General features: G+C 37.7%; 3 protein-coding genes across 3 annotated transcripts; 1 reads left to right on the top strand and 2 right to left on the bottom strand.

The window, feature by feature from the left end:
* Nucleotides 1-2,923: 2,923 nt before the first annotated feature.
* Nucleotides 2,924-9,434, bottom strand: naa30 (N-alpha-acetyltransferase 30, NatC catalytic subunit). Its single transcript, XM_056245484.1, has 4 exons — nt 8,462-9,434; nt 7,053-7,176; nt 6,721-6,776; nt 2,924-3,764 (listed from the first exon to the last, which is right to left on the bottom strand). Exons 1-4 carry the CDS (start codon nt 9,230-9,232, stop codon nt 3,627-3,629), a joined length of 1,089 nt encoding a protein of 362 aa, XP_056101459.1. The 5' UTR covers nt 9,233-9,434; the 3' UTR covers nt 2,924-3,626.
* Nucleotides 9,435-12,188: 2,754 nt separating this feature from the next.
* ap5m1 (adaptor related protein complex 5 subunit mu 1) lies at nt 12,189-19,759 on the bottom strand. Its single transcript, XM_056245483.1, has 8 exons — nt 19,502-19,759; nt 17,896-18,559; nt 17,584-17,811; nt 16,582-16,721; nt 16,303-16,388; nt 13,300-13,412; nt 13,078-13,174; nt 12,189-12,454 (listed from the first exon to the last, which is right to left on the bottom strand). Exons 1-8 carry the CDS (start codon nt 19,567-19,569, stop codon nt 12,372-12,374), a joined length of 1,479 nt encoding a protein of 492 aa, XP_056101458.1. The 5' UTR covers nt 19,570-19,759; the 3' UTR covers nt 12,189-12,371.
* A 190-nt stretch (nt 19,760-19,949) lies between these two features.
* On the top strand, nt 19,950-39,169 carry exoc5 (exocyst complex component 5). Its single transcript, XM_056245482.1, has 18 exons — nt 19,950-20,132; nt 21,465-21,559; nt 26,327-26,474; nt 26,613-26,807; nt 28,460-28,524; nt 30,659-30,687; nt 30,776-30,885; nt 30,993-31,037; nt 31,139-31,279; nt 32,162-32,244; nt 32,399-32,608; nt 32,698-32,845; nt 32,958-33,066; nt 34,374-34,494; nt 34,587-34,673; nt 34,782-34,890; nt 35,023-35,238; nt 37,629-39,169. The coding sequence occupies exons 1-18, from the start codon at nt 20,106-20,108 to the stop codon at nt 37,815-37,817; spliced, it is 2,127 nt and encodes a 708-aa protein (XP_056101457.1). The 5' UTR covers nt 19,950-20,105; the 3' UTR covers nt 37,818-39,169.
* The last annotated feature ends 23,875 nt before the right edge of the window (nt 39,170-63,044 follow it).

Genomic DNA, 63,044 nt, shown 5'->3' with positions numbered 1-63,044 from the left:
GCTGCCATTATTCAGTAAAAGATTTAGTTTCGCCCAAAATAATAATGATAATTATAACACCACCAATAATATTTTAATCTGCTCACACAGATTGTAGTTCCGTATATGGTGTCGCCTAATAGTGGCACATAAATTCCTTAAGTAACCTTTAATTGTCTTAATTATTCTAAAAATATCAATAAACCACAACATTAAAATAGAATTGAAGTCATTTAACATTCCAAAGATTGACTTCCAAACTCTCCTTTCAGAAAAAAACCAAAATACTACATTTGCTTAAAAATCAAATAATTTATTTATAATTTTTAAACCAGGTCTGTTGTCCACTTGAAAACAAAGAAACTTTTGCAAGACATTTTGTCAGGGGTGAAAGTGGGAGAAACAAGGGTGGAGAAAATGTTCATCAACATGCAAACGGTCGCTCTTCCCCCAGCAAAATGGATCCATGTTTGAGGTGCAGATCTCACTCGTCCAAATCATCAGCTGAAAGTACAAGAGTTACACTAACTACAACATAAACTCCACCGTTTACAAGGGTGATATTTAGCCACAAGTGCAGATTCAAAACGAGTCCCATCATTGAATGATTCCCCAAAACAGAAGCCAGTCAGATTAGTGTCCACATCATCTAAATATGTGATCTTACCCAGCTAGAACCTGCCAGCTGTTCGGTCTAAAGCTGATGGACAAACCACAAAAGTCAGATATTGGCAGTGCAAAAAACATCATCGTGCCAACCACCAGTATTTCTCCAATACGAAAATATGGGCAGCATAGAATGGCAAAGTTGGCATCTTGTGAAAAGCATTTTAATAAAAGGATAGTTCATCAAAACAGAAAATTGTCTTTATTAAACTCACCCTCGTGTCATTCCAGACTTACTTCTGCAGAACACATTTTGAAGAATGCTTCGACCATTTTTGTCTATACAATATAAATCTAATGTTCTTTTGACCCCAAGTGGCATTGTGGGGGGGGGGAAAACAGATTTATCCAAATGTCTGCTAGTGTGTTCTACAGACGACAAAAACTACGTAATCTTGGAAAGACATGAGGGTGACTAAATGATGATGTTGAATGTGAACAATCCCTGTATTTCAAGCTAAATTTACATCTGCCATCTAAAAACTTAGATGGTCTGTTTGGACGAAAGCTACTCAAAGGCTCTCAAATTTCCATTTCAACATTGACTGTCCACCCAAATCAAAGGGAATCAAAGACAAGTTGGCTGTTAAGAACCACTGGGTCCTTGAAAGGAGCCCCTGACTAGTGAAAGGAGAATTGAATAGAAACCAAACACCTGAGCCTTACTGACAAAGGGAATTGATGGGACCGTTACATTTCTGGGAGATGAACTACAATTTGGGCTTTAAAAAAAAAAAATGCAATAAAACAGAAAAACAACCAAAAGATGCATAAATTCCTCTTCCCATAATTCCATCAGCAATATCAGTGTATTTAAGCGCAAATTTATAAAGCAACCCATCCATCTTCTCGACAATTGAGAGCAGCAGCTCTATGGGGATCTTTGCTGTTGACAATCAAAAACAACAAATCAAACTTCCATATGTACATTTAGAAAATCAAAGAAACTGTTTCCCACTCCAAACTTGAAAAAACAAAGGGTTTTTTTTTTCCAAGAAAAACTCATGAGCCAGCAGCAAAGCAAAATGGGGGTCTATTGGCAATGACATAGAAACACTTACATACAACAACGTGATGGTACAACCTGCCACAGCACACTACTGTTCAACACAAACCCATAAAAACAAGAACCTCTGGAAATTTCCTCCATTCAATTTTAAAAACAACTCTAAACATTGTCGTCTTGCATATAATCAATCTGTATTTTATGGAAGCTTGATTCCACCATGGAATAAAAAAATTTTTTTTAAAGATAATTGCGACTTTTTTTCCTCACAATTGCGAGTTTACATCTCGGAATTAAAAAAAAAAAATCTCCGAATTGGGGGATATAAAGTTGCAGTAAAATTCTAACTTTATAACTCGCAATTCTGACATTATAACTCACAACTGAGAGAAATAAAGAAATTGCTTTTCTAACAAATGCAACTTTTTACATTATAACTCGCAATTCTGACATTATAACTCGCTATTGTGAGAAATATAATTACTTTCTAACGATTGCAAGTTTATATCTCGCAATTCTGTCTTTTCTCAGAATTGTGAGATTTAAACTCGCAACAATTGCGAGTTATAAAGTCCAATTTTGAGGAAAAAAAGACTGACAAGCCTGACTGAAAGTCGCAATTGCGTGTAATAGTCAGAATTGCGAGATTCTGAGAAAAATGTGTCACAATTGGAAGTTTATATCTCGCAATTGGGACTATTACACGCAATTGCACCTTTACATTGGGCAATTTCGAGAGAAAAAAAGTCATATTTGTGAGATAAAATGGCAATTATCTTTTCTATTTTTTATTCCAAGGCGGAAAACAAGCATCCATAGTTTCATGACTTTAAAGCAACTATTTGCATGAGTCCAATGGAGCAACTGAGCTGGTGAGATCTGTAGTCTGTCCTTTACTGGTCCACTAAAGCAGTGGCGGACCAGGGAAATATACAGAGCACAAATTCCCTATCTAATCAGTGCAAAAATGAGAAGTGCGTCTGTTTGAGGTTCATTTCTCTAGTTCAGCATATCCAAACATTGTATCAGACATGGAAAGGGAGTATCTATGATGAAGTCTGTGGTAAAAAAGTACTGAAAAAAAACAGGGAATACTCTCCTTTTAGGCCATTTAGTAATTGGTTTTCATTCATTTTAATTTAGTTGTACAAAACACTTATGTCAGAATCACAAGCCACATAAACCAATATGGCAAACCGTGAGCTAATAAGACCAACTTAAAAGAGCAGAGATGCCGTCTGCACGGTTTCGCAGCACTCAGGTTAAAGTGTATGTTAGTTTGTCGTAGATCAAACTTCTAAAGCAGACAAGGCTCTGCTCAGTGTTTTCCAAAACATAAAATAAACACATAAAATAAACCACAGACCCCCGTACGCACAAAAACAACGCAAAGTAGCAGGCACAATCGCAACCTGCAATGCTCCCGTGCACCCTCTTTTAGAAAAACTAAATTGTAAAACAAAAATCGATTTGAGTAGTTTCGTTGAGTCGGTTTAAACACATTTTTATCCTTCGCATTGTGATTGTTCATAAAAAAACGACAAACAAAAAACAAACTAAGTGTGGCGCACTGTTTGCTTTCGGCACGATTCATTTCTCCAATGCCGTCGACACATTCTGCCCATCCGCCTCCAATGCCTGACGCAAATACACGGAGGTCTTAAGCCAGGCTATTGACATCTGAACATCGAAGCCAACGCGTGTTTTTCTTTTCGCCGTCAATGTCATATTAGTACCCGACTTTGAGCATCTTTTTCTTTTCTGCAATGACCTCTCTTTTGTTTACACAAAAAGTTCTTAAAACACTTTATTATGATTGGTTGAAATTTCCCTCAGAGTTTCCCCTTTGTGGCTCAGCAGAGGTCGAGTGTCTTTCTATTGATGGGAAGTCAGGTGGTCTGAGCCGAAGGACTGGGGCGGAGGAAGAGGAGGCCAAAGGGATGGAGAAAGAGTTGAGGGACCCCCGTAGTTTGATTTAGCGAAGCCAGAGTTTAAGCCGAAGTGCGTCCACTCCGTTTAAATAATATCTAAACAGCCGCTTGTCCCTGACAAAGCCCAGGTTCTCATAGAGTTTCAGGGCTGATTTGTTGGTGATTTCTGTCTCTAGCACCACCTGAGGATGAAAATAAAGCATATAGAAATAATGGGCATAGCATAGGTTTCCAAACACATTCTTACATGTGAAACATAAGTGAGGGGAAAATAGAAGTTGAGGCATATTTGGAATGGCGTAGTACCACATACTCATTCACACCTGGTCACTTCATGCATTTTTAGTACTGATCGGATAGCGGATTTGTTAAAGGGGTCATATAATGGTACATGCACTTTTACAAGTTGATTGTACTGAAATGTGTGTTGGCAGTGCCTGTACACAACCATCATAAAATGATAAAAATCCATCCAGTGTTTTTGTTTTAATCTCCTTATATGTTTTTCCCTGCCTCAAATCGAGCCGTTCGAGCCTGTGACGTCACACGCTCGGAAGCCCCTCCCACGATTGTTGATTGACAGCAACGTTTCAACACAGACCCGCCCTCGCTCGTGAGCCAGCGCGGCGGACCGGCGCGGTCATTGTTGATATGCTGGAGCACTGTCTATGAGCAGAATGGCGTCTAAGCGATTGTGGTGTTCTGTTCTTGGGTGCAATAACGAACACAGCAGTCATTTTAATGTTCCTAAATCCGAACCGCTGAAGACGCAGTGGCTGAGTTTGTTTTCGAAGGGAATATTCCCCACGAGCAACGTCAATGCGTTCATGTTTGCGCGAATCATTTCTCACCAGACTGCTTTATAAACGAGGATCAGTATAAAGCTGGTTTAGCTAAGAAGCTGCTCCTGAATAAAGGATCGGTACCAGCTATTCGTGTTCCTGCTGAACCTCTAGAACAACTGAAGTGAGTAACGTTTTATTAAACTTTATATTCATATTTATATTAATCTTTGCAAATCGCTAGCTGCACGCTTCACAATGAATGCGTCTAAGGTTTACACTCAGGGTACATTACGGCTTGTTTTCTATGTACGACGTTCTCAATATAATTCATAATCCCACGTTTATACTGAACAACACGTTATGGTTATTGTGTTATTGTGTTACAAACGGTGTACGCACAGAAGAGAGGCGGAGTCAGCAAAGCTCATTATCATTTAAAGGCATATGCACTGAAACGGCGTGCTGAAAACAGAGCTGTTTTTGACCAAGTAAAATAAGTGTTTTCTTACAATACTAATGAGAATTTTTAATTAAAGTATATTACAAACTTTTAATTTAGACCCTAAAGAATCATAGTAGCTTGTACAAAAATGGCATTATATGACCCCTTTAAAACGGTTCAATTTACACTTGGCCACATAAATGGGTCTTAGCAAAATTAATATAAATCAAAGAAAAACGCTTTACATGTGGAAGGGGGAATCTCCTCAACCACCACCAATGTGCAGCATCCCCCTGGATGATGCGACGGCAGCCATATTGTGCCAGAAGCCCACCACACACCAGCTTGCTGGTGGAGAGGAGACAGGGTATATATGAAGCCAATCATGGGGATGATTAGGAGGCCATGATGATGGACAGAGGCCAAGGGGCAAATTTGTCCATGATGCCGGGGTTACACCCCTACTCTTTTCCGAAGGACATCCTGGGATTTTTAGCTATCCGATCAGAGGAAACACATGAAGAGACCAGGTGTAAACAGTCGCTTAATTGAAACATTATTTTACTTTTTTACATTATGGGTATATTAAAGTGATCAAAAGTGACAGTAACGACTTTTATAATGTTACAAAAGATTTGTATTTTAAATAAATGCTGTTCTGTTCAACTTTCCTTTTGATTCTTTCATTTGCAAAATCCTGAGAAACAAATCTATCACTGTTTCCACAAATATACTATTATATTTATATTATATTACATATATATATATATACTACAGCACAACTATTTTCAACATTGATAATAATAAGAAATGTTTCTTGAGCAGCAAAAAAACATTAGAATGATTTCTGAAGGATCATGTGACACTGAAGACTGGAGTAATGATGCTGAAAATTCAGCTTTGATCACAGGAATAAATTACATTTTAAAATATATTAAAATAGAAAACAGATATTTTAAATTGTAATAATATTTCACTATGTTGTTACCGTTTTTACTGTATTTTTGGACAAATAAACGCAGATCATAAGAGACGTCTTTCAAAAACATAAAAAAATCTCGCCGACCCCAAACTTTTGACCGGAAGTGTATTTGATTTTTTTTTTTAAATAGAGTAAAAAAAGTAATACAGTGAAATATTATTACAAATTAAAATAACTTTTTATTTGAATTTATTCCTGTGATGCAAATCTGATTTTTCAGCATCATTACTTCAGTCTTCTGTCACATGATCCTTCAGAAATCATTCGAATATGATGATTTGCTGCTCAAGAAACCTTTCTTATAATTATAATTATCAATGTTGAAAATTGCTAAATAAAAGTATTTAAGTATTTAAACTTTTGTATGGCACTGTACACATGCAGTTGCAGAATACAACCTGACGGCTTAACCTTGGATATTAATGTATCTCAATGTAATATTACTGATCTTCTATTTAAGAAAATAATATAAAAATGGACAGTAATGAGTATTATGGCATGATATTTCCTTGCTTCTCACTTTTTACTGAAAACACTATATAACATTTTTACACAAAATTAAATAAACTGCTAATTTGTATCTTAAATACTCAGCAGAATCACATTTAGCAGCATATATCATGAAAAATAGCATTAGTTTCTGAGATCCAACATCAGTACACATGACAAAATGTAGCATAAGGCAGTTTAAAACATGTATTACTATATAATAAATGTACTATTTTAAAAATAAACGTATTATACTAATTTTAAAGGAAATTCTAAGAAAGATACTTTGAATGCCAATAGCATTATTAACACAAGACTCAGAAGAAAAGCATTGTCAACCTCGTCTAGGAGAATCCATGCTTCTCTACTGTGTAGTATGTAGTAGTATTCCATTCCAAATATATCCGTAGTGTGAAATATTTACAAGATTAATCTCTTACCTCATCACAATCCCCCTCCACCATAGCATAAATGGCCTTTTTCACAAGGTTAGTGCCTAACAAACAAGTACAGCTTTTAATCATTTATAATACATTTCCACTATTACATATACCGATTGAATATGGTAAATAATACAGTATGAATGGAGAATACACATGGAACGATCGAGCTCCTTCGACACGGAAAGGCACACCATTGATTTATAGCAGTTCAAAGCATTCAGACACTAAATGTATCCATGAGCTGACACTGAAGCAGACGCGGGTCCTATAAAAAGATCCCTTCTGTTGCCATTCTGAGGTGAGGGCAACCATGCTAGCATAGCTCTTACCGATGCCTTTCCTGCGGAATTTGGAGTCCACGGCGAGCATGGCGATGTATCCTCGACGAAACATCTTCTTATGCATGTCTAGCTTACACACGATGGCACCAACACAGTCCTTCTCAACCATCGCCTGTGACACATCAAAGAAAGACTCATCAAGACACTGCAATTCATATGGTGAACTGTGCAAAACAATGACAAATATCTCTAATACTAGGCTCAAGATGAGAATTACACCACCCTGAATCCGTTCAAAACGATATAAATACACTTCAACACCGTGGAATATACCATTCTGGTACTTTTTAATAAAACCACAGGTAAAACCATGATATGGACTCGTCCACATGACCATGGTTAGATCCCGGTTTTTGTTGTGAAACTACAATACTCACCATCTGTTTAATAAAAAAATACCCTTACAAAATACTGCGGAGTGATGGTATGTCCCACTGTACTGAATGATTAATTAACCCACCCTAGTACTAACAATACTATGGTATCACATCAGTGTCAAAAATGCATGATATTATCACAGAAAATGCGTACCATGACACTTTTTGATACTCGTCTGTTATGGAAGCATACATCCTTACTCACTAACAGATTATATAAATATTAAACATCATTCTTGCAAAAGATACAATAAATAATATTTAGTGTTACAACAGTAAATAGTCATATGGTTACATCTGAATCACTTAAGCAATATGACATTTAAAAAAGGACAAACATATGAAAATACAATATATAAACAATACGATACGAATATATAAAAAATAAATTGTGTTTTGGCCATTTCATGTTTTTTGATAAACCATGGTAATATATGGTAGCATGGACATACCTTATACTTGGCATATCATTTAAATACCACGATATATGAAAAAGCTAATCAATCAGTAACATTTTATACATCACTGTAGCATGATATTACCATCACTGTATTATGGACATGTTACATTTGATTATATCAGAGATGATGTTGGGTGCTCTGATATTGATCTTTTGGTTGTTTTTTTGGGGTACTCATCTCATCTGTCAGTAGAAAATCACGGAAAATTTTCAGAAGGGTCAGAATGTGATTTAAACTGGGCATGTAGTAAAAAAAATAATTTGACAATCATTTAAAATATAATGTTTTCTTGAAGATGGTTATATGACATATAATGGGTATATGTTTAGACTCCTTTTTTTTTTGGACATGTAGGCTACTATAGTAATGCCATGTTTATGTTGAACAGTGATATCATGCTATTTTTTTATTTACATTGGAATATCATTTAAATAGCAAGATATACGAAAATACTAATCAGTACCATTTTATCCGTGTTACACATTTTGTTATGTTGTTGAATGCTTTGATATTGATTTCTTCAACACCATCAAGAATAACTGAATGACACGATACATACCAGAAAACAGAGCTGAGGCCAGTTGTGAATAAAGTACCTATAGGTATATATAGAGTAGGGCTCAGATAAGTCTTTAGTTATGAGTCGGATTATATCGGGCATCTGGAGCTCAGACTCGTATCTCACGTATCGGATGGACTCGTCGTGCTCCTCCAGCGCTAGTCTCGACATCGCCGCCACCGGAGCGCTGTCAGCCGGCGCCTGCTCTACTCGAGCCCGCTGCGGGCCCGGGCCTGACTCTGCCCCGTCCATCCGAGCCGGACCCGCCGAACCAGTCCTGCTACTTACATCATTCTCCAATCGACAAGAGCTGCTCTCCGTTATCGCCATACTATCATTGCAGTTTATCCCGTTGTTCGGCGGCGATTGGCTCTGCGTTAGATCACTACATCGTTTATTTCTCGCTAAATTGTTGTTTTCCGTGTGATCGCCCTGTGTTTCAGCGACTCCGTCCAAGTGATGATCAGAAGCGGCGTTTTGATTGTCGGACGGCCGGTGTTGCTGGACATGGTTCTGGAGGTGAGTGTGGTTGCACTGGACCCCGTTCAGCTGGGCTGTGTGGAACTGGGAGGCTGATGCATTGGGGTGCACGTTATTCTGGTTGGATTTGACTATCGCCTTATGGTCGCTGGCGTGCTGGTGTCCCTGTCCGGGGCTGATGATGTCCCGTCCCTCATCGTTGCCCAGTAAGGTGCAGCCGTCCACGGGCAGTGCTGTGATCTCGCTCGGGGATGAAGGCAGTGCGTTAGGCCCTGGCGGCACTTCAGCCATTCCACTGCATACAGTTATTATGATGACAGAAAAACGGGGTCGGAATCAGCCTCTCACAGCGAACGACGACAAAGACAGGCGTCCGTCCGGCTGCCGGTACCTGATAAATGTAGGAATAATGTCAAGTTCGTGGACTATCTCGTGTCTGTTCCTGCCATTACTCAATTCACTCCACACTTGCTTATTATGTGCCGTAAAGCAGAGCGGATGATTTACGACACTATGTCGGCGCGTGCAGTAAAGGATGCTGGGTAATGGAGTTATTATAGAAATAAAAAAACAAACATTTTGCACAGATTTAAGGTGTGTGTGCGCGCGCGTGTGTATGTACACATATAGTATATAATTTTTTTTATTAATAAATTAATAACACATTTGAGAAGTATTCGTATGAGACATTAGTCTTCTAAAAAAGCAGATCACCCCCAAACCAGGGTTAGTATTATTTATATAATATTATAGGCTAGTATTTACTAAAACAATTTTAAATGGTCTTAATTGGAATTGTAGTCAATAACACTGCCATGTTGACTTCACACGACCAGTCCTTATACATTTGTTAGCAACGTAGGTTTAAAAACAGCGGCGTTTGATGTATGCATATGTGTTATTTATGTTCTAGAACAAAACATGTAATTCTCACCACAGACTTTAATTCACTTCAAAACCGCCATTCTAAAAAGCTATAAAATTGCAGAGGAAACCCGCCAGCGCGAATTAGCCTTCCTGGTTACAAACTGTCGTAATGACTGAGATATTTCCCCCCCTCCCCCTAAAAAAATCATTTTGGACGTCCTAAACCTATTTTCCAAGAAGGGCCACTAGATGGACCTATGCACATCCAATCTTGTGTGACTTTGCTCCAGAGCATTTCAGTGTTGCAGGTTTAGTGTGTGTTTTGATCGTGACTTCATTATGTCCAGTGCGACAGAAGTAATACTCTCTAATGACATGCTGACTAATTCAACTTTAATGAGCAAAAACAATCCTAAAGGATTTAATGGGAATTTTATTTGTACATTATTTTAGTATCTTTAAGATACTATTACAGTTTTTATTAATATTCTGAATATTTCTTTATATATATATTTTCTATTTCCAGTTTAATTTTAGTTTTTTCAATAATTAGTTATTATTTAAAATATGTTTTTATTATTATTTATTTTAGTTTTTGTTACATCAAGACTTGGTAACTGACTGAAATCAAATATGTTTAAGTTTTGTATTATTTTTTCTTTGTTTGTTTTGTTTCAGTAAAGTTTATTTTATTTAAAATAATGAAAACCTTTTTATTTAATGGTTTTAGTTATCTTATCTATAATAACCCTGATTCTAACTTGGGGGGGGGGGGGGGGGGGGATCTACTAGAAACACATTCTCAATATCTAAAAAAAAAAAAACAAAAAAAAAAAAAATTATTACCAATATATATTGAAATGTCCCTAGACGATCTAAATGAATTTAATGAACGCGTATCCCACTACAATAGCAGCAAGTGTTTTGCAATACAACATAGACACAATAAGACGGCTACATTGTTCCAAACAATTTTCAGTAACACTTTATTTTACAGTGTCCTTACACACGTCACATGTAGTTACTGTTGTAATAACTATAAATTACTGTATGCATAATACATGCAACTAACTCTAAACCAAACTCTAATCTAATCTAACCCCTATAGTAATTACATGTAGTTAATTATTATTACACAGCACTTAAATGTATAATTACACACTAACACAAACACCCTAAAATAAAGTGTAACCCAATTTTCTTTTGATGTACATATAGTTAAAGACAACCAATATAAAGTATGACCCACATTTTAATACAAAAACCGATCTCAGGTATATCATCGATATATCTCAGGATGGAATTCTAATTGTTATAGAAAATCCTATTGGAACTTTGAACACATTCCTTTAGAATTAAGACTGACTAGAAAACGTATGATCGGGAATGGCTCCGGTCAGACTAAGAGGAAGAGTGTGAAACTCTCTGTGAAGCTCTTTGAATACAGACTGAAGAGGACCTTATTGGGGACTGGCCTCGGCCGTAAGATTGATCACGCTCAGTGTTCTGAGGAGCAAATCCTTGTGAGAATGCAGTCTTGCCTTGTTCTTGCAGAGACACAGCAAGGCAATCAGTCGACGTGGCAGACGATTAATCTCTCACACAATGGTTTGCTTCAGTGGAGAGCTCTTATGTGGCTCCAGCTGAACCATCATCATCTTGCCGTCTTCTCCATGGGAATTCTCCAAATGCTACTCAGCCGCTAAACATACAGAAATGACTGCTTGCTGCTCATATAAGGTGATATTAGTTTCAACATTTAGCCAAACTATAGGATAGGCGGCATAACTGATTTTCTATTGCAACAATTAAAGGCGTAAGGGTCCTTTAGTTGCGAGTTGGATGACTGGTATTTTTAAGTCTCCATTAACTGTTGGGCAGGAGAGAGACGGAGACAAGCTTAAGTGGGACCTCTATGGGTCACTTTGGAAACTAATTAAGAACCTCTTTGGATACCAGACTGGTATTTCTCTTTAACAATTGCCTTCTCTCCTTCTCTTTTTAGCCTCATCAAACAAACACAGGGCCAAAGTCCTCTTGTGAGTGAGCTCAAGGAGCCTCTATATAAACCAGCTGAACAGCTAATAGGGAAAACCGAAGCCTGAACAGCAGTAAACACTTAGGGATCCGTCTGAAGCTAAATGAAAGGACTGTTAATTGAATTTTAATTCTTCATTACTTCTTGTTAGTAAAGAAGAAAGAGCATTTGACTAAAAATGGCATTTTCTTTATATATAAAAATATAGTTAATAACTAATTGTTTTGATATAACGGAAAAAATAAAGAATATTATATTATAAATATTTATCAGGATCTCTCTGACCGATCATTCATTATACATCTGCCCATATTCAGCTAAATAAAGGAGACATACACACACTGTGAGACACTGAATATTTTATTTTGACAGATTAGAAAAACCATACAGTAAATGAAAGCTAACACTGTATGACAGCAACATTTGTCAGAGGCCACATTTCCATATAGAATATAATTTATTAGTCTCTGATCCTTTAATACCTGGAATGATTTATTAAGGCCAGTGTGCATTAATTAGATGATGTCAGAGAGCGGTGAGTCCAGATGAGACGGGGGCGTCCCCTGTTGAGTTCCAGATGTAGTATTCGGAGGAGACCAGCTCTCGTGCTAGAGGACAAAACAAAGATATAGGGTCATTCTCATTGCTGATGTAATTAAGAAAACTTATTTTCTTGTGAATTTATTTCAACATGCAATCACTGCGCATCACTGAACAGTGTTATTTTACTTTACTATATATATGCTTTTATAATATTTTGCATAATATTTTATTTTTATATTTTCTGTTGGTTTTAATTTAGTTTAAGTATACGTTTAGTTTTATAATGTGCTTTTGTAATTTTAATTAGTTTTTTTAAATGACTATATAGTTTTTGTTTTGTTTTCAGTTTTAGTTATTTTAGTTCTTAATTGAAATAAAATGAAATATACATGTTAACACTTTACAATAAGGTCCTATTAGTTATTAATTGTGGTTCTATTGGTTATTAATATTATTTATTGTTAATGTATTAACTAACAATGAGCAAAATATTACAGTACAGTAATTATTCATATTTTTTAACATTAATTAATACATTAACAATAAATAATATTAATAACCAATAGAACCACAATTAATAACTAATAGGATCTTATTGTAAAGTGTTAACATGTATATTTCATTTTATTTCAATTTGAATAGTTTTGGTTTTATTTACCAACAACAACACTGTGACTGAATCACTCACTTGTGACAATACGCGGTTTGGCAGATGAGTAAACCTGCACTGAGTGTTGGTCCACACAGCAACCAGACAGAGTCAAATCTGGCACACGGAAATAAAGCTGGAACGAATACAGTGACACCTCAACTGTTATTATGCACATTAATACAGACATCTTGTGCAATACATTGACTCTCAATATCTTATTATAGATAGAATAAATTAATTTATCCTAAATTCACCCACTTTTATATATGCAGTGAGTCCTGTGCATAGAGGGTCTGTCGGTCCAGCAACAGTCCCTGAAAAATGAATAGTCCCCTCCAGTGTTGCCTCACGAGCCTTTGGAAACTTCTGACCTGAGGAGGTACAACGACAAATGTCTATTAATTATAAATAACAAATATAGCTGCAAGCAGCAATTAATGGTCCAACCACAAAAAAAGCACAATGAGTTATGCAAGCATGGCTGGGAGTATTAGACCACAACAGTGAGTAATTACATTGTTTTTTAGATGATTTTAGTCAAAATGGCTGAAAAATCATGATTTCATGCCATCAAGTTAGTTAACGAGTTATTGAGAGCGGTTAATCAAAAGCCATTAGCATTTATTGAAATTTCATCATAAATTTTTACCACAAGGTGGCGTTGTTCTGAAACTTTTTGAGTACATTCAGGGCATGGTGCTGATGACCCATATGGAGTTTCGATATTATGCTAACGTGTTTATAAAATACAGCTTTTTATGAAAAACATTAAAAATGGCCAACGCCCAAAATGGTCGACATGGGAAAATTGGCTATCATTCGACTCAAGCATGTTGCACTGAATCAAAAGAGACCTGGTTTATGATTTTGGGGCAAATCGTTATAAGTTATAAGCAAAAAGAGGCATTTTTTATATCTCCTGACCAGTAGGTGGCGCTGAGCCGAAACGCTGCAAGTAGCCTCAGGTCATGCTTGTGATCATAGATATCCATGTCTCGTCCGCGCTGCTCAAGGGGGTAATCCATCGACCGGAAGTTGAAGTCGGCCGGGTGCCGCCATGTTGTAGCAGAACTTCACTTGCGTTAGCATTTCCATTGACTCCCATTCATTTTGGCGTCACTTTGACAGCGAATAACTTTAAATCTGAGGCGTTTAAAGACTCCATTTGTCCATTATTTATTTCTAAAGAAACACGACAATGTATAAAGTGCTCCATTACCTTCTATGTTACATTATGGCCCCGTAGAAATAGATTTAGTAAAAATAGGCTAACGATTGCGTCATAACCACTCGACTCTCTGTCGCGCTGTACAGAATTTACCGTACAGACAGCAGGAGAAGCTCGCAGGCAATCGGCGGGATGCCCGTCAAGGGAGAAGCCCGTAGATAATGAGTCCATAAAAGCAACGGAATACTTACTCCTGCTCACTCACGCCAAAGAACTCTTTGCTCAAGTTCCCCGTCTCGGCAAGATTAACGTTGGCAACTTTCACGCACAGCTACTAGAAGATTAACGTCTGTCAGACAGGTTGCTCACGTCATCAAGCTTAGTTTGAGTCGGTTTGAGTCTGCGCGTCAGGAACGGAAGTGCTCAAAAATCGCTAAAAATGGGCTTCAACTGTCTCAACTGAGCTCCAATGAGATGACTCTGTCCACTTCTTATACTGTCTATGGCGCTGCTGGCCAATGGAGGTCGACGTCCGCACCTGGCGGCCATCTTGTCACAGGCAGCTCGCTCACTCGTAACATTGTGTTTTAATGGTGCATGTACTTTTTAAATAACCATAACTTGCTCAATTTTCTACCCATTTTCAAATTTTCAAAAAAATTTCAAACCATTTTTATAATAAGTGTATAAATAAATAATCACCCAGAATTATAGCCACGTTAATAACGTTTGTAAGAAACCAAACCGTTTGTAAATCCGTCAAGATTTCAACGAGATAAGAGTATTTGTGTTCGTGCTGATCACTCATCTTACATCAGGTACCACATAGTCGAAGTCGTCATCTGATTGGTTGAATTTTATCGGATTTCCGGGGGGCGCGAGTGTCGCGTTTATTTTCGGTCCGCCGGGAAACAAAGCGCAGACGTGTGATTGCGGAAGAAAAACTGTTGTGTTTACACGAGTGACAATGAGCATTTATCAAGATCAGCTAAACGTAGGATTCTCAAAAGTAGACTCTTGAAGTTTTCTTCTCCTTCTTTGATTTTCTATGCTGACTGACTTGTTGCACGCCAGTCTGTTGTTGTGGGGACATTTCCACGCCCCGAAACGTGACGCTGAACGAAACGAACTGTAATTGGTTGTTTGAGATGTCGGTCAAACGGCCTTATGGCCGGGCCTTGGCCAAAGAAAGCTGCTATGAATTCCAGACCTTCAGCCGTCAGTCTGAAGGTCTGGCTACGCGAGACTAGGCACCACAGAGCCCGCCAGAAAGCTTGCCTGTGACAAGATGGCCGCCGGTGATGACGATAGAGACTCCGCCGTAAGACATCTAGCCTTTATTATGGATATCTATGCTTGTGATGACATAGGGTGACCAACAGTCCTGTTTTCCCAGGACATGTCCTGTTTTCACGTCCTGTCCTGGCCGTCCTGGCTGTTTTTTATAAAGTGATGAAAATGTCCTGGTTTTCAAAAAACTGATGGGAAAGATCAGCTCTACAGCAAAATATAGATGGGCAAACAAGGAGGATGAGGAAGAAAAACAGGATAAAGAGGAAGAAAACTATCAATATATTTTGTAATATTTTAAATATATAAATAACGTTTTTGTAAGTTTGTGAGAGCTATTTTTGTTCAATTTGGAGGTATTTCTTTTAGTTATTTATTATTTATATATTTATTTTTCTAATACAGAAGAGACATTATTTCTATCATTATTTCATTCATTATTTTTGAATCCTGTCATAATAAAACATGTTGAGTAACCTCTGAGAACAAATTGGGGAAAAATTGCGTTATAGCCTTTAAGGTTCAAAAGTTACTAGCATAAAAGTACCGGTAAGTACAAATTCGGACAGTTGGTGGCGCTAGAGGGATTGAGTTAGAGACTTCAAAATTGCTGTGATTAATGTACAGACTGTCCTCTATCTGTGTGCCAAATATAATGAATTTCCTGCAAGCGTTTTATAGCAGAAAAATAAAGACAAGAAGAAGAAGAAGAAGGAGGAATAAAAAAAACACTAATGCATATCATAGGCCCCAAAAATTGATAAACGCAAACATGAAACATAGAATATTAAGAATAGACATACCAAGAACCCAAACCAGTAAGTTCTTCTCTTTCGACACCTCAAGCTGTCCAGAGCTCACTTTGACCTCCACACTTCCCATTAGATTCCTGTGAGGAAGCACACACATGGACACTATAACAGCCAATGTACTTTCTATAAGCACAAAAATACAGAACCAGCTAAAGACCATAAAGACCGCCATTATAAATGTATGAGTGAAAGTGTAAATCCCAGCAGCACACCCAACACGTGTGGAGTACAAAATTACGTTTTTTACTAAAAAAAATAAACATTACTTACTTGTTGAAAAATGGAAGGTGCGCCTCACAGTACTCAAAGCTGTTTTTTACACTTTCATGGAGCTTCAAGACGACATTAATCTTTAGATGATTCTCCTCTGCCTTCAGCTGGTAGGAGCCAAGAATCGGTGGCACGGGTACCTCAAAAACAGTTATAAGCCCAAGTCAGTTGAAGACACTACAGCTTTTAGTGTGTGCATATACCATAATGAGAGACAATTAAAGTTATTTTACTGTATTTGTTATCAAATAAATGGAGTCTTGGTGAGCAAAAGAGACTTTAAAAAAAGAAAAAATGTAATCTTGCCAACCCAAACTTTTGAACGGTAGTGTAGATTTAGGGCCCTGTTTACACCTGGAATTAAGATGCATTTTGGTCGATCGGATCACAAGTGGACGGCGCTAAACACAGGAGTGAACGGGGTCTAAAACATTTTGAGCTTTTCCACTTTCGACCACTTCCAGACGTAGTCGAAAACGCATTTGACCGGATTGCTTTCGTAGTGTAGACGCTCGTGTGGTCGCCTACTCTCCGCTTACTGAGCTAATGCATAAACATTATGGGAAGCACGCTAGCCAGACGGGATTTAAACTTTGTCGGCTGAAGACCCAAGTTTGGTTTGAAGACGAAAAACGTACCAGGCACAATCTTCTCTCACCATTCCTGATTTCTAACACAAACTCGGATGGTCTTGTGGCTGTCAGAGCAGAAAGGAAAGCTGTTGCTCTCCACACGTTTTTCTGTCGTCTCCGGTCACGGTGAGCTTATTTTGTCCATTATTAGATCAACAAATATTTTTAAAAAAAACATACATTTACCCGCCCACAGACCCTCCCCTCGAAGAAATCAGGACAGAAGTGGACAAAAGAGACGCATTAAAACACCGGGTATGCGTCTCCCTCGTCTACTTAAGATCCGATCAACCAAAACTCATCTTAATATCAGGACCTTAAAGTTGTGAAAAACTATTAAAATACAGACTATTGCTAGACTAAGCTCTACCTGTGAGGTGTAGCTACAGAGTCTGAAAAGCTCCAGAGGTGGTGAGAAAGGGAATTTGTATGGCCCTGAAAAGGCGGAACCGTCATTCTCATCCACACTGCAGGCAGTGAGAATGCTTGCGTCCAGAGACGTCACACAGGGATGGACAAGGATGTCCAGCAGGGGTGAACCGTTGGGTGGGAGCGTGAGGGTGACGGTCACATTGGGCAGAACACCTTCAACCTCACACTGAAAAACATGAAGTAACAACTGTAATGCAAGTTTAATAACAAAAATCAAACTACAAGTTAAGCATAAAGGACGGGGACTAACTTTGCACATGACCATGCCGTATACATCCCAGAGATCCTGTCGACTGCTCTTGCCGTACTGCATGGACCTCACCTTCTCGGAAAGGGCCACACTCACTACCGCCCTGCCTCGATGGACCCCTGCCTTCCAGGCTGGTTGTTTCTGAGCCCCCCCTGGGCTTGGAGACACAGCGACAGGCACCGATCCAGCTGGAGGAGGGGTGTCCAGTGGTCTCCCCAAAGGGCAAACCTGCAGAAGCAAAGAAGGAAGGGCAGCCAAACGGGAGGCCAGCACATCAGGCTCTGGTTTACCTCCAGGGCCACAAAGGAAATCCTGCAGGCCTGACAAAAGAGCTAAGCCCTGAGAGACTGAGGCCAGGCTGGGGAGAGGAGGCCGAGGTTCAGGGGCTGCTTCCACCAGAGGAAGGCAGGCTAGGATTAGCGCTCCCTGAGTTACGATGAGAACGGGCCAGAGGGTTCTCCCTCCTGAACCATCTACACGGAGTTCCACTGCCGGCGAACGGTGCTGACGGGCACAGTCGTCCCGTGCGTCTACGTAAGGTTTGTCAGCATCCACCAGGCCCAACTCTGTCAGCAGAAGCTGGGGTACGACGCGGTCCTCCGGAACAGACACATACTGAGCTCCAGCCAAGGATTTGGCACGGAACTCAACTGTTGGGAATCGTCTAAATGAAAAAGAAAAAGAAAACAAAACTGAATAGAAAAGTAAAACAGAAAAATGGCTGTTTAAAAAAGCATCCAATCGTTTCACTTAAACTGCTGTAGTGTGTGCTGTGCATAGATTTTTTTATTCATGGAAATCCCAGATAACTGAAATTCACAAGCAAATAATCAAAATTGACCATTCTTTATTTATGTAACTTTGCAGTATGTACTATAAATAAACACCTTTTTTTAAAATTCATGTGCCCTCGTAATCTTTAATCAAAATAACTACCCCTCCCTCTTGCAGTATCTTCTCTTCTCTGATGATGTGTTTATTGGCACGAGGGCGGGATCAACCTGTCACTCACATGAGATCGACCAATAGCAAACCACAACGATCTAACAATCCAATCAATTCCCAATGGACAAAAAAAAAATGTCAACATTTTTTCTTATTCAATAAGACGTTTCACTCGGATATACATCACAATAGGAAAGAAAAGTCTATAGCAACTCCAATTTCATGACAACTTTAAAGTTTTAAACAGTAGTATGCTAAACTGTTCTCACACATATAAATTCAATCCAGTGAGTAGCATCTATCACATTGGAAATAAATGGAACTACTTTTCATTTCAATTCAAATGTGTCAAAAATAGATATTTTATCTGTCCAATTAAATAATTAGTTAAAACAGAGATATGTACAGGTAACCTAGATAGGAAAAGGAAGATCATGCTGAGAATATTGCATTGGGTTTCCATGAAGTTGTGCTTGGTTGCATACTGCACATTTTTGGCAAATGTAGTATATCATCCATACAGAAAATCAATAAAAGCAGTAGCCTACGTTAGTATGCCATTCTAAACAACAACAAAAAAAGTAATAGACAGTATGCAGTACATACTACACAGTATGCAAAAAGCTGTATGCTAATATTCCATCACAGACAGTGTCCTTACCTGGAAAACCGAACCTTTACAGATTCACCCTTCTCGTGTGAGACAACCCATAGTGCTCGTATACTCATGCTGTTGTTTATGTCCCTATTGATGAGTGGGAATAATCTAACATGCCAAACATCTAGCGAAGTATGCAATTATTATCTCACTAGGTAAGCCGATTTTTTTTTATTTGTTTACAGTTCAACACTGAGTAAACTTAAGATACATGTTTAAAGAACAAATAAATAAAAGAAAAATAAAGGAACTCGCAACTGTCATGTGTTATTCCCATCTGACAGCTTTTTCTTCCTGTTTGCCAGTCATCACGTGACGTTTTGAGGCGTGGTCGGAAAACGTACTGACGTAGGATCAGCCTTAACTAACGTCGCTGTTTTCAGCTACATTGGAGTAGAATTTTATAACTGATCTCAGATCTGCTTTCAAGCACACTGTCCCCGTATCCTCACCCCCTTTTTCTGTTTCCGGCCCGGTCATGGCAGCTGGATGCAGGAAGCAACTGTTTTCAGAATAGATATAAACAACAAGAAGGAAATTATAGTTTCGAAAGACGCTCTTTAAGGAGTATTTGCGGACTTACTTTTGCTTTCTGGCGCCTTGAAATATGGCTACGACAGCTCAGTTATTCGAGGTAAGTCTGTTTTTCTTTATTTTTAATATGGCACGGAAGCTGTCACGGTCTGCATTACAGCTTGCAGATTAACTGGTTTCATGGTTCATATAAGTGCATCATTCGCGTGCTGTATTCAATACATAGTTTAGTTTTGACATGATATTGACATGCTACAATGCAGGCAGTAGAGTATCAGTGAGAAGCTAAACACCAACTGTCTCAAAATACTCTGCTGTTCTAATCTGTTTGTGTTGGCAGACGACATGTTCAAGCAAAATTATGAATACAAGCTCTTCAGATTCTCTAGACCAGGGGGTTTTATTCTTTTAGATGCCACGTACCACAAAATATGATCATCCTCGTACCATGGACCCCCATCCTATCATTTAAAAGGCAGCTACTGTTTGTATTTTCATATGTAAAGACACAGTTTATATTGTGAATTAATTAAAGGCAGGGTAGGCGATGTTCCAGATTTTTTTTGTTATGCTGGTTGAAAGTCTCCTCACATCCTGGTAGCAATCTGTAAGTTAAGTGCTCTACATGTTTTATATGTACAGTATATACAGTAAATCATCTGTGAAAGGCGTCGGACCCTAAAATGTTCATCCAATCATTGCATTCGGTCCGATGTCCTACCTGCCTATCAACGTATGTTTTTCCATCAGCTCGTTTCATGATACGCCGAGTTAGACAGACGTCAGTCACCGAGCACCACAACCTAAACACCTTTTACAGTTCCTCCTGAACCAAAACAACAAGATTACGCTGCGTTCACGCCATAACTACTATAATTTGTAAGAGATTGAAACTTGACATTATACTCGGAGTGCAAATTTATCCGTTTTAATGGCAACACTGTCTGTTTAATGGCAGTCAGATGGTACAGGTCAGTCTTCTTTAAGTTGTTTATGTTCATTATTATTGTAATGTTATGTGCTTTGAGATATGAGGTAGTTTAACGCCGTCTCTCGTGATGATTTTGTTTGCTCCCAGCTTTACCATTCATGTGTTTTGGAGGCGTGGCTTTGGAAGGGAGTGAGGGATCTTATGCTTTCAAAGCTAGCTCGCTATTGCTAGCTGCTCCGAAAATTACCTAACCTAACTTTAATATTAGTGGAAAGTATTGTGGAAAATATTTCGTTTTTACTACATTTTTTTTTTTTTACTCACTGCAGTACTGGGCTATATGTATTTTTTTTTTTTTTTACTTTTCTACGCACCCCCTAGCAGCCCCCCTAGACTGTCTTCATATGCAGTCCAGATTATCCTTATTTTATCTTAGCTTATTTATCTTTGCATGTCATTAGCAATTACATTTTTGCTTCTTCATCTTTATCATCTTACCAGGAGCCGTTTGATGCTGATGAGTATATTGAGAGACTGGCATGGAGAACACCTGGAGGAGGTTCCAAAGGAGGTGCGGAGGCGTTTGACCCCAAAAAGTGAGTCACAAAATATTGATGATTGTCAGAAACATACACCACTGGTCATATGTTTTGGAATTCTTGACTTTGATTTTATGTTTCTCATGTTATTAAAAAACCTTTTGATCTAAAGACTTCTACTTAAATGTTTGAAATAAGTTTTGTAGACAAGCATACATTTGCTTATGTGTGAATTTCTTCTTGAAAAGTTGTCTGGGATAGTAAATGAAAGCAAGACGGCCGGTGTAGATGGAAACAATTCCGGTGCTGTGGTGTGTAAAAAGAATCTCAGAATGCACATCATGAAATTGATTAAGACCAGAATGTGCAGAGCTGTAATATAGCCAAAAGTTGGCCATTTTATAGAAACAGAATTATAAGATACTTTTAATTTAACATTTTTTATTTTATTTTAAAAACACATTTTGATAGTGACTGTAGTAGACTGAGACAAAGAGGTGAATGGGATGTGAACAGTTTCATTTGTCTTCTCTTATAGTATTGATTACTATTATTCAAAATGTGGATAATCATAAAGAATGTGTAATGAGGATACAATTTTGACTGAGCATACAGTTTTTAGATTTTATTAATTTTTCGACGCTGCAGCTGTTGAAATATTTATATAAATCCATTTTGCATTTTTTTTCCAAATAAGGGCAGAAATTGAAAAAATAAATGTCTGGCAGATTCTATGCCTTCTGGGCGTAGTTGTACATACAGTGACCAAAAAAGTTGACGCTTAAGCCACATTTCAAGTTTGCTTGAATATTGTTGCATTATAACAAAATATTAAACCAAGTGGTATTTATTTTAAAGAAATGTAACACAAACATTTTTCAAGCAAAACATTTTACAAAAATAAATCAAATTTTTTTTTTAAAATAATAATGAAATAAAAATGTATTATAAATAAAAATAATAATAAATAGTACATTTCAAATAATAAATCAATAGATATATTGTTTAAAATTAATGCAAGTATTTGGGCACTTTCTGGTTGTCCAATGTTGGACAACATGTGGAACATTTAGTTCACCCAAAAAATGAAAATGCTGTCATTATTTACACTGTCATGTTCCAAACCTGTAAGACTTTTGTTCATCTTTGAAACACAAATCAAGATATTTTAATGAAATCTGAGAGATTTCTGTCCCTCCATTGGCAGGCTGTGCAACTACCACTTTGATGCTTCAAAAAGTTCACAAAGAGCTCGTAAAACTAATCCATGTGAATTGAGTTGTTTGGTCTAATTTTTCTGAAGAGACTCGATTGCTTTATATGATGAACAGATTGAATTTAGGATTTTATTCACATTTAAACATTCCTCAACTCACACATCAGTTGTGGTAAACGGAAGCTCGAGCATGTTTGTTTGACGTGCGAGAACCAATGAGGTTCATCATGTTACGCAGCACGTTTGAGCTTCTGCAAGAACCAATGAGGTTTGTTCTCGCGAGTCAAGCAAGTACGGTTGAGTCCCTGATCAATGTTTAGATTTGAATAATAGCTTTTCATCATATAAAGCGATTGAGTCTCTTCATAAAATTTGGACTAAACTCCTTGATAGAAATAGATTAGCTCTTTGTGAACTTTTTGAAGCGTCAAAGTGATAGTTGCGTAGATTGTCAATAGAGGGACAGAAAGCTCTCGGGTTTCATCAAAAAGATCTTCATTTTTGTTCCAAAGATGAACGAAAGTCTTACGAGTTTGGAATGACATGAGGTTGAGTAATTGATGACAATTTTTCATTTTTGGGTGAACTAACACTAATGATGATGAACTACACCTGTGGCTACATTGCTATGAAATCTGTGTGAAGTTCAGGGGAACTGGCTTCAAACATCCACCTTGAGATTACTTTGTTAAATGTAATTAGTAAAGTTTTTTTTTTTTTTTTTTTTTTTAGCAAAAAGGTCTAGCACAATTTATATGCAGATGCCTCTTGGTTTACCACAATGTCACAGATGTTTTTCTAATACAAAGAAATACATTTTTTAGTGTGAAAAGTGAAATGAAACTTTTTCAGTTCCTTTCATAATCATTTTATAGTGTCCACAATCACAACTTGACTATTTTGACAGTCATTTTACTTTCACAGTCAAAAGCATAAAAAAGACATGAAGTTTACTTTAACACACACAGACACACACAGCAAAAGTGCTTTTGACTGCCAGAGCAGAAACATCGCCCCAAATTTTACACCAAGCTCTCAAATAACCGACCATGAAGAGGCTGTTGTGAGCTGGGCAAACCATTGACTTACAAATGATGGGAGAGAACAAATTTGAGTGGAAAAGATGGAGAGGAAAAAGAACTTAAGCTGCCAGCAGCGTTTAGGGAATTACGGTGATATGAGATTATATACTCATCACTTCAGAATGTTTTGCTACCACCCAGAGAATCCAAACTTGCTGAGTTCGAGCTTTTGACTTTGCTGTCCTACAAGTTCTTTGAAATGCAGCTGACGAAGCTTTTGGTTGTATGTGTGAGGTTTCCTAAATATTTGCGCACACACACACACAGCACGAAGAGGCTCTTTTTATGAAGAACCACAATTTATGGTAACAGGCCATTAGCTGATTTGCTGCCGAGGTAAGTGCTTATGTGATCTTGACAAATAAGATGCTCTCCCTGGATGCTTTTTCGCTTCACAGTTTGAGATCCGTCTATTTGGAGAAGTATTCATGAACGATAAATGAATCTCAGCCCAGCATATAATGATCCCTGCCATTGAGCTGGTTTCGGGATCTGGGAACAGAGCTTCAGGCATTTTCATATTATTGGTCAGGTTTTATATAACATTTCCTCACAGATTACATGCTAGCCAAGCTAACCTAATTTGGGACGTAAGCCTGCATCTCGCAAATCAGACTGTGAAATGGATCCTTTTTCAGCGTTCTGTGGACACAAAGAGTGTTCTTTGGAGCGCTCATCGAAGCCTCCGCTCTAGTGTACTTTTCATGTATGAAAATGACTCCAGACTTCTGGCTAAAATCTACTTTGTCAGTGATTTTCTTTCATTTGGCTAGTACCTAGTATCAACATAGCCCATCTGCACACATTTTAACATAAAGTGAGATCCAGAAGTTTGTGACCACTTGTGAAAATGCTTCTTTTGTTAATTTCTGTATCTTTTTTTCACCAATTATATTGTCAGCACAACGTTTTGATTGAAGCTTAAAAAAATGTAAATGAATTTCAGAATTTTCTGAGCATTTTCCTGCACATATCTGTAAATCCTGATGATTTGATTGTTATCCCGCATGATTTGAGAATGTTAGGAAGAGAATTATTATTAAAAGAAGAAAATCTGATCATCTGTACAAATGAATTTACATTCAAATTTGGTTATGACCTAGAAAGGGTACAGAATAGTACAGAATATTTGTTCATTTTACATTCTTTCAGATTTTACAAAACCTAAAACCTGTTTATTTCCATGTTTGAAAAAATAAAATCCAGATTTTCTTTGATCTCTTTTTAACTCCACTAAATCAATAGAATTGGTAATGATTAATAGCATTTAAGTATGTTAATTTTATTAATTTTATGACCATATCCACACAAAGAGGAATATAACATGGAAAACAGGACTTTCCTTGCTCTTTTACAATAAGTGTTCATACTGTTCAAAAGAACAGCGCTTATTTGAAATATATATATATATTTTTGTAACAATGTAAAAAAAGTCTCTACTGTCACTTTTAACCTATTTAATGCATTCTTGCTGAATAAAAGTTTTAGTTTTTTTAAACAAGTCTTATTGACTTGAACAGTAGTGTAATTTTATATCACAAAATTAAGCTTAAAAACAGGTTGATCAGTATGTTTCAGTTAATATGTCAAAACTACCAGCGCTCTAACATATGACCACCCAGATTAATCAACCCTCCTTTTCTAGCATACACACAGTCCATGCATTCTCAATAATAAAGACAGCAAGCATATAATATCATCCATTACAAAGCAAACATAAATGTTTAAGCCTACTTGCAAGGCTTATGTTGAAAGTATATAATAATAAATTATAGTAGTAATATTGCATCACTATGTAGTTTATGCATGTAGTGAATGAACAGCACACTTACAAGTTTTAAAATACAGAGGTGTTGTGAAACTAAATTGGGTTTTTGCTGCAAGAAGCCAAGAATGACATTATAAGTGGACTTCAGGGAGAAAAATAAATACTATAGCAAGCAAGCAAATTTATTTATATAGCACAACGATTATCATACGATTCAAGAGCCATATATATTTGAGTATCATTGGCATAACTATGGTAGTTAATGTTGTTGTTCTGTAGAATTTGGCCTAGAGGTAGCATATAGAGATTGAACAGAAGCGGTCTGAGAACTGATCCCTGTGGAACTCCACATGTCATAGCCACCCTATCAGATTCATAATTACCAGCGGTGACAAACTACCTCTGCCCATCTAGGTACGATCTGAACCAATCAAGTACTGTCCCGGAGAGTCCTACCCATTTTTCCTGTTATTTTATCCAGCAGCTCATTTGCATTTAAAGGGACATACACAAAAGCGGTGCGTTTTTGCTCACCCTCAAAAAGTGACATTTTTAACATGCTATATAAAAATATATGTGGGGTATTTTGAGCTAAAACTTCACATACACACTCTGGGGACATCAGAGACTTATTTTACATCTTGTGAAAAGGGCATTATACCACCCCTTTAATGTTTTTAAAACATTTAAAATGCTTGTCAAGTCAGAAATTGTGTTTTGCCGCCTGCAGCTCTTTAATGTCATGTCTTTGGTTCCAGGTTGCTGGAAGAGTTTGTGAACCACATTGAGGAACTAAAACTGCTGGATGAAAGAATCCAAAGGAAGGTGGAGAAGTTGGAGCAGCAATGCCACCGGGAAGCCAAGGAGTTTGCCCACAAGGTCCAAGACCTGCAGAGGAGCAACCAAGTCAGTGGCCTTTACATTTTTGCATTTTTTTTTTCAAAAGACAAGGAGCTTTAAACCATTTGGATAACCTTGTGTTACTTTACCATCAATTACATGTATCAGTATAACCTTCTCTTTCTTTTGTATGCTGTTTCAAAGGTAGCTTTCCAGCACTTCCAGGAGTTAGACGAGCATATCAGTTACGTGGCCACCAAGGTGTGTCACCTGGGAGATCAGCTGGAAGGAGTCAATACACCAAGACAGAGGGCAGTGGAGGCTCAGAGACTCATGACATACTTTAACGAGTTCCTGGATGGAGAGCTGCGTAGTGATGTCTTCAACAATCCTGACAAGGTCAGATTTAGATAGACTGCCTGGTAATACTACATCAGAAGTACTCGACTTAAAAATCCAGGAAGCCACATTAAAACCACAAATGATACAGAGGGCTGAAATCATATATTATTGTTTCTTTTTCTGTGTAAAAAAAGTCAGTTTCAGGTCTGTTTCATTCTAAATGTAGCTACATCATTCAGAATCATGGACATGATCTGAGTGAATTCAATTTATGTGTGGCATCAGTCATAAAACTAGGTTGTACATGAATGTCATCTTTTGAGGATAGAAGTTAATAGTGTTTTAAGTTAATGCATGTATGGCAGGATGTGATTCCATAAATCATCCAAAGCCTGGTTTATGTTTGACACATTTGTACAATGCACTGTGCCCATCTTACATTCTTCCCTTCTTTGTCATCATCATTTGTAGTACAATTGATCATGCCATTTTGGATGATGCCTAGTTATGCATGTATAACGAGCTCACGTCAGAGTCCGGTTGCACCAACTGTGCAAAAGTTACAACTTATTCATATAGCTTATTCACTTCTAAATATTTTGCTCCACAACAGGACTTTCTAGACAGTGGTCTATGTTGAGGTTGTAACCAAAGCAATTGTTGCAACCAAAGCTGCTAAAATTTTGTTCAAACTCAACAGTGATGCATACCGCTATAATGAATGCCTGAGGCTAGTATATGTGGCCTGCTTAGATGTTGGTGTACGCCAACTTAATTGGAAATGACACTTTATAAGTTAATCTCTCAAGTCACTCGTAATGATGTGACCAAACCTGGGTGGCAAGTCTTACATCTTCTGAAGCTATTAGCATAAGGCCACCAACAAGCTTCTAGAGAGCCATGTGGGAATATACCCGCCAGACTTTTCAATATTTCTCAAGACGTACACGCCTCCAGAAGAGAAAAGAGGGGAAGTGAGAGGAGCTGCCGGTGAAAGGAAAGGGAAATGGAAGGAACGAAGGCTGGGTTAATCCCTGTGAAAGGGAGGGCCAGGCCCAGGCAGCGAGGAGACAAGCGCCGGTAAAACCCCCTACTGCTGGGAAACGGCTACATCACTTACATGGGATTTAGCTAATCTTAGCTGGGGGACAGATACTTAGAAAACCTCAGCGAGGAGAGCGGAAAAGGGATGGATCCACCTCACGGGAGCACAATAATGATGTTAGCTGAGGCAGGCAGGAAAAGGAGAGTAGGAACAGAGGATATGTGGACAGCAAGGCCTTTCGGATCGCCTTTTTCTTCTCCTCGTCTATCGGGCGAGAGGTGGGGGGTTCTTGTCGGGGTCCTGTTTTTGCCTAGACCTCCTACCTGCCTATGGGGACAGATTATGGGAGGTGATTTACTGAGGGATTAGCCATTGTCCATTCTTAATAGTCATGAGTGAACTTAAGATGTTGGCTGGGCAGCGGTTGACGGACAGGGGTTAAGGTCTGATGCTGATGAGGTTCAGGTGTGCAGGGCTGAGCTAACTCTTATCATCCTCATGGTGGACGAGAAGAGCGAGGGACGCAAACGGGAGGGAAAGATTTACCATAGGCTGATCCCTAGATTTAAGGGTGCTGCCTCTGGCCTCTGTTCGTGTTTTGAGGTGTCTGTCCTGTAATGACCATTTTCCGTCTCTCACCACAGTCTCTTCTCATCCCAAACAGATAAAAGAAGCTGCAGACATCATTCAAAAGTTGCACCTGATAGCTCAGGAGCTGCCGTTTGATAGGTAAGCGACCTGCAGATGGTGTCTTGGCCATATTGGAGGTTTGGGGTACGGCATACGGCATGGTGTGCTGTACAAGAGATCATATAAACAGTCAGCATGTTAACACCAAAATATACTTCGGTTTTTAACGTGTATGCTTAGCATGTGCGTACAGCTGTATGCATTGGCTTTTTGAAAGTTAACTCCATTGGATAATGTGTGTGATCTCGTTCGATATATGCGCACTAGAAAGTTTAATCCTTGTCGAGTGTCTGCACCGTAGTGTTGTCAAAAAATACCGACTTCGGTACCATGTCAGAACTGGAATATTAAAAATGTGACGCTTAGAGCGCTGTTGAGCGGAATCGTAAACACCTCTGATTGCCCATTGTACTCGCGTGCTCATCAGATATGTCTGTGATTGGCTACAATTATTAGCGCTTCAAAAACATGTTGAAAATATACATCAATGAGGCTCTTCACCGAGCGCTTACACAGATACACACGGGAGCGGTCCGCTGATAGACGGCTGTCTGTGCTTTCAAACGCTCCCGCTCCCGCTTTCAAAACACTTTCGAACACTTCAATGTGCTCTCAAACGCTCCCCTGCGTTGATCATTGTAGCCAATCACAGACATATCCGATGAGTGCTTGAACACAATGGCCAATCAGAGGTGTTCAATCCAATCAGTCCGCTCAGCAGCGCTCAAAGCGTCACATTTTTTAAATTTCAGTCGGTACTTTTGACAACTCTACTGTACCGTTTCTCTCCAGAAGAAATAAGCGCTTGTCAACATGGGTGTTTACTGTTCCGGTATTGTTTGTTTCTCTTCCATTTATTTTTCGACAGTAAAACAACAGCCTGAGCTAGTGTTGCCACAAATAAAATAAAAAAATTGTGCAAAAATGTAATGTGTGTGTGCACTGAGCAAACACAGTTTGCACCATGAGAGAAATATTAGCTTATTACGTCACACGGCCTTACCTATGTTTCACCCGTTTCAATTGAAACGGGCCCCGCCCTTCGAGGGGGCCCCAAGAGACCAGTAAAATCTCATTCAATTTCTCCGTAGGATATTGATTTTCAGCCATAATGTCTAAACCATTCAAGGTAGATTGACCACGAGCTACGAGGTTGTGAAATGAAAGTTTCTGCTCCTTTAAAAGCCACAAGCTACGAAATCAACCTTGTTATTTGCAAAACACTGACGTCTCTGATTGGTCGAACTCGCGGTTACCATGGCGACGTTAACCACTCCCGTGAACGGCTTAAGCGATCTGAAGTATAATATCGGTAGTTTATGTATTTACACCTTTGCCTTTTTTGCCGTTAGGTTAAAATGTTATTTTGAGCAGAAAAATAATTTTAAGAGGAAATGAAACGTACATATGCCAGTGGTGCTGAAACACGAAAGATATCAGACAACAAAAGAAAAGCTTCATTCAGTCTACCATAAGTGAAGTTACCCTGCGTGAAAAAAGGGCGAGGCTTATTCCAACGTAAAACGCTGTATAATTGTATAGTTTTAATCAAATAAGGTTGGATTATTTCTATGTTGAGCTGCCTGTTCATGAAGCTGAAAGTGCACGTAATAAAATAATATACCATTGATGCAAACCAACAGGAATCATTGCTTTTTCTCTGCTCTATTATGTTTATGTTTTATGTGGGTAGGGCCCCACATTAGTTATTGAAACGGGCCCCCAGATGCTAAAGGCCGCCACTGACTGTGCGTGACCCTAGTCTATGCGGAAAAAAACCAAGTATAGTTTGGGCTCAGTGCTGAAAAGTAAGTTATGCGCAACTAGCTTCACCAAATGCAGTTGCAAAAATATGCGCACACAAAAACAACAGGTTTCCAAACACTGCCTCCATTTGTCTTTGGTCATATTTGAAAATACAACCGAATGCTCTTCAAAGCAAGCAAATGTATTAATGCATTGGCCAAGAGTCAAGACATAACAAGTGAAAACTTTTTCATTTACAAAGTTTGTTTTGACTGTGTCTGAGATCTAAGCAAAAAGTTCAAACATGTTTCTTGTGATATTCTCTCACTGATCATGAATGATGTTAGTCTGAAAACAGATTTGTTTTAAATTCCCCCTGTTCTTCTCTCTTTCCCATGCTTGTTTTCCTCGTTATGACCCTGTTCAGATTTTCTGATGTCAAGGCCAAGATAGCAAGTAAGCAGCAGTAAACTAAACAAGACAATGTTATTTACCCATCTGCTAAATATGCAGCGTTAACATGCGCCCTGTGTTTGCTTGAAAGGTAAATATCATGACCTTGAGCGTCAGTTAATCCAGGAGTTCACCGCAGCTCAGCGACGGGGAGAGATTGGACGCATGCGTGAGGTGGCAGCAGTCCTGCTACATTTTAAGGTTTGAAGGGAGATACAATGAGAGCCCTCAAGATCATACCAGTTTATTTTGGACATGTGTTACATGTATAATATGAAATGTATTATTTCTTATCTTATTTGTTGTAGGGTTATGCCCACTGTGTGGATGTCTACATCAAGCAATGCCAAGAGGTATGTTCGCTGTTTCTGTTCTTTATATCCATCAAGAGTAAACTTGATTTTAGGCTCAATGTTTGTTTTGTTATATCACCTTGGTCTTTTGGTGTTTGTAGGGAGCGTATATACGGAATGATGTATTTGAAGACATTGCTGTTCTGTGTCAGCGGGTTAATAAGCAGGTTGGGGAGGTCTTCTGCAGTCCAGAGACTGTCATGGCCAAACTGATTCAGAGCATCTTTGAGAACAAGATACAGGTACATAACACAGTTATTAGTGCTGCTTGCTAAGCCTATTGCTGCTTTGGGTTATGATATGAACAAAGCAAATTTTACCTGGGTACGATAAAAAAAAATCTGTTGACTTAAAGAAGGAAAAGGATCCATACCAAGGGAATGTAATATAGTACTTACTTTGGGTTGAGGCAATAAACATTATAAGCATTATAGCTGTGACTTAATAAAAAATATTCTTTATTCAGAACAATCTAGTTGCATCTTGCCATTTGTACTGCGTAGTGTTGTTACAATATCAAATGTCAGTAGTCTGTACCTGTACAAGTAACATTTCTTGGTTTTCTGTACCAATTTGTGTACCAAAGCAAAAACTTTTGTAACACACTGCCTTTAAATAAATATAGGTATATAAGTTCATTATTAATGCTAATTATTTTTAATAAGTAAATAATACATTAAAACATAAGCATTTAGCCTTTTTTCAATTATATAAACATTGTTTTGAATCTATTATTTATATTGTGGTTGGTTATAATGAAAGCGCACAGAATGCCTCTGATTGGCCATTTTTATTTTTGTGTGTAATTTGGCATAGCTTACAAGAGCGCACGCAAAAATATGTGTGGGAGTCTATAAAAGCTGCTGCCTATCAACAGGTTCTGCATCGGGTCGGTATTAGCAATACTACAGAAAGGATTGAATTGTTAAATTTGTAACATTTCAGAATCAAGTATTAGTGTTGTCAAAAGTACCGGTACTTCGGTACCGTATTTCACACATTACCTTTATTCACCTGTCAGATTAGGTTATGTAAATATAGAGCAAACCCAGAAATAGACACACTTGGTATATCTCATTTTTAAATAACCAAATTGGCTCAAATGGTCCTTTTTATGATTTCAGGCTCATGTTAAAGAAAAACTAGATGAGACCCGCAACTCTGATGTGGAGCAATACCTCAAGAACCTCTATGACCTCTATACACGGTATCAATCAGTTTTTCGTTATTATTATTTAATTATTATAATTGTTCACTTTTGCTCTCATCAAACACCTTTTTTTCTGAAATGGTTTAAAGTCTCACATGTTTGTGCTTTACTGAACACCGGTTTTGATCTGTTATAACCCGTTTGTTTTTAGGACAACGGCACTGGCTGCTAAACTCACAGACTTCAACTTGGGCTCAGACAAGCACACATTTCTATCTAAGCTGATAAAGAATATCTTCTCCTGTTATCTGGAGAGCTACATAGACATGGAGCGACAATATCTGCAAAACCGCAGCGGCATGATTCTTCAGCGCTATTATGACTCTAAGAACCACCAAAAACGCCCTGTAGGCACTGGAAGGTGAGAAACTGTTGGTTTGTTGTTGTTTTTTTCTTTCCATTCTTTTTCCAAAACTACTTTGAAAAAGTTTCTTCTCCTCATTTTGACAGTATCCAGGAGCTGAAAGAGCGGATCAGACAGCGCACTAACCTGCCGCTGGGACCTAGTATTGACACACATGGAGAGACTCTCCTCTCACAAGAGGTTGTTGTCAACCTGCTACAGGAAACCCGGCATGCCTTTGAAAGATGCAACAAGGTATAGGAATCTTCAGCGCTGATTTGTTACAAAATGCTTGAATTTTATAATGTCATTCTTAGTTGGAAGTTGTGGGCCATAAACATCGATCTACTTTCTGTCTTTGTTACAGTTGTCGGATCCAGCAGATCTACCAAAAAATGCCTTCTCCATTTTCCTGATTTTGGTGGAGTACCTGTGTGTGGACCATATAGACTACGCTCTTGAGATTGGGCTGTCAGGTATGGCAAACACCGTCTAAAACATGAAACAGTTGAGATTATACTACACAGTATGTGAGCAACCATTTTCATTCAGCGCATGACCTCCATTGTACAGTGTTACTCATTCCTACACCTGCAGTTTATGCTATTTAAATTCTTCTTATGAGTATAGAAATTGTAATTACAGGTTTGTTTAAATCAAGGTTATTATCGTAAACTAAACTGAAGACTAATTTTAAAAAACTGAAACTAAAATAAATGTTAATGACTCTGAAATGAACTAAAATTATTATTTAATATTTAGTTTTGTTTATTCCCACCTGCTACTGTAACATAAACATGCCACTAGAGGACGATAATACACAGGCCTATTGACATGTTTGTGTAAGCAACAGCAATGTGAGAATCACTACTGTCATGGAGTAAACCCAACCAACAAGGAACTTTAAAATTGTGTTTTTTTTAAGCCTGCTAAAGTAATGGAAATTATTAAAATACTGAAATGTCTATTGTGGATATAAATTTTGTAGTTATGTTCTGCTCTAACATATCTAAGCGGATAAATATTGCAATTGTATAGAGTTAAACTTTCTTGAAAACCACAGTAATGTGTAATTGTATGCACAAAAAAAGTGTTGGGGTGGTTCTTTTTTAAATTGGTCAAACCAGTTCACAAGATTGTTTGAATTAATCAGTCTGAAATTGAATCAAAATAAGTTTTAATTCTTATTCATAAATTCTTTAAATAAATTAATATCCAAATGAGAGGTCATACTGTAGAAATGTATCAAAACTTGTGGGAACTGTTATTTACAAATTTATAAAAGATACTACATACGATCACATTACACAAATGTATCTTTTCCCCCATTCGTCATTCATCTCTTAATATAAAAAATATTTAAAAAATTATAATGTACTGAAAAACTTACCAACAAAAACTAAACTAAATTGCAGTGAGAAATTGAAATTAAAACGGTAATGTGTGTGATTAGCTTTGTGTAGTAAATTGTAACCGCCAAACTTATTTGGAATTATGTGTAAGTGAAACTGTAGTGCTTTGCATTCACAAATTATGTCAAGAGACTCAATGAGCGTTTATTTGAAGTGTTGGCATACAAGCCACAATGTTTGGAAAACTCTAAAGTCAGAGCTCAAAATGAAAACACTGCGTTTCCCACTAAGATATTGCAATTCATGTGGTAAAATCCAACGGCAGCATTAGTTCCAAGTCTAAACAAACACCTTTGCACCAAATTAAATGAATGAATCTGAAGTGGACTGAACATGACAGTGCTCTCTTATTTGTCTTTCGACTTGCACAGCCATCCCATCGGCGGATGCCAAAAATGCCAACCTCTACTTTTTGGATGTGGTTCAACAGGCCAACACAATCTTTCACCTCTTTGATAAGCAGTTTAACGATCATCTTATGCCTCTTATTAGGTGAGTTTGACTGACTTTGCTTCCCTAGCTTCTGACTGTTTGTCTCTGCGCCCGCTGACTGGTGACCTTTGTTTGAACTCTGACCCCGGTAGCTCCTCTCCTAAGTTGACGGAGTGCCTGCACAAGAAGAAAGAGGTGATCGAACAGATGGAGGTGAAGCTGGACACCGGGATTGATCGGTTGGTTCATAGCTCTGTTTGAAGGAGCTCCTTTCTTAAAGTCTTTCACTTCACCATTGCCATTAAATGCAATTTTTGTGACATTTTCTAATATTTCCTTGTTTTTAGGACACTAAATTGCATGATAGGCCAGATGAAGCAAATCCTGGCGACTGAACAGAAGAAAACTGACTTCAAGCCAGAAGACGAGAACAATGTCATGATACAGTACACTACAGTAAGATCTTAGAAAAGATCACTTTGTGACAGTGAAAAGATCACTTTGAAAACCTTAGAAAGATTTTTAGTAGCCATATTCTGCCCGATTCTACTGTGCTTAATGTCATTTTTCCTGTGCTCCTTCTTCAAGGCATGCTCAAAGGTGTGTGCCTATGTGAGCAAGCAGGTGGAGCGTGTGCGGAGGTCCATGGATGGTAAGAATGTGGACACGGTTTTGACCGAGCTGGGTGTGCGCTTCCACAGGCTGATCCATGAGCACCTGCAGCAGTTCAGCTACAGCTCCATGGGTGGCATGCTTGCTATCTGTGACGTGGCAGAATACCGTCGCTGCGCCAAAGATTTCAGGGTAAGGAGAGGTCAAAGTTTTATTTATAATGCCTTTAAGGGATAGTTCACCCAAAAAAAGAAAAGTCCATCATCATTTACTCACCCGCATATCGTTCCAAACCCGTAAGACTTTCGTTCATCTTCGAAACACAAATGAAGTGAAATCTGAGCGACTTCTGTCCCTCCATTGACAGCTACGCAACTATGATGCTTCAAAAAGTTCATAAAGAGATTGTAAAACTAATCCATATGAATTGAGTGGTTTAGTCCAAATTTTCTGAAGAGACTCGATCGCTGTATATGATGATCAGATTGAATTTAGGCTTTTACTCACATATAAGCATTGATCAGGGAACATAAACAGAAGCTCAACCGAACCTGCTTGATGCACGAGAATGAACCTCATTGGTTCTCGCACATCAACATGCTTGAACTTCCATTTATTATAACTGATTTGTGCATTGATGAATGTGTTTATGTGAATTAAAGCCTAAATTAAATCTGTTCATCATATAAAGCGATCGTGTCTCTTTGGAAAAGTTGGACTAAACCGCTCAATTGGTTAGTTTTATGATCTGTTTACTATCTTTTTGAAGTAGTGGTAGTTGTGTAGCTGTCAATGGAGGGTCAGAAAGCTCTCATATTTCATCAAAAAGATCTTCATTTGTGTTCTGAAGATGAACGAAAGTCTTACAGGTTTGGAACGACATGAGGGGGAGTAATTAATGACAGAATTTAAATTTTTCTGTGAACTAAATAATAAAATCTGAACAATTTCTGTACCTTCTTTAAAAGTACATTCCTTCTAAACTTTGACACTTCAAAAACAGGGGGGTTTCATGACACTTTAAAGACTTGGTAAAAGTAATCCATATGAATCAAGCCGTTTAGTCAAAATCTTCTGAAGAGACACAATCACTTTATATGATGGCTTTTATTCTCATATAAACATGGATCAGTGCACATATGTAGAGGTCATCAAATATGGTCAACTTTTTTGTTAAACCAAAAAGTAAAGCTGTGTATATAGTTTGCTAAATGAATGAATATAGATGATATAATGATACAAATAATAATTACACTGTCTACCAGTCGAAAGTTTAGAATCGTTAAGATTTATTGGTAGCACTTTACAATAAGGTTTCATTAGTTAACATTATTTAATGTATGACCTAACAATGAACGAAACATTTGTTTCAAGATGTATTAATCTTTGTTAATGTTAGTTACTAAAAATACTGTCGTTTATTGTTTGTTCATGTTAGTTCACAGTGCATTAACTAATGTTAACAAACACCAACTTTTGATTTATTATATATTAACAATTTATTAGTAAATGTTGAAATTAACATTTAATTTAGATTAATAAATGCTGTAGAAGTATTGTTCATTCTTAGTTCATGTTAGCTACAGTTAACTAATGAAACCGTATCAATTTATTATTGTTCTGAAAAAAAGTCTCTTATGCTAATTATTTAAAAAAGTGCCATTTATTCCTGTGATGCAAATCTGAATTTTCAGCATCATTACTCCAGTCTTCAGTGTCACACGATCCTTCAGAAATCATTCTAATGCTGATTTACTGCTCAAGAAACATTTCTTATTATTATTATTAGTTGAAAACAGTTGTACTACTTAATATTTTTGTGCAAAGCATGATTAAAAAAAATATATATATATTTGCAGGAACATTTGAACAAAGTTCAAGAGAATAGCATTTCTAATTTATGCAAGATTATAAAATGTTTTTGCTGTCACTTTTTATCAATTTAGTGTGTCCTTGTTGTATAAAAGTGTTCATATCTTTCTTTTCGTTTTTCAATCTTACTCCCCAAACTTTTCCACAACATTGATAAGAAATGTTTCTTGAGCAGTAAATCCGCATATTAGAATGATTTCTGAAGGATCATGTGACACTGAAGACTGGAGTAATGATGCTGAAAATTCAGCTTTGACATCACAGGAATAAAGTACATTGTAAAATATATTACAATGGAAAACAGTTATTTTAATACTATTTCACAGTATTACAGCTTTTACTATATTTTTGTTCAAATAAAAGCAGCCTTGGTGAGCAGAATAGATGTCTTTCAAAAAAAAAATCCCTACAATTGGTTGCTAAAACTAAAAGTGTCATCAAATTAGTCAACAATATTCAATTACCTTTTTTTTTTTTTTTTATCTGTCAATTAAAAAATATCGAAATGCCTAATAATGAGGAAATTCTAATACTTTCTTTCCCTTTCAACCAACCAGCAAGTAGCAAATGATGCAGCTAAAATTAAACTTCTAGCTTCAAAGTATTTTCATGTCACATTTTTAAGATAAATTGGACAGTTTTTATTTCTTCAGATATATTAGGCATGCCCTAAAGCAGTGGACTAACAGCTGCATCTACACCCTCCACAGGTCCCTCTGGTGCTCCAGCTGTTTGACACGCTTCACGCTCTGTGTAACCTCCTGGTCGTCGCTCCGGACAACCTCAAACAGGTGTGCTCTGGAGAGCAGCTGACCAACCTGGACAGGAACCTCCTCCACGCTTTCGTTCAGCTGAGAGTAGACTATCGCTCCGCCCGACTGGGCCGGCATTTCAGCTAATGACTGACGGGGCTGTCCCATCACCGCACTGCCGTCCGTTCAGCGCTGCCAGAAACACAAGTGGCCAAACTAGAGTGTCTTTGTCAATGATTCAGTGTGGAAATTAAACTTTGTGTTTAAAGAACAAAAGAGCAACTGTTTCAAAGCCCAACACGTCCCAGGTTGCTCCGTTTTAAGTTAACCCTTTTTGTTCTACATGCACGTTTTAATGCGAGCATATAGCGTTTCATCTCAGATTTGCTCATATTTTGTTCATGATTTTAAACATTTCAGAGGATAAATAAGAGTAGATGGATGTTTTGTACATTTTCCTTGTGTTTCTGGCTTCTAATGGAGAGAGGATGATGGTAGATGAACTGAGGTGGACCACTCGAATGGACTTGGGTGGTCAAGAGACTCCATTTTTATTTGCTTTTATTTTGATTATGCCAAATCCATCCTCTTCTGGGACGAAAGGGGCGGTCCAGCACGCTGCTCTGGATCAATGAGTTTGTCCAGCTCATTTCACTCAGGCTCTTGTGCACACATAGGGCTTCACAGAGATGACAGTTACTGTTTTGAGTTGAACAATGCAGGTGTTATACAAATGTTCATTTCATTTCCTAAATTAATGTCACACTCTTACAAATACAATTGTTTTAAACACGAGTACATGAACTAGTTTAGTTTTAAGATTCATTTAGAGCTGTTTAATGCTGAATCCTGTCGATGAAATTACATTAGAATGGCGTTTTAATTTCTGGCTGATTTACATGCAAACTTCCAAAGCTGGCCTTTCCCCGTGTGCTCAATGCTAAAATAATAACCTCATACATGAAATACAATGTTTCTGAGATGTAAATGATAATTATTGCATCTGTGCTAACAACCCTGCTGCTCACTAAAATCAAAGTAATATTTGCATACACTCATATAGCATTCACATAATTAATGAAGAAATGATTGGCGCACAGCACAATATGAGGCAAACAGCTTTGAGAGTTGTATGAGGTTTCAAAGGGCTGAGGTCACATGGTGTCGGGATTTTGCTCTGATTCTTTCTTTGCTTTTTGTATTCTGACATTGTATGGTCACAAACTATTAATCCAAGAGAGTTTCATCTGACAGGGCAGGGGTGTGTTGAATGCAGTTATGTCATATGACTAGTTGAACTAACCCTTAACCTCTGTTGAAGAGGCAGGGGTCACGATCTGTGACCTCTAGGCATGACCTAGGTGTGCGAGTGGTAGAAAGGATTAGGTGATTCTGTTATACTGTACTGATTTCAAACATGAATTTATGTCAAAATGATGCTACATATGAGCTGATTCCTCTGTACAAGCTGCTCATTATAATCAGTTATTTCCATAAATAAAAAGTGTGAAACAATGAGACAAGTTTCATTGAGGGTGGCCTCAAAGCCCATGCAGTAGCCTACATATTTCTGTCCTGATCAAGTGTTTATTTATTTCATAAAATATGATCCAAACTATTATTAAACTGAAAATGTTACAGGTTGAAAAAAAAACTCAAATCAAGGACGCATAATGGTGTATTTTAAATCATTTCACTACTTTGGTTTAAGCAGAATAAGCAGATGTTGCCATTTTACAGTGTCCCACAGGTGCTATGCATTCATTTCTAAAATGAAAAATTGGCTGTTTATTATGAAATTTTACGGGTGTTTCTTGATTTTTCTCTCCTTAGCTTCAAATTATTCCAGGCATGTATTTCTTGGAATATTGTCGTAATTGGTAATTAATTAAACTTTTAATAGAAATATTTTCCCTCTGTATTTTAAATTTGGAATAATTTAGAAACATGAATTAAAAAATGTATTTACATCACAAGATATACCGGTAATGAAAATTTAAAATTACATGAAGTTAGATTTTTAGAATTTCATTTTCAGAATTTCATTTTAGAATTTCTCATATTTTTATGTTAATATTATTGTTCCACTCTAGTCACCTACCTTCACTCTTAAAAATAAAGGTTCAAAAAAGGGGTTTTCATTGCGATGCCATTAAAGAAACATTTTGGGTTCCCCAAAGAACCTTTCAGTGATCAGTTCTTAAAAGAACCAAGTGTGAAATACATTTTAATAATCTAAAGAACTTTTTTTTTCCACTATAAAGAATCTTTTGGGGAGTGGAAAGGTTCCCTGAATGTCGTTATAACCTTTATTTGGTGTAGTGTCAAGTGAAGGCACTCTAAAAAAAAAGGTTCTTTATTGGCATTGATGGTTCCGTGATATTGCTCAAAGGGTTCTTTATCTTGAAAAAAGGTTCTTTAGATTATTAAAATGTTCTCACATTAAAGGTATAGTTCACAAATGAAAATTATCTCACAATTTACTCACCCTCAAGCCAACAGGTGTATATGACTTTCTTCTTTTAGCCAAACACATTCGGTAAAAATAAAAAATATCCTGGCTCTTCCCAGCTTTATAATAGGAGTGAATGGTACCTTAGAGTACCATCATAAAAGTAATCCATATCTCCAGGGGGTTTAAATAAAGGCCTTCTGAAAATATCCATATTTATAACTTTATAAACCATAATCGCTGGCTTCCGGTAATGGCCGTCCTCGAGTCGAGTTCCGGCGGAAGAGTGACCTCTGACCCGACGCATGCTGAAGTTATAAAGTTATAAATATGGATATTTTTCTTACAAAAACGCATCACTTCGCTTTAGAAGGTATTTTATTAACCCCCTGGAGCCATCTGGATTACTTTTATGATGGATAGATGCACATTTTTAGGCTTAAAAAAAGGTGCCATTCACTCCCATTATAAAGATTGGAAGAGCCCGTATATTTTTTAATATAACGCCGATTGTGTTTGGCTGAAAGAAGAAAGTCATATACACCTAGGATAGCTTGAGGGTGAGTAAATGATGGACTAATTTTCATTTTGGGTGAACTAACAATAATTATAAGTTATATGGCATCACTGTGAAACCCTGTTTTGAAACCCTTTAAGAGTTTGCACTAAGTGTAGCCAATAATCAATAAAGTTAATGAGTTTTATGTATTTAGATGTTCTTCTTCAAACAGACTCAATAGATCTTTGAAAAAATTAGACTCTTCTCAAGGACTCATCGTGTATTCTTAACCATGAAGGTTTAGGGTAATATCTTCCCAAAGGAGGAAAATTATTCCCGCGACTTAAAAGACAAAATGGGAGAAAACTGCAAAGCTTAACCACCCAGCAGTGTTTAAGATGTGTGCGGTCGTCACGGCCAGGGAAGGCCGAGAGAGATAGAAACGCTCCAGAGCTGAACTGAGCTTCTGTTTCCACCACAGTGTGCCGTTTCTACAATGGTAAACAGGCAAAGTTAAACAGCACTATTAATTAGGCTAATATGAATATGATCACTGCCAGGGAAATTCAATTCTCTCAGCCCTAATCACAACTGGATAGCTTGTAAAAAATATTTTGTTAGGCCCTGGTGCAAACAGCGTGGCCTTTTCCAAACATTTGAGAACTATTTGTTTTGCATGGCGATTAACGCTTTGCTCGTAGCGCGGGAAGCGGAGGGGCACGATAACCGTTGAGAGACGGCTCCCGCGGGAACGGCTGACTCAGGGCGAGTGTGTGAACGCAACGTGGACGCTGCTGTTGTTTATGGAGGCCTGTGTGTGTGTTTGAGCAGGTGGCGAGGATTAGCGGTGCTGTCAACACTGAACGCTGGATAAAGCCTCTGCTCACCCTTTCCTCAGTCTGCTCATTAGAGCTCATCATTTTACCATTTCACTCTGACACACATCTGAAAAGGTAAGGTTTGTTTTGGGGAAGGAACACGTTCACACTCACAGACGTATCCTCATGTGGAATGATGATCTTTCTCCAGTTGTGGATCATCCAAAAGATGTTAAAAGTTCAACTTGCAACAATGCACTTAAATAATACAAAAATAAAAACTTTCAAGGACAACGCTCTATTTACACTAAATGTTTAACGGTTTTGAAATAAGTAACGTTATGGTTTTTTTTTTTTTTTTGCATGTAGTTTTTTTTCTTACGTTACATTACGGTTTTATAGTAGGCTAGGCAATAACAACACAGTGCTAAGGCCTTAAATGGAAGTTCACCCATAAATTGATTTTTGTCAATTTAAATGCCATAAAGTCATTCTCAACTTTCGTTCATCTCCAAATGAAGATCTTTTTGGATGAAATCTGAAAGCTACTACCGCTTTGATGCTTCAAAAAGTTCATAAAGAGATCATCATTTCTGAAGATACTTGATCGCTTCGTATAATTCGGCTTTTTTATTCACATGAATCAAATCAAAGATAGTTTAAGCCAGAGCCATAGAGAAAGAGTTGCGACACTCCATAGACAGTATAAGAAGTGGACAGAGCCATCTCATTGGAACTCAGTTGAGACAGTTGAAGCCCATTTTTAGCGATTTCTGAGCACTTCCGTTCCTGACGCGCAGACTCAAACCGACTCAAACTAAGCTTGATGACGTGAGCAACCTGTCTGACAGACGTTACTCTTCTAGTAGCTGTGCGTGAAAATTGCCAACGTTAATCTTGCAGAGACGGGGAACTTGAGCAAAGAGTTCTTTGGCGTGAGTGAGCAGGAGTAAGTATTCCGTTGCTTTTATGGACTCATTATCTATGGGCTTCTCCCTTGACGGGACGTCCTCCCGATTGCCTGCGAGCTTCTCCTGCTGTCTGTACGGTCATTTCTGTACAGCGCGACAGAGAGTCGAGTGGTTATGACGCAATCGTTAGCCTATTTTTACTAAAACTGTTTCTACGGGGCCATAATGTAACATAGAAGGTAATGGAGCCCTTTATACATTGTCGTGTTTCTTTAGAAATAAATAATGGACAAATGGAGTCTTTAAACGCCTCAGATGTAAAGTTATTCGCTGTCAAAGTGACGCCAAAATGAATGGGAGTCAATGGAAATGCTAACGCAAGTGAAGTTCTGCTACAACATGGCGGCCCCCGGCCGGCTTCAACTTCCGGTCGATGGATTACCCCCTTGCGACACTCCCATAGACCTTTGGAATGCGGAAGTAACGCGTGTCGTGGAGCAGCCCAAGGGGGTAATCCATCGACCGGAAGTTGAATGCTAAAAAATGGAAGAAAAAAATGGAAATGCTAACTTGCGTTAGCATTTCCATTGACTCCCGTTCATTTTGGCGTCACTTTGACAGCGAATAACTTTACATCTGAGGCGTTTAAAGACTCCATTTGTCCATTATTTATTTCTAAAGAAACACGACAATGTATAAAGGGCTCCATTACCTTCTATGTTACATTATGGCCCCGTAGAAACAGATTTAGTAAAAATAGGCTAACGATTGCGTCATAACCACTCGACTCTCTGTCGCGCTGTACAGAAATGACCGTACAGACAGGAGGAGAAGCTCGCAGGCAATCGGGGGGACGTCCCGTCAAGGGAGAAGCCCATAGATAATGAGTCCATAAAAGCAACGGAATACTTACTCCTGCTCACTCACGATAAAGGACTCTTTGCTCAAGTTCCCCGTCTCTGCAAGATTAACGGTGGCAATTTTCACGCACAGCTACTAGAAGAGTAACGTCTGTCAGACAGGTTGCTCACGTCATCAAGCTTAGTTTGAGTCGGTTTGAGTCTGCGCGTCAGGAACGGAAGTGCTCAGAAATCGCTAAAAATGGGCTTCAACTGTCTCAACTGAGTTCCAATGAGATGGCTCTGTCCATTTCTTATACTGTCTATGGGAGCAGCCAATAGTTCCAAACACTGATAGTTTCTCCATTGAACCCCATTCATTTTCAGTGCTTCCGAAGTACGCTCGCTGGTAAATTAATGAAATTACTGTATTTTTTTTACTTTTACACACATTAGCCGACCTCTCATGAATCTAGTCTGTAGTTATATTTTATGTAGCCAGTTTTAGTAAATGTTTATTGGAAGATAATAGGTTAATTGCAGCGATAGCTTACGTGACCAACACTTCACTAACGTTAGCTAACTTACGGTAACTGATGTATATAATATATAATATTTTTAATAATATTTTATATGTATGTATATATATATTTATATATATATATATATAGCCTATATATAATATTATATATACATACACACACACACACAATTCATTTATTTAAATGGGTTAGGGTTATGCATATATGTGCTTATATGTATTTAGGAACATAGTTAATTCACTCATTAACTATCTCTCCGGTTTAATTTTATGAAGAATATTTTTCGGTTGAATATTTACCGAACATTGCTGTATATAGTCGTTGCTTTCTACGTTATGGGAGCAGTCTATTTCCCTCCTAAATCATTCATTTGTACATGCACCGCGTAATTATTTATATTTTATGTTGGTTGGAATTGTGAACGGACTGCAGACCTCTTTGCGTGATCATGAAGCGGAATTTATAAGCAAGATCACGGGAATCAATAGCCTAATACAGCCCAGTTGTGCTAAAATAAATATCATGAGACGTCCATCATCAGATGAATGACATGGAAAAGTTAAGTTAGAGCCGCTAAAGCCAGTGCTACTACCCATGCGAACATGAACACTAGCGTTTCCCTCCAAAAATATAGCCTATAAACTTATCTAAGTTGTCACCCTGCCTCTCCAAATGCAAAACTGACATTAACAAAATGCAATAACAGCTGAAAAAGTACTTGGGTGTGTGTTTTATTTTATATTTACCGTTTAATAATGTAATCGCTGCTGTCTGTCCATAGAAGAACATGACAGCTCGCGTACGTTTTGGAACTATTGGGGCTTACATGAACTACGTGACAGCCGTCGCGGCGACATCAAAGCGTGTCGCAACCATAGACAGTAAAAGGGGTCGCAACCACTGTCTATGGTCGCAACTCTTTCTCTCTATGGCTCTGGTTTAAGCATGTTCGCTTGACGTGCCAGAACCAATGAGGTTCATTCTCGTGTTAAGAAGTTTGAGCTTCCGCAAGAACCAATCATAGACAGTAAAATGAACCAATGAGGTTTGTTCTCGTGCATCAAGCCTGTTCGGTTGAGCTTCTGTTTATATTCGCTGATCAATCATATAAAGCGATTGAGTTTCTTTAGAAAATGTAGACTAAACTGCTCAATTCATATAGTTTTATGATCTCTAAATGAACTTTTGAAGCGTCAATATAGTAGTTGTGTAGTAGCCTACGCTCTCAGATTTCATAAAGAAGATCTTCATTTGTGTTCCGAAGATAAACGAAAGTGTATATTAGTTAGCTGTGCTTGAATTTAGGAATTTGATGTAGTTAAATGAACGTGTTTTTCAGATGACACATAACTATACTCTTATAATGCATTAAATGTATATGAACCAAATTAAATATAACTATATTAGCATTTGCTCGGTGGTCTAGGCTGTTGAACCAACAATATACACACCATCTAATTTACATATTATGTTTAAAAAAAAGAAAATAATGCATTGCAGTTCTGATGTTCCCTGCAGAGGACATTGTGTCACATTCAATGTTTCTTGTAGCCTATACGAAAATCATACTGTGCTTTGAACACTCTTAAAAGTTTTATTCACATTAAACTATGCAAGTATAAAATACCAATGCTAGTTTTGAAATAATATACCTTCTGCTCTCTCTTTTTTCTATACAGCAGCTATAAATAAAAATAAGTTTGTTAAGTTGTCTCTGACAATCAGGATGACCTTTAGCATATGGTCTCAGAGAAATTCACTAAAAATGGATGTCATATACAAAGAACAAAAATGAGCTGCTGGATCTCATGTGAATGAGATAATTAGCTTTTTCACCTTTTTTGAAAAGGTAAGGAAACATTTTCTGTTACGACACTGTTTCTAATGTTTCAATGTCAACAGTTTCATTCCTTATTTAAACCCGTAAAGCCTGAAATGAAATAATAGTAAAAAAAAATATATATATTTTTAACGGAACCATTAATTCAACCTTGAGACAAAATATAAAGGAGAATCTAAAAAGAAAAAGTTTATATATGTTTTATGTTTGTATCATATTTGATACATCAGGCTTCAAAGTCGGCATGAAACATCTTCCAATAATATATCTTAAGATTATATTTAATTGCTTGGTTATATGAACAAAATTGTTGTTTTAACATTGGGGGGCAAAACATATTGCAATACAATGATGAACAACAAATAAAAGTTCCTCCTGATGTATCATATTTAATAGGCTACTTGCATTTTAAGATGATTTTTTTCAGGTAAACAAGTAACCTAAGTTGCTTCAGTCCGGTACATGTTCATCTTGAAATATTACCAACAATATAAAAGTTATTCTTATGTTTACTTTATCTAAAATCATTCAAGATTTCACAACAAAATCAGAACGACACGAAGGGGACGTTTTTAGAATGACTAAAAGGCCTTGCTGAAAAAGTACTGAGGCCAGAAAGCATTTCGCTCGTGCACAACTGGTTTTTCAGCAAAGTTCTTACAACTTTACTATAGCTTGTGGTTACAGGATCCTACCCACACATTTAATTACAGTAGTTATTAGATAGTAAATCCAGTATTGTTCGCAGTGTTATTATTAGAGCTCCCACAACCCTTCCTTCGGTCCACGCTGCCTCCAGTGCCCTCCAGTGTTATGGCAGCCCACAAATCCCAGCTTGAGCGCATCACTCTCTCAAATCGCCCTCTCTGCCTCCTGGAGCAGTGACAATACAGCATTACAGCACTCAATCCATGTCAACAGCAGCTTTGCTTAATGCCAGCTCAAAGCTTTTAAGCTAAATCTTCACCTAATGATGCTGAACGATTAGCCCTTTGCTCTTATGCCTGTCGATAGACTCGTATCAATTAGTCTTTATATGTTTGTTTGTTTGTTTGTTGGTATATTGAGGTGAAGCTCTTGTACATATTCGAGCTTCAGGCACACTGTACAGTACATTTCAAATTAACAAAGTATTAATATGAATTTTCTTTCACATTTTTTGGAGCTCAGATTGGATTACAGTAGGGTTTCATTTCTGTTGCATTTTTTCTGCAGTCTTTTTGTGTTCATGAGGTTTGTGTGTGTGTGTGTGTGTGCAGATGTAATACGATGGCAGCCCTGTCTCCTGTTGTGAAGCAGATGTTGCCCTCTGTTTTTACCCACCTCTGTACCCTTTATGCCATGCCAAGCCCCCAGAATCACTGGTGCCATGCTAAGTGAGGGACACAATGGATATGTAAAAATCCAGCAGAAAACAGGTATGAACCTTGGGTAAGGTTGGTGTGTAATTTGGATGTATTTCTGACTATATTTTATTTTGTGTTTGCCGTCTGAGAGTTTTCATGCCAAAATTCTGTCTATTTAAAACTTTGTGATTCACACTGTAATGCGGATATAACTTTTAGGAAATATAATGAAAGTTCAACAGTATCATACAGGTGAAACTCGAAAAATTAGAATATCGTGCAAAACTTCATTTATTTCAGTTATTCAACTTAAAAGCTGAAACTAATATATTATATAGACTCATTACATGCAAAGTGAGATATTTCAAGCCTTTATTTGTTATAATTTTGATGATTATGGCTTAAAACCTTTTCACAATATTCTAATTTTGACTTTGGGGTTTTCATAAGCTGTAAGCCATAATCATCACAATTATAACAAATAAAGGCTTGAAATATCTCACTTTGCATGTAATGAGTCTATATAATATATAAGTTTCACCTTTTAAGTTGAATTACTGAAATAAATGTACTTTTGCACGATATTCTAATTTTTCGAGTTTCACCTGTATACACAGGCTCAACAAATTAGGAACTATTTTGATTTATTTATTTTTGATGATATATTTCTTTAAAATCAACTGAAAAAAATTTTGATCTACATTTCTGTATATAAAAAAATCTTCTAGTCAACCATATTTTTCTCAAATATTTATGCTAAACCATCTAAAAAGCATCAATACAATTAATTATTCAATAACCTCTATATTGATTTTGCACTAGTCTTTCCTGCATTGAAAAATATTTTGGTGGCCACGGCAAAGATTTATTTGATCATTTAATGCGACGACACTTCTGCAGTACCGGTACCGCTGATAGGCAACTGCTTTAAAACGCTCCTGTGAGTGTTTGTGTAAGCACTCTGAAGAGCGTCAAAGGTTTCTATTTACAACGTGTTTTTGCAGCATTGAGATTTGTAGCCAATCACAGACATATCTGTTGAGCGCGTGAATGCAGTGGCCAATCAGATGTTTAACTTAGTTAGAATCTGCTCAACACCTCACAAAACACTGGGGGTTTTGTTCAGCACAAGTTCTGTATGCTCGCGAATCCTTTCCTTATAATCAACAAAGGATAAACACAATGTCAATAAGAGATTCATCGCACAGCGTAGACGGCTTCTTTGATTATAACGGGAGTTTGTGGACATTGCATTGAACTGGAGTGATTGACAGCTGCAGTGATCATAATGGCAGCGATGTTTGCTTGCTTTCTGTATATATTTTTCATGCTGCCAACTACACATCGAAAGTTTCTGGATTAACAACCATATTTAAATGCACAATCGAATGTGATTGACACTGATAACCATAGCATTGGACGAAACAAAACAATCTGATCCTGTATGTCAAATGATCTGTGTATTAATTATCGTAGTGTAGATGCAAAATAATACACCTGCCACTTTTTCTGTGTAATGTTACTTTGTTGTTCATTTCATTATTAACTTTTTCAGATTAGTGACTTTTTACATAACGATTAACAGATTTTTTCATAAAACACTTTGTTTTATGATCTGTCCTAACAGTGGTTATTTTGTTATTTCATAAATTAATAAGTTAATATTACAAACAGTTTATTTGCAATTATTTTGTATGTATATATATATATTTATGATACTATTATTTAATAATGACACATGACTATTGCACTAAAGTGTCTTTAAAATGATCAAATCACATCCAATGCCAAAAGCAAATGCACTTTATTTTTAATTTCCTGTATACGTGTTTCTTTGGTCTTAAAATAAAGCAAAATATGCAATATGTTCCGGTTCTTCGGGAAAGCATTGCGCTGCTGGGCTCTGAGCCTGCAGTAAACCTGATGGAAAGGCAGAGGGCAGTAGTGCACTAAAGCAGCCCCCCAACAAGCCCTCTCTCCCACACTCCCTCTTTCACAATGGAAGTGCGCCCGGGGGGGAAGTGTTGCTTTTTTAGGTCTATAAGCCCGTATCCCTTAATCCCTCGCCATGATTGACAATCATGATTTAGGGTATATGGTGTCCCATTCTAATCCAGCAGCACTGCTTTCATTTGCATACTTGCCGTGCGTGGCCTCATTTTCAGGGGAGGCAAACTGCCTGGTGCCTTTGTAAGAGATGCAGGGAGAGGAGAGGAAAAGAGAGAGAGAGAGAGAGAGAGAGAACAAAAAGGGAAATAGGAGATAGAAAGAGAGCTGAGAGGAGAGAGAATTTAGAAAAAGAGAATTGGCTGGCATTGAGGAGAGAGAGAAAGAGTAAGGGAGAGAATGATGAAAATTAGATTAGAGAGAGAGAGAGAGAGAGATTAGAAATTGGGAATGTTTGTGTATGTCTGCCAGGAGTGAGGATAACTGTGTGTGTGTGTGTGTGTGTGTGTGTACCAAAGTCAGTCCTTGCCATCCAGCCACTTCAGTATCTCTCAATTGCCCTCCAGTTCTAAAGATGCGTCCCAAGGCACAGATGAGAGAGAGACAAGGAGAAAGGCTAAATTAGCATTAACTTAATTAATGAGGCATTTGCGATAGCAACGTAGAATGTCATATGACACCTGCAAATAAAACTGACAGATTTACAACAAAATTGTAACCATTGGAAATAATTCGCAGGCTACTTTACAGCATGAAAAACAGGAAGCATTCAAAATAAAAAAGCTGTCAATTTGAACATAATGAACACACACATTTTTTTTTTTTTTATTAAATCATAATATAATAGTGTTATAATATATAATAGGGTCTGGCCTTCATTTGCTGTGTATATATTTTCAACTGCCTTTTCCAGTGCATTGCAAAAATGTCATATGCAAAACTCCATTCATTCAGTGAGAACTTTTGTAATTTTGTATGATATCATTATGTGCGAAGAGAAGGTCAAACATTTACAGTCCAAACATTCAAACAGAAGGTCAAACATTTACAGTCCAAACATTCAAACAAAAGGTCAATCATTCAAACGGAACTTTTTGTTGTGACAGATTTATCAATTTAAGTTCACTGCAGTTTGAATTATATTTTAAAACATTCAATAATCAGTTATTCAAAGTTATCAGTTAAATTTTGTGGCCAGAAAAGATCAGGAACATTTCTAATATGGTAATCATTAAATAATAGTCTGCAATAATAATAACAATATACATTATTATTATACTTATTATTGCAGTTTTATTTATTTGTTATTTATGTATCATGATGTTTGGTCAAACAACAATGGAATGATCTTAAATAATATAGTAATCGATAAGTAAAAATAACCAATACACAAAAAAACAATAATCATAATAATGCTGTGTATTATTTTATAATAGATTATAATTAATATTGCATATTTATTTATCTAGGATAATCATTGGTCAAAGAACAATAGAATTAAAACCTAATATAATATAGTAATTTTTAAATAATAGTAGCCAATATAAATAAGTATAATATATTATAACAATCACATAATTATTATTATAATTAATATTGCATGCTTATTTATTTATTCAGGATGATCTTTGGTCAAAGAACAATGGAATTAATACCAATTTCATTCAATTATAGTAGATAATATAAATAGTAGGTAATATAAATAACAGTAATTGTTATAAATATGATACATTAATAAATGTAATATTAATAATTGTCTATTTATTTATGTAGGATGATTTTTTTTTTGTCAAAGAACAATGGGATAAAAAACAAACAGCTAAATGACAAAGTGAATCAGTGTGTTCCCTGATAAAGGAAAACATAGAATGAGAAAATCTTCTGTGTGTGTGTTTGGTCCTGGTAAACCCTATTTTGGGGAAAAAATGTCCCCACAAATATGGCAATATCAGAAATCCTTGTCCTTGTCCCTATGAGGAAAACAGCTTATGATTCATACCAAGTGATGTTTTTTTTTTTTTAAATATAAAAATGCAGAAAGTGATGGGTACGTTTAGGGGTTAGTGTAGGGGGATACAGTTTGTACAATATAAAAATCATGTCTATGGAAAGTCCCCATAAAACATGAAAATACAATATGTGTGTGTGTGAGGGAGAGAGAGAGAAGGTGTGTGTCCTACAGATGCCGTATGAACTATGGTGAATCTGATCTGATTAATATCTGTCTGTGTATGCTTTGACTTCCCGTAACTTATCCAATGTTTACTAGACTAAGTGGTTTCATTTCTACGTACACTATCCACACATCCACACACATTAACACTTACCCAATTTGTTATTTACTAAAACTGTGTCTGTGTGCGTTTGCATTGTGTGCGTGTGTGTGTTGTGTGTGCGCATTATACAGCATATCTCTGAGTCTGAAGGAGACGTGGGGAAAAAAGCCTTCACATATTCCCCCATTTTGAGAAATTAAACTCTTGTACTTGATCCAGCTAACAGGATTTTCTTAAATTACTTTATAAAAGACCATCTTTTAACTTCCCTCTCTCACATGCAATCCATTCATTAGTAGGTCTGCCTGAAGGGCCTCCCCACATCAATTGCTTGGGTTAAAGTTACAAACTTAGGCAGCTCTGTGATGCTCAGCGCTCATGGTGGTTTGCGGAGGCGGGGGCCAGAATTATTAATTTCTCAAGTATTAGAAAAAATAACGAGAGATTGAATTAAGAGTATTGGCCCTCTGTTATCCTGAGCGGCTAGCCTCGGGGTCCGACTGTGGTGGAGGACATTATGCAAATGCTTTCTTTCTATATCTGCTCTCTCTCCCTCTCTTCCTTTTCTCAAGTGTTTCGGTGTCTCTCGTCTTCTGCTACTCCTATGGCTTTGGTTCAGTGTATCATTCTGCTCATGTCCTTGTGTGTCTTTCTTTTTCTTCACTTGTCCCTAAACTTCACACACTTTACAAGAAAAGAATTCTCTGTTTCTTCCCATCTCTCCTCTCTCTGTTTCTCTAATCTTGAAGCGGGATGAGATTGTGACGGGTCGCATAAAAGAGACAGCTGTCAAAACAGAGCCTGTTCCTGTCATCCCAGTCCTCTCTCTCTCTCTCTCTCTCTCTCTCGCTCTCTGAGGTGCTGATGCTTCTGCAATCTCTGGATGTAAAATGAGAGAGAGGATAATCTGCATCTATGTCTGTGTCTATCTCTGCGCTCTTTTTTTTGCTCTTCAGTTTCATTCTGACAGCTGGAAAAAGCTACAAGCTCGAAAAAACATTGTGTTGCTCCTCACTGCTCGCATGACATTCAGTATTAATGAAACTTTTTGTTTTCCAAATCAACACTGGAATGACCGGTTTACAGATTAGGTTTAACAGACCTGTGACTATATCGTTACCGTGGTATAATAATATGTCTATCGTCGAGTGATGAAAGGCATGAATGAGAATGTAAAGAGCGGGACGTTCTCTGTTAAAAAGAGTTATAAGCGCAATATATCCTAAAACTGTATCCACACACTGTGCGGTGCTGGAAAACTGCCAAAGTGCGCACACAGAAAGCTGTCTCTCACAGAAGGCGATCATAAATCGGACGTTCTCGATGTTAAGCACAATAAGCAGTGAATATTTACTCAATGCCAGGCACAGAAAGCCTCGTCTCTCAGCATGTGATCGCGAATTCAGTTCTCTTTCACGTCTTATTGCGCTTGAACGGTCGAATACACACACAATTATGTCAAAGTGCCCATCTTGTGGAGTGTTCAAGTAATTGCATTCGGTTATGTCTTAAGTGAAAGTAAACATTTGGGATGTAAACCGGATGTGTATCAGTATAAAGGATCCGTGCGTTTGGTCTTAAAGTGACAGCAGCCTAATAAACCTGCTGCTCTGTCATTAATATGAATCAAATAAAAGAGAGAATAACTTACTGAATAACTTTTTTTTTAGCTTTAATAAGAATAAATGATTTAATTCATACAGTGAATTTTATTTTTTCATTTCATTGTTACATTTCTGTACTAATTCTAACTACCCGCTAGCCTGACTTCGTCATACTCATATTCTAGTCAGAATGTGAGTCTGATACTGCTCCATAGGGCTTTGATTATGAGGCGTGTCTTAACCGAACCAGGGAAAAAAAAACCTCTGCACTCAATTGGATAGACATACAACCAATCAGAGCAACGCAGTAAGTGTTTTTTTTTTATGAGCTACGCAAAGTTGTCAACACATTAAACAGAACTCAACTACACGCACGCTGGAAGAAGTAGTAAAATAATGAGTGTTGCTTCTTTTACTTGGTAAACAACGACCACAGGGTTTTCATTGCGTCCCATCTTCTTAGTTACCATCGAAGCCAGCTGATAAATTAAACTTTTGCCGAATCCCGTAGGAAGGACGGCAAACACATCTTTCCGATCGACAAATGCCTTGATTGCAGTTCTCTGTTCGTCTTTTAAAATGAATGCGCTGTCGATTTCTTTTACAACGGACGCGATAGCGGAATCTCTACATCTCAGTTCTCCAGCGGCAGTCATCTCTGAGGGAAACCAGTTCAACCCAATAAGTGCTCTTTGATAACGTGATGATTACGTCACTGCAGATCATCTGTCCATCATCGTATAAAGCCCGCCCTGGCAATTTGATTGGCCCGACGATTTCTGATCCGATCATAATTACTCCTCGATAGATCGAGTCCAGACCGAACTTCCCGACCAAAAAATGTTGTGGGTGGGTTTCGGGCTGGCATCCAGGCTAACTACCCACTTGAACAGTGAATGGACCTGTTAATGATAAATGCACAAGTGAACTTACTTGTTAGTTATGTGTTAGTCGGAATATGTAAGTCATTGTGATTGTGAATAGACAGAGACAAGGAATATTGTGTTATTTAAGGAGCTCAGGTTTTCACAAGTAGGACATTTTTCACATATATTTTGTTAAATGTTGATACATATAAATTAATAAATATAAATATTTGGTTACATTTTGCACTTTCTTGTCAACTAATTTTTTTTTCATCTAAAGTTGGGTTTTCTTTAGAGTAAAATGTACTCAAATTTAGGAATATGACATAATAAAATATTGACTAAATTTAAGTATTCTCATAATTAAAAAAAAAAAATCTGACTTAACCGAAGAGCTGTGTAGAAATTAACACTGAGAAATGTTTTAAGTTCCTGTGATGATTTAGGAGAATGTTTCAAGCTCAATTTATGTCATTGAAAGACTTTTTATAGTACCTGTGATGCCAGAAGAGGAGAACCTTATCAAGTTAACCCACCCCCCGTCCACTCTGGAGGGCTTTGCTTATCCACTATTAATAGATAATATAAATACACTGATCAGAAGAACACCTATTGTGACATGAAGGACTAAACTATAAATCTCCAAATAACAATATAGTCAACTCAAGAACCCTACATGTTAAAAATGGTTACTGATATGAAGAACCATTAAATTATTTTTGAAAGGGTTAGAAATACTGTATGAAACTGACTTTAATCAGTGATTAGGGTGTTGCTATGCAGTTAGCTGGTTGTTGCTAGGGTGTTTTTTGGTGGGGGCTAAGTGATTGCTTACTTGTCAAAGTCAAGTCCATCCCTAGTTTCTGTGATATTCTGGTCTAGGGTTAGGGTTAGGCTAATTAAATTTTTCAACTCAACTTTGCCCAACAAATTCGCACAATTTAAGATATATTTCAGCACAAACGGCGTTGGATGAGTTATGTACTATGAAATTCTGGCCTTCAAGGTCCACTTTCCTGAAGAGTATCGCTCCAACCCTGATCAAAATCACCTGCCTTTATCTTTCTAGTAAGTGTGAAGACCTCAATTAGCTTGTGTGTGTTTGATTAGGGTTAGAGCTAAACTCTGCAGGAAAGTGGGGCTGCATACTTCCCTATAAAAACAGTATGTGACAAAAGAAGTATGTCCGAATTCACAGTACTCATAAAAGAGAGGGCAAAAAGTACCCGGATGACCTACTACTTCTGGCGAGATTCTGAAGTGTACATACTATAGTATAGACACTTTACTATCCCATGAGGCCACGCGGGAGAGGATTTATGAATGATATTGCGCCGCCACTGACGCTGGCAGGTCACGTGATAATGACAACATGGCGAATGTAGTACGTCATCAGAATCTCGCCGGAAGGAGTAGGTCATCCGGGTACTTTTCGCGTACTGTTTTTCGAATACTATGTATTTGGACATTCTACTCTGTTGGTGTACTGTTTTTCGCATAGTATATTGTAGGGAAGTATTCGATTTCAGACGCAGCCTTGCTCTCTGCCATGTTTCAAATAAACACATCTTCAAGGGCACATAATACTTAGGGTTGTTATTATACTAAACCAAAAAGTATGAAAAATAGTACTTTTAAAGTTGCCATGAAATCAAAATTGACAAAATTGTAGTGCTTATTATAAATTATTTATCTGTCATGTATCTTTTTTTATTTTATTCATATGTCTTCGTAATCTTTAATCAAAAAAACGTTCACCTGTCTATGAGATGTTCCATACACTGCACCTTTATCCACCTTATTCCTACGCCCTATGATGCTTTGCGCGAATTATGGGTGTAACTTCCGTTAAGCTGTAAACAATCAGTGAAAGGCTCGCTCTATGAACGCAATACGTTAAAAAGGTGTCACAATGAGATGACATTAATCGACTCACCCTTCAACCATCGAACATTAAAATGAAATTTAAAAGTTTAAAAGAATCAACAAGGTCAACAGACCAAAAATAGCCCCAAACGTGCGAGTCTTTGTTTAAATATCACTGTAGTAGGCAAATTTATTGTAGCCTATAACAAGCCTTAATCAAAAATATTCATTAACTTCAGCATTACGTGACACTATATCAAAGTGATTTCCGTCATTTTGACAGATTATAAATTGCATTTACCTGTGAAAACAAACCTGGAAAGAGACGTGAGGATTTGAGGATAATAACGAGAGATTCTTCCTGCATTCCAGTGAATTATTATCGTAAATTAAATTCGGGAGAACAGACCACAAATGTGCCGTATATGTTGTACTTTTTTCATATTTTTACAGCGGATTGCAAAGGAAAAAATTAAAATCATCATGAGGAAAAGAAAGCAGCGACTGAAAAGAGCTCTTGCCATAGATATTCTTGTTATAACATGTCACGTTAAAATACCAAGTATAACATTATTCTCATGATGTCTGAAAATAAATCATGAAGGAAAATTGACAGCTCTCAGGATCAGCTTTATTTGTAGGGAAACCTTATGATTTGAAATGATTCGTTTCAGCCTTTTCGAATGGAAGTTCCCCAAACCGGAAGTGCCGCCCATAATTCAAAACGCAGTAAGGTCGTCAGGAATAAGGTGAATAAGAATTGAAAAACAGCATGTATATATATTTCCTGACTGCAAAGTGGCATTCAGATCTGCGCCCATTTAGTTGGCCATGTCCAACTTCCTATGATCCATTCCCAAAGGATGAAATCAAATCCTAAAAATATGCCTACATTTGTCTCATTCCAGAAGCAGTTTCACTTTAACATATATCAAAAATAAGGAAGAAAAGATAATCGCAACTTTCGTTTTATGCCGACTTTAAATAGTAAATAAGAGGATAGAGGATTTGATGGTTTTGACATCAGGTTCAGAATAGCAGTCCTGGTGGAGTTCGGGATCAGCTGGCAGTGCTCAGGTCTCTTCCTCCAGCTTCAGATAAGAGGAGAGTAAGTGCGGACAGATCTGATGTCAGTAAATATTAGCTTTACACCTGCCGCTACATTTGTATGTATATATGTTTCCTTGATTCCTTGACAAGCTGATTGCATATTCAGGGGCAGATGTTGCAGGAGTTGTAGCGCAGGAGAGCGAGGGAGAGCGGTAGAGAGGAGGGAGGGAGGGCTCCTGTCAGAGGAGAAGGTAATTGGCCCCCAGGCGATGGCGGGTACAAAGAGAGAGTTGTGAGAGAGGCAATAGCTCTCGTCCTCCGCTCCCCCTCGCCGTCTCTCATCTCTGGTTCTCGGCAGATCTGATAAAGATAAACGTGTGGCAAACGTGTCATTTGATGAAGGAGGCTCTGGGCAAACACAGGCGACATGATGAGCCTGTGATCTGCCCGCATGAGTGTCAGCAGGGGACGGGCCAGGGATCTCAATCCAGAGCCCAGCTCTCACTCCGAGTCTCAGACTCGCTCGTCTTCTGTACAATTGATAGTGGTGCTGTACATTCAAATCAAACACATTTACAATTATTTCATAGCATATGGATTTCATTTAGTTTTATTAAGTTCCCTGATCCAGATCCAATTATGCCACATATTCTTAAAAAAAGCCTTAATTCGTCTAAATATAGATTGAGAACAATCATAAGATACACAAGCATAATATGAAAAAAGTGATATATAATAAAAGCTTATATTATATACTTCTGCTGTTGTGTATGCATTTATTCAGCTTATGTCATCTTTACATTTTTTGCATTTTGTCAGGCCTATTCATGGTAATATTTATATATTTAAAGGGGTGATGAACTGAGAAATCAAATTTTCCTTGAGCTTTTGACATCTAAGAGGTCATCAAATTATAAGAATATCCTGTAAGTTTCAGAACTGAAAACGTCCTTATTAGTCCAATAAAAGCTTTTATTGACACCAGGCTCAGCAAACGACTCGTTTCTCAAAGTGGGGAACTATGACGACAAAGAGGATAAAACACCACCCCCGCAGAAGAAGATCAACGCCTACTTCAACACGGCCGGTTTAGCCCCGCCCACCGATTCGCGCATTACACGAAACTCATTATAATATGCAAAACTGTTATCCACTCACAGCAGTGGGCGTTTACTTCCATGTCTTCAATGCGAGACGCCCATAAAAACCGAGCGTTTTTGAGCTAGGCTCAGAACTAGGGTAGAAAATAGCCTATTACTTATTCATTTTGATGTTTTTGAATGTAAAAACCAAGCGAACGTCATAAGTTGACCTCAGACAACAATATAAAACAATTTAAAAAGCCAGTTCATGACCCCTTTAAAGTCGGCATGGAATGGAAATTCACCATTTTTTTATATATATGTATATATATATATATATATATATATACTTTTTTAATTAATCCATGCATTTCTAAATGTTAACTTTTTTTTACCTTGTAGTGAAAACACACTTCGGTGATGTACTGTATGCCAGACTTCTCCAATCCTTCCATCTGCATAAACCCCACCCCGTTCTTACAATTAACGGAAAGCTCACATAAAGGTCTGACTCCATCCAATCAACAACTGACTGACAGAAGTCCCCACCCTGCATTTTTCCTTTTCAATAATCAGATGTATGTCACAATACAGAAGAAAAGAACTTTAAGTAGATTTTGGTTTTATTTCAATTTTTTGTACTTTATGTCATCCCTTGATGTGATATGAAGGTCCTGATGCAAAACTAACTGAGAACCACTGATCCAAAGCGTACTAAAGCATTTACATAGAACAGGAAACGGGAAGCACCAGTGGAGGAAATAGGAATCATGAGCACATTTTTGGACTACCTCTATGAAATGAATTGTGAGCTCATATATTGAGAGAAAGAAAGCAAGGAGCTTTGTCAATGGAGTGTGTTTCTCTCTGTGTGTGTATGCGCGCGCACACTCACGTCACCCAGCTTTGAAAGCCAAACCCCCTGGGCAAGGGCTGTGAAGAGCTCGAATGAGACATGCACAATCAGTTCCACTCTTTAAACCTCTCTCAGAAGCATATCTACTGCCACAGTGCTGTCTTCATGGGCCACTCCATCAGTTAGTGGGCTGTGATCTGGCACCCCGCTCTGGCATATCCTTCCTGGTCTCAATGAGGTGCAGATGGAGACTCTTTTGCCTTAATATCTCTTCTTATTATATTTAATGGTATCATTACTCAATTCACACTATCTTAATTTCTACTGACAAATTATTTCCTTTTGTAGGAAATATCTTTGATTTTCATTTCTCAGTCTTGGGGATTGTTCACTACGTCTAATTTCGGTCCTCTTTCTCCTTTCTATCTCCAGTTTCTTATTTTTGCTGCATTCCATCCAACTTTGAAAGTCTGAATTTACTTGAAAAAGTGCAATAGCCACTTGAGTTTCTACATTACATGTTAGCGTACGTACATGTGCTGGTGTGTAAAGCACAGGAAAAATAAATCAGTCCCAGTACATACAGAACTGATAAATGAAATATTCTCCACTTTGAAATCCACTTTCCACATCTTTATTTTGAAAGAATGACAAAAGCTGAGTGACAGAAAAATGATCTTTTTACAATATATAAATAGATATGTTTGTGTACATTTTCTATTGATTATTACAAGTATAATTCATCAAATGAGGATAAAAACATTATAACTGGCTATATGTCCAGATGCACGGTGTAGACGAGCACACTTCAGCTTTTAAAAGAGCTGAATAAGTTGCCTGGTGGCCCAATGAAGTTTGGCAGGTTGCAATGTTTTGTTGCATCCAATCTAGCATTAACCAGGTGCTCATAATGATTATTTTGACAGGTTGTGTATTGTAAGATCATTCGTTCATCAATCTATCACATGACCAATGGCGCCGTTATGCAGAAGCACACGCAGGTCCGTCAGGCTGCTGACATGCGTTTAGGGGTGGGTTGTGGGAGGAGGGAAGGGTGGTGCGTTTGCAGGGTGCCTCTCCGGGGGTCACCATGTTTGACTCTTCCCACAATCCCCTTAGAACAAAGGCGTCATTGACAGGAGGAATGTGCCAGGCCACCAGCTAACATGCTAACACCCTCCTCGAGCTCCCTCCCCCTTAACACGCGGGGTCTAACCAAGTGATTAGTTGGGGATTAAAATATTTGCTGTGCAAATACCTGCCGTGGCTGTCCGAATCAACGCCACAGTGCAGTTCAAAGACACTTGTTGAACTCGAGCAAGACCTCTAAACTCATGTCTCAGACCCACCAAGACAGCTTCTCAACGAACCTCTAGACGTCTACTAATGACTGGACCCTAGTCACCTTTGCAAGGCTAAATAAACCTTCTAAAGGAAAAATCTGGACATTTCTTATTATAATCTGATTTTCGGTAACCAAACAGTTTTGGTAACCATTGATTTGTAATGTATGAACAAAAATCACTGAGACATTTCTTAGAATATCTTCTTTTATGTCCCATAGAAGAAAGTCATGCAGCCAACACTGTTTCCTTACATGTTCATTTGAGCTACAGCAGGTTTAGAGGTGTAGATGACTTTCAGTCCCAATCTCTCGGTCAAAGTGTACTGTACATGATACAAAAATTTATTGAAATGCTCAACATAGTCTTCCGAAGCATGTGCAGGCTTGTATGCTAATTGTAACTTGTATGCATCAAGGGGGTAATCCATTGACCGGAAGTTGAAGCCGGCCGGGTGCCGCCATGTTGTAGCAGAACTTCACTTGCGTTAGCATTTCCATTGACTCCCATTCATTTTGGCGTCACTTTGACAGAGAATAACTTTACATCTGAGGCGTTTAAAGACTCAATTTGTCCATTATTTATTTCTAAAGAAACACGACAATGTACAAAGGGCTCCATTACCTTCAATCTTACATTATGGCCCCGTAGAAACAGATTTAGTAAAAATAGGCTAACGATTGCGTCATAACTTACCGTACAGACAGGAGGAGAAGCTCGCAGGCAATCGGGGGGACGTCCCGTCAAGGGAGAAGCCCATAGATAATGAGTCCATAAAAGCAACGGAATACTTACTCCTGCTCACTCACGATAAAGGACTCTTTGCTCAAGTTCCCCGTCTCTGCAAGATTAACGGTGGCAATTTTCACGCACAGCTACTAGAAGATTAACGTCTGTCAGACAGGTTGCTCACGTCATCAAGCTTAGTTTGAGTCGGTTTGAGTCTGCGCGTCAGGAACGGAAGTGCTCAAAAATCGCTAAAAATTGGCTTCAACTGTCTCAACTGAGTTCCAATGAGATGGCTCTGTCCACTTCTTATACTGTCTATGGTATGCATACTGTATGAAGATGGAAAAAATGTCCACTGTCAATTGTCAGTATACCGATTCAAGCAATGCTGCTTTCAAATCTCTTTCAAATCAAGCAGATTTCTGTTGGTCAGCACGTCAAATGCACATGACCATCTTGGGGAATTGTTTCACCCTTGCACAAAGTTCGTAATCGTAGAGATTCATATCCACCTTATTTTTCCATGTGTAAGTAAGCTATTTTCTGTAAATGTGCGAGTCTTCTGAATCATTAAGGGCGTGACACACCAAGCCAACCGTCCGGTGTCGGACAATGTCGGGTCGTCGTTGAGTGTCTGTCGGCCCAGTTGTTGCGGTCTGTTCCACACTGTTTGCACTAGTCGGACAACCATTGGTTGCATTTCGGGCGATTGAGTAGATCACGGAGAGAGAGATCACTCTGATTGGCTTTTCAGCTCGGCGAAGAAAAACGAATGTAAGGAAACCACAAAGCGACAAAGTCAAGAGGGGATACACACACACAAACAACATGTTAAAAATAAGATGGATTAGAATGACTAGATTTAAAAATGTAACCCCACTTTCAGTCTGACTTCACAAAAAATGGACTTTTAGTAGAGTTTTTTAAGTGCATGTAAAAGTTTGTATGGCTTTATTGTGAATGAATCAAACTTCTAAAGTTCATAATGCAATTATAGTGTCAGTAAAATTTTAAGAAAACTCAATAGGATAGTAACATCTTTTGTTTAAATTTAAACAATATTGTAATCAACATGTCTCATTTCTTCTTTGTTTGTTTCTTATTATGACCAGCTGTTATTTAACAAAGAACTTTCATAAAAACGAATTTCTTGCGCACACTAGCTGCCAAATGCATTATGACTCCACGGATTGAAACAATGCTGACTGTATACACACACAAACCCCAAACCATCAGTCCGACCACAACCTGTGCCTACAACAATGTGACCTGTACTTGTTTTTTGCCACCTTGCGCAGTTCCTTTATTAAGGAGCGCTAACCCCTACGACTCCAACCTTTAGTATTATATTTAGCCTCCAGCAGTCATTTGGCACCAGTTTCTCTTGATTTTCGGCTGCCTCCCTCCACACACCTTTTCATCACGCTGCATTTACTTGTGTGCGGCTGGTTGTTGAAGCAAAGATTTAATTACTTTCTGTTAAATTAATTTGAGAAGGAAAATAAACAGGCTGGTGGTAGGTCTGAGGAACAAAAGGCAGGGAGATGCTGGGAGCGAGAGCGGAGAGTGAGCGCAGCTGAATGAGGGAGGCGCGCGGGGGAAAGGGAAAAAAAGCTGGGCTCCGACAGGTTTCAATTAAACAGACCCCTAGCAGCTCAGACCAATGCTACCTGCAGCCCTTCAGAAACGTATTGATGCAGTCCATATATAAACATCAATCACTGTCAGGCGTCAGGGCCGTCTTGCGCTCCTTCACCCACACCACTGGGACTTATTAAGATGCAAAAGCCACTTTTTAATCTTTCAGTCTGCAGTGACTTAAAGGGATAATTCACCTAAAAAAAAAAAAATCTGTCATTATTTACTCACCCTCATGTCTTTCTAAACCCGTATGACTTTCATTCTTTCGTGAAACACAAAATAAGATTGTTTTTACACTACACTGGTCACTCTTTTCCATGAAAATATAATTAATAGGGGCTGCAGCTTTCAAAAAGCAAATAAGCACTTTAAACACATCATAACAGGAGTAATACAACTCATGCACTATATTCCACGTCTTTTGAAGCCAACAATAGCTTTGTGTGATAAATAGGCCCTTATTGACTAAGAAATCTTGACATCACTCTCCAACCTCTTCAGTTTTTTTTTTTTTCAATGAATCTGTTCATTTGATTCATAAGACTGGTTTAAATGATTATTTCAGTTTTAGGTCAGATTTGAGTATATTTTAGTAACCGTACTGACTGAAATGAATGCTGGCCAGACGACAGGACTGGGACGGGGGCCGTTTCAATGCCACCCAGATGTGCGAATGAAATATTGAAGCCACGGACCGATTTGTAAATCGCAAAAAGAAAAGGGTTTTGTTAAACAAAACAACAACAACCACAAATGAGCTGTCTTTTCCTTTCCATGTTTTTATTTGGGGGTCATCCTTTTTTATATTAGGATTTTTTGCTCCTTCTAGAATATGAATAGTAATATTGTTTGTAATTGTATTTAATA

This window comes from Rhinichthys klamathensis, unplaced genomic scaffold (assembly GCF_029890125.1).
Source record: "Rhinichthys klamathensis goyatoka isolate OS25496 unplaced genomic scaffold, OSU_Roscu_1.1 h1tg000032l_1, whole genome shotgun sequence".
NCBI lineage: Eukaryota > Metazoa > Chordata > Actinopteri > Cypriniformes > Leuciscidae > Rhinichthys > Rhinichthys klamathensis.
Note: the sequence above shows the minus strand (reverse complement) of the source record. Positions and strands in the feature narration are given on the sequence as shown.

What these genes read in the sequence shown, in the direction of transcription:
- naa30 (XM_056245484.1), bottom strand. Translation starts at nt 9,232, where the DNA reads ATGGCTGAAGTGCCGCCAGGGCCTAACGCACTGCCTTCATCCCCGAGC. An exon ending in GGCCTCAGCTCTGTTTTCTG is followed by an intron (nt 7,177 to 8,461) that starts GTATGTATCGTG and finishes GATGTGTCACAG; the next exon opens with GCGATGGTTGAGAAGGACTG. An exon ending in TGGAGGGGGATTGTGATGAG is followed by an intron (nt 3,765 to 6,720) that starts GTAAGAGATTAA and finishes TTTCATCCTCAG; the next exon opens with GTGGTGCTAGAGACAGAAAT.
- ap5m1 (XM_056245483.1), bottom strand. Translation starts at nt 19,569, where the DNA reads ATGAGTATACGAGCACTATGGGTTGTCTCACACGAGAAGGGTGAATCT. An exon ending in CTTACTGGTTTGGGTTCTTG is followed by an intron (nt 13,413 to 16,302) that starts GTATGTCTATTC and finishes GTACCTCCTCAG; the next exon opens with GTCAGAAGTTTCCAAAGGCT. An exon ending in GACTCACTGCATATATAAAA is followed by an intron (nt 13,175 to 13,299) that starts GTGGGTGAATTT and finishes TATTCGTTCCAG; the next exon opens with CTTTATTTCCGTGTGCCAGA.
- exoc5 (XM_056245482.1), top strand. Translation starts at nt 20,106, where the DNA reads ATGGCTACGACAGCTCAGTTATTCGAG. An exon ending in CGACAGCTCAGTTATTCGAG is followed by an intron (nt 20,133 to 21,464) that starts GTAAGTCTGTTT and finishes TCATCTTACCAG; the next exon opens with GAGCCGTTTGATGCTGATGA. An exon ending in TCATGATACAGTACACTACA is followed by an intron (nt 34,891 to 35,022) that starts GTAAGATCTTAG and finishes TCCTTCTTCAAG; the next exon opens with GCATGCTCAAAGGTGTGTGC.